Genomic DNA, 56,048 nt, shown 5'->3' on the forward strand with positions numbered 1-56,048 from the left:
GTGATGATGGTATGTGGTAGTCCAAACCTGAAGATGATAGACTTCTGGATGAAGTCTTCCATTTTTCGCTCAGTGATCTGCGCCAGAGGTTCGGCTTCCACCCATTTAGTGAAGTAGTCAATTGCGACGACTATGAACTTTCTTTGGTCGGATGCCGGAGGGAAAGGACCGAGTATGTCGATCCCCCACTGGGCGAAGGGCCATGGGGCAACAATAGGAGTGATTTGGTTGGCCGGTCGGTGTTGCAGGTTAGCGTATCTTTGACATGGCTCGCACCTCCGAACCAACTCGGCCACATCCCTTCTCATGGTGGGTCAGTAGTAACCCTACCATAGGACTTTGTAGGCCAAGGATTTGCCCCCCAAGTGATTTTCGCAGATCCCTTCATGCACTTCTCTGAGCACGTAGTCCGCATCGGTCGGTCCCAAGCATCTGAGCAAGGAGAGAGAGAACGACCTTTTGTAGAGTCGGCCATCCATTATCACGTATTGGGAGGCCACCCATCGGAGCCGTTTGGCTTCCATGGGGTCTTCAGGGCTGATTCCGTCGGTCAGATACCAGACGATCGGATCCATCCAGCTTGGTTCTGCTGCTAATTGCAGCACCTTCTCAGCCCTGTTGATGCTCGGCTACTCAAGACTCTCCACCAATGTCCGACCCAAGGCGTCGTAGGCTGATGTCGCAAGCCTGGAGAGTGCATCGGCCCGAGCATTCTCCGTCCTGAGAATGTGAGAGATCTCGAAATACTTGAGGTGTGTCACGAGATCTCTCACCCTCTGGAGATATTTTGCCATGGTCGGGTCTCGCGCCTCAAAGTCACCTTTAACTTGCCCTACGATCAGCTGGGAGTCGGAGAAGATTCTGAGGCTGTCGATCCCAAGCTCCTTCGCTATCCTCAAGCCAGTGAGGAGTGCCTTATACTCGGCTTGATTGTTGGAGGTTTTAAAGTCGAATCAGAGGGCGTACTCGATGACCACTCCCTCCGAGTTGGTTAGCAGGAACCCAGCCCCGCTCCCTCGAGCGTTGGAAGCTCCGTCGATGTGCAGCACCCAAGTAGACCTGGGGTCAGGTTCGGGGATTGCAACTTCTCTGGGGCTCTCGCCTCCCGATCCCTGATCGATCGTCGGGCACTCTGCGATAAAGTCGGCCAGGACCTAGGCTTTCAAGGCTGACCGTGGCCGATACTGAATGTCGAACTCACTGAGCTTCATTGCCCATTTCGCCAGTCGTCCTCATGTGTCGGGGCGGTGCAATATCGCCCTCAGGGGTTGGTCGGTGAGGACCACGATAGCGTGTGCTTGAAAATACAGACGGAGTCGTTGTGCAGACATGATCAGGGCGAATATCATCTTCTCCATCTTTGAGTACCGAACTTCAGCTTCGTGGAGCACTTTACTGATGTAGTATATGGGTTGATGGATTCAGCTCTTATTCTCCCAGATGAGCACCGAGCTAACCACCTCAGGGGAAGTGGCCAAATAGAGGTACAGCATCTCTCTGACTTCTGGCTTCACAAGCAGTGGCAGGGAGGCCAGGTACCTTTTCAGATCCTCAAAGGCCCACCGACACTCATCCGACCAAGAGAAGTCCTTCACCTGCCTCAGGATTTTGAAGAATGGAAGGCATCTCTCAGCTGACCGAGAGATGAATCGGCTGAGTGCGATGATCCTTCCGTTCAGCTGCTGGACCTCCTTCTTGGTGTCCGGGTGCCGCATGTCATTGTTGTGATCCAAGTGCTGTGCCCAAAGCCTAGGGGACCAAGGCTAAGGCCAAGGTCCATCATTCATGAGGGCTTCATGGAGGCTTTAGGGCTAGTTGGGCCCTAGGTTGAAAGGCTGTGGGCCTTTCGGGTTCTTGAGGTCTAGGTTATGTGGGCCTCAAGAGACCAACTCTTTATGGACCCGGTCTGGACCCAGGATAGGTGAGATTAGGTCGAGTCATGGGTGTACATGGGCTTGGGTTAACCTAATCTCCCATAGAGTTGGTCAAGTGAGTTTTGGGTTTGGATCACTTGACCCTGTGTTTATATATACATGTACTTGTATAGGTTTGATCAAGCCAAGGATATACAGAACTCTTTCTCCCAAATCTCTCTCTCTCTTCTCCCTCTCTCTCCAGCCATTCTCCATGCCCCAAGAGCAAGAAACCCTAGGGTTTCTTGCCGCCAGGTCCATAAAAGGAAAGAAAAGCAAGGAGGCGCTAGCCCCTTCCCCCTTGTAGCCACCGACTCTCTCTCTTCTCCCTCTCTTGCAACCACCCAAGCATCAGGTCCAAGACCTGAAATCTCTTGAGAAGAGGTTGATACAAGTCCCTCTCAGATTTGGAGTTGATCTGAGGTTGTTTGAGGCGCGGGTGAGATCTCCATCAACAGATCTACAGGAAAGGCTACAGCAGGACAGATCCGCAAGGTCTGTATCCATCTACCTTCTTCCCTATCTAGAATGCCCCGATTCAAGATCTACAAATTGGAAGACCTCGGTCCAGGCCTGATCTGGTTGGGTACCAGATCTTGGATTTTTTAGAGATGTTTTCAGAGGCGTTCTTCATCCAGAACAAAAGGCTGATGAAGAAGACAGCAACCAGGCTGATTTCGTCAAGGGCCTTGGATCGAGTCCAGAAATCTTCAGATCTGTTTGTTGCTGGTTCCGCTGCACCCAAGGTCTGTGGGAGGAGCCGAGATCATGCTCCAATAGTTGGTATCAAAGCCACGGTGGTGAGGAAGCGGTTCCAAGTGCGAGAAGTTGAAGATCCCAAGTGCTGAAAATTTTCAACAAGGTACCATCAAGGTATATTCTACACTTCTTGATTTTATATTACTTGTTTGGCTTGGATCCAGTCATGGGCAGCAATATGAAGGTCGATTTCGAGAAGTTTGATGGCAAAAAAAATTTTTTCATGTGAAAAATCTGGGTGGAGGATCTTCTGGTGCAAGCAGATCTGGATCAGGCTTTGGATGAGAAGCCTGAGGGAATGACAGATAGACAGTGGGCATCGTTGGAGAAGAAAGCATGCTCGGTGATCAGAGGATGTTTGGCGGATGCGGTGTTGTATTAGGTGCTGGAAGAAAAGACCCCGAAGGGCCTTTGGTCGAAGTTGCACACCATGTATATGGGGAAGAATATGTGCAACAAGCTGATGCTGAAGAAGAGATTGTACAGTCTTCGGATGCAGGAGGGATCTGATGTGATTGGCCACATTCAGATGTTCGACCAGTTGTGCATGGAGTTAATGAATATCGGGGTGAAGCTGGATGAGGAGGACAAGTCCCTGTTGCTTTTGTGTTCGCTGCCAGGATCATATGACTCTTTGGTGACTACACTGCTCTACGGCAAGGAGACTCTGGAATATGAGGACATGGTCTCAGTGCTGAGGTCTAATGAGCAAAGAAAAAAGTTGACCAGAGATCGGGCTCCCCAGGAGGGTTTGATAGTAGGGGAGAGGACAGGTAGAGGCAGAGGCAGAAGCAAGTCCAGGAGGCGGTCCAAGTCCAGGAAGGGAAAGAAAGAGATGAAATGCTTCAAGTGCAACGAGTTCGGGCACTTCAAGTGAGAATGTCCACTATGGAAGAGCAAGAAGGGAGAAAGAAGTGTCTTAGAATCAGTGAGTGCAGTTGCTGGGCAGTAGGTGGAGGATGATCTACTTGTGGTATCAGATGGTCACAGGCATTACACAGAGGAGTGGACACTAGACTCTGCGTGCTCACATCACTACACATCACACAGGTCTTGGTTTGCGACATGCACCAAGACAGATGAGGGATCAGTGACTCTAGACGACAATTATCCTTGCAAGGTGGCTGGAATAGGGATAGTCAGGGTGAGGATGTTTGATGGGATTGTGAGGACATTGACAAATGTAAAGCACATCCCGGAGCTGGAAAAGAATCTGGTGTCACTAGGCTACTTAGAGCGCAGTAGATACAGCTTCAGCAGTAGGGCTAGAAGCGGAGTACTGAACATCTCCAATGAAGCTATGGTAGTGATGAGAGGCAGGAGGTTGGACAATAACCTCTATCGCATGGAGGAATCTGTGGTGACCGAAGAGTCTGATGCAACAACTGCAGCACAGGACCAGTAGGGGGCTTACAGGATGTGGCACTACCGCCTAGGCCACATGGGTGACAAGGGGCTGAGGGAGTTGAGCAGGAGAGGACTCATCTCTGATTTGGAGGATGGTGCTACAGGAGAGATCTGTGAGCCTTACCAGATGAAAAAGTAGAGGAGAGTTTAGTTCAACATCAGTACAGCCCACAGTGCAGCCCCTCTGGAGTTAGTACACACGGATGTGTGGGGACCAGCCCCAGTTTTAGCTAGGAATGGGGCCAGATACTTCATGACCCTGATTGATGATTTCTCAAGGAAACTCTGGATTTACTTCATGAGAGAGAAGTCAGAGATCTTCACCAAGTTCAAGATCTGGAGAGCTGAGGTGGAGAAGGAGCAGGGGAGGAGTGTAAAGTGTCTGAGGTCAGACAATGGTAGGGAGTACACCAGCAGAGAGTTCCAGGATTACTGTGAGGAGTGTGGGATCAGGAGATACTTCTCAGTTAAGGAGACTCCACAGCAGAATGGGGTGGCCGAGAGGATGAACAGAACACTTCTGGAAAAGGCACGATGCATGAGGCTGCAGACAGGGCTTCCAAAGAAGTTCTGGGTTGACACAGTAGACGCAGCGGGTTACTTGATCAATCGGTCACCTCACACCAGGTTGGATGGCAGGCTTCCAGAGGAGGTGTGGTCTGGGAGGACAGTTGGGCTGGGCCATATACGGGTATTTGGGTGCACGGCCTATGTGCACATTAGAGCTGGTGAGCGGAGCAAGCTAGACGCCAGATCATGCAAGACGGTGTTTCTAGGCTATCAGTGAGGAGTTAAGGGATACAGGCTGTGGGATCCCTTGGAAAAGAAGGTCATCATTAGTCGGGATGTGACTTTTGATGAGGAGTCAGTCTTACGGAGGCGAGCAGGCATGGAGGAGCAGCAGGAGCAGGAGGAGGTCCAGCAGGGCGTTGCTGGACAGCTAACCTCTTTGATTTTGCCTCTTGCAGGTACTACTGGAGGACATGACATTCAGGTGGAGCACCTACCTAAGGTGTCTCCACAGGTGGAGAGGACTCGGACGGATGATCGAGGCGGAGAGGTCCAGCAGGAGCGAGCTAGATCGAGGACTGATATCGGTGTTGCCCTACACAAGCCCAAGAGGACCATCAGTCAACCGAACCGATATGGCTTCGAGGAGATGCTGTCATATGTCTTGGTGACAGTGAATGGAGACCCATATACGTATCAGGAGGCTATTGAGAGCCAGGACAGAGAGCGGTGGGTCCAAGCGATGTCCGAGGAGATGCGGTCTCTCTACCAGAACCAGACGTGGTGATTGGTGCAGTTGCCACAGGAGAAGAGGCCCATTGGCTGCAAATGGGTCTACAGTCGCAAGGACGGGCCTTCAGAGCAGGGAGGTATTAGATTCAAGGTGAGGTTAGTGGCCAAGGGATACTCCCAGAAGGAAGGCATCGACTTCAGTGAGGTCTTCTCTCCCGTCGTCAGACATACTTCTATCAGAGTGTTGCTGAGCATTGTAGCAGCTCAGAATTTAGAGCTGGAGTAGATGGATGTCAAGACGGCGTTCCTCCATGGACATTTGGAGAAGAGGATTTACATGGAGCAGCCACCTGATTTCAGGGATCCAGGATCAAAGGAAAAGGTTTGTTTGTTGCAGAAGTCGCTGTACGGGCTGAAGTAGTCACCGAGGCAATGGTACAAACGGTTCGACTCCTATGTGCGCAGTATTGGACTTTTCAGGTGCGAGTTTGATCCCTGTGTTTATGTTCAGTCTCTTGAGGATGGTTCTAGGTTGTTCCTACTCTTGTATGTGGATGACATGCTTATAGCATGCAAGAGTAGGAAGATTGTGCAGGATCTGAAGGCATCCTTATCTTGGGAGTTTGAGATGAAGGATTTGGGCCCTGCAAGGAAGATCCTAGGCATGGAGATTTTCAGAGACCGAGCCCGGAGGGTGCTGCATCTATCTCAGGGGGGCTACATACAGAAGGTCTTAGAGAGGTTCGGGATGAAGGGAGCAAAGTCGGCGGAGCTGCCACTTGTCGGTCACTTCAGACTCTCGAAGACCATGGTGCCACAGACTGAGGTGGAGGCTCAGGAGATGGAGAAGGTTCCTTATGCTTCAGGAGTTGGGAGCTTGATGTATGCGATGGTCTGTTGTAGGCCAGACATCGCTCATGCAGTGAGTCAGGTTAGCAGGTTCATGGCGCAGCCTGGCAGGGAGCACTGGAGAGCTCTGAAGTGGATATTCAGATACCTGACGGGTTCAGTTGGAGTTGGCATCTGCTACGGACAGCGAGGAGGTGCAGTGGGATACTCTGACATGTCCAGGGAGGCTCAGGGGCTGATTGGCGGTTATGTAGATGCAGACTTTGGTGGAGATGTGGATACCCAGAGGTCTACGACAGGCTTCATCTTTAGCCTGTATAGAGGTCATATTTCTTAGAGATCGTGTTTGCAGCCTATCACGGCCCTATCCACTACAGAGACGGAATATATCGGGCTGACAGAAGTAGCTAAGGAGGCAATTTGGCCGAAGGGTTTGTTGACAGAGATAGGCCTTACTCAGGAGGCCATTAGAGTACACTGTGACAGTCAGAGTGCACTTCTATTAGCACAGAACTCAGTCTATCATGCAAGGACAAAGCACATCGACATTCGGTATCATCGGATCAGGGAGCTTGTGGAGGATGGCGAGGTGGAGCTGGTAAAGGTACACACCAAGGAGAACCCAGCTGATGCACTTACGAAGATACTTCCACGGGACAGCTTTCAGAGATGTGTTGAGCTGATTCGGCTGATGGACAGAGTGGAGCTGGTTGAGGCCTTGGGACACCAAGGTGGAGATTGTTGTGATCCAGGTAGTGTGCCCAAAGCCCAGGGGACCAAGGCTAAGATCAAGGTCCATCATTCATGAGGGCTTCATGGAGGCTCTAGAGCTAGTTGGGCCCTAGGTTAAAAGGCTGTGGGCCTTTCGGGTTCTTGAGGTCTAGGTTATGTGGACCTCAAGAGACCAACTCTTTATGGGTCAGGTCTGAGCCCAGGATAGGTGAGATTAGGTCGAGTCATGGGTGTACATGGGCTTGGGTTAACCTAATCTCCCATAGAGTTGGTCAAGGAAGTTTTGGGTTTGGGTCACTTGACACTGTGTTTATATATACATGTACTTGTATAGGTTTGATCAAGCCAAAGAAATACAGAACTCTTTCTCCCAAGTCTCTCTCTCTCTTCTCCCTCTCTCTCCAACCATTCTCCATGCCCCAGGAGCAAGAAACCCTAGGGTTTCTTGCCGCCAGGTCCATAAAAGGAAAGAAAAGCAAGGAGGCGCTAGCCCCTTCCCCCTTACAGCCGCCGACTCTCTCTCTTCTCCCTCTCTTGCAGCCACCCAAACATTAGGTTCAGGACCTGGAATCTCTTGAGAAGAGGTTGATACAAGTCTCTCTAAGATCTGGAGTTGATCTGAGGTCGTTTGAGGCACGGGTGAGATCTCCATCAACAGATCTATAGGAAAGGCTGCAGCAGGACAGATCTGCAAGGTCTGTATCCATCTACCTTCTTCCCTATCTAGAATATCCCGATTTAAGATCTACAAATTGGAAGACCTCGGTCCAGGCCTGATCTGGTTGGGTACCAGATCTTGAATTTTTTAGAGGTATTTTCAGAGACGTTCTTCATCCGGAATGAAAGGCTGACGAAGAAGACAGCAACCAGGCTGATTTCGTCAAGGGCCTTGGATCGAGTCCAGAAGTCTCCAGATCTGTTCGTTGCTGGTTCCGCTGCACCTAAGGTCCGTGGGAGGAGCCGAGATCATGCTTCAACATGTCGATGATTGCCTTTATTTTCTCAGAGTTAGCCTCAATTCCTCGTTGAGAAACGAGGAACCTGAGGAACTTCCCCGAAGTCACCCCGAAGGTGCACTTAGTCGGATTCAGCCTCATCTGGTGTTGTCGTAGAGTACGAAAAGTTTCTTCAAGATCTCAAACATGATCTGTAGTCTACGCACTCTTTACCAGCATATTGTCCACGTACACCTCCATGTTGCGCCCGATTTGGTCTTTGAAGTCCTTATTGATGAGTCGCTGGTAAGTGGCTCCGGCGTTCTTCAGTCCGAAGGGCATAACTCAGAAATAGTAAAGGCCCTTGACGGTCACGAAGGCTGTGTGCTCCTCATCTTCGGACGCCATCTGGATCTGATTGTATCCGGCAAAAGCGTCCATGAAGCTGAGCAGTCGATGGCCGGACGTCGCGTCTACCAGCTGATCGATCTTTGAAAGTGGGAAGCTGTCTTTCGGGCAGGCGCGATTTAGGTCGGTATAGTCGATGCAGATCCTCCATCTCCCGTTGGCTTTTTTCACCATGACAATATTGGCGAGCCAATCGGGGTACGTCATTTCTCTGATGAAGCCTGCCTCGAGTAGCTTGTCCATTTCCTCGTCGATGGCCTTCTGTCTCTCGGGAGCAAAAGATCGCTTCTTCTGCCTCACCGGCCTCATTGCTGGGTCGATGTTGAGTCGGTGAGTCATCATCTCCGGGGGGATGCCGGATATATCCGCTGCTGACCAGGCGAATACGTCGGCATTGGCCTTCAGCAGCTCCACTAGCTGTCGTTGCTCGGGGTCGGGTAATTGAGATCCGACCCAGACCACTCGTTCGGGATTCTCCTTTATCAGGACGGGAATAAGCTGTTCGGCCGGTTCGCCCCATTCTTCCTCTCCCCGCTGGTTCAACTTGTCGGCTGTTAGGGAGTCCTTTGCTTCGTTACTTCGAGCAGAGATCTGGAAGCATCGGTGAGCGAGCTGTTGGTCCCCGCATATCTCCCCGACTCCATTTTTGATCGAGAATCGGACCAACAAGTGGTACGTTGAGACTATTGCTCTAAGGGCGTTTAGTCCGGACCTTCCAAGTATGGCGTTGTAGGCCGAAGATACTCGGATGACTGCAAAAGTTAGGTGGATGGTGCATTATCGTGGTTCGGTTCCAGTCATCACGGGAAGAGTAACTTCTCCTTCCACCGTGACGGCTTCCCCGGCGAAACCCACCAGGGGCGCGGAGACTCTTTCAAGCCGATCAGCCGACAGTCGCATTCGGGAGAAAGTCGAGTAGAACAAAATATTAGTGAAACTTCCATTATCAACAAAGATTCTTCTTACATCATAATTTGCTATCGTTGCCGAAACAACAACAGCGTCGTCGTGGGGAGTTTGGATTCTCCGAGCATCTTCATCCGTGAAGGTAATTGCATTGTCTTGGCGTAGCTTCTTCGTCGGCTCCCCTCCAGCAGTCATCCCCAGGTCCAATCGTTTGGAGATCATGTTGATGACCCCGGCCATGGGCTGATTGTTCGTCGCCTCCTTAGTTGGTTGGGGTCGTCGGTCGGGGATGGGTCGAGTCGGCGGGTTCCTACAGAATTTTTCGAGGTACCCTTATTGTATGAGGGCCTCGATCTCATCCTTGAGCTGGATGCACTGTTCGGTATTGTGGCCGTGGCCCCGATGAAATCGACAGTACTTCCACCGGTCGAGGCCCTTTGCCTTTAAAGGCGGAGGCCGTCGCAAATATTCTTTCCCTTCGATTTCCATTAAGATCTGCGCACGAGGAGCAGAGAGGGGAGTATAAGAGTCATACCTGGGACGCATCAGCTTCGGACTTCGCCGTCGAGGCGACCTCGAGCTCCATCGCTGGGGTGAGACATGTCTGTTGGTCGGGGGCCCGCTAGGCTCGACGGGGGCCCGACCTTTCCTTCGCTTCTCCTTCGGGCCCTTGGCTTCGGTCAGGCATCGGTCGGAAGCTCCTTCGTCTGCGCGCATATATTTATACGCGCGCTCCAGTAGTTCGGCGTATGTCCGGGGGAGGATCTTATCCAAGGAGTATGTAAATCGAGACCCCCTTAGCCCCCTCTTCAAGGCTGAAATAGCAATGTCTTCGTTGAGGTCCCGAACCTCAAGCGTGGCCGCGTTGAATCGCATCACGAAGTGCCGGAGCATCTCATTTTCTCCCTGTTTAGGAGAAAAAAGACTGTCCGAGGTTCGTGGCGGCTTCCGGCTGATGCTGAAATGGGCCACGAAAGAGTGCTCAAGCTGTCCAAAGGAGTGAATACTTCCTGAGCGGAGGCCGAAGTACCAGGCTCTGGCAGCTTTGCAAAGTATGGCGGGGAAGCCGATGCAGAGAAGGGCATCGGTTGCCCCTTGAATCGTCATGAGAGCCTTGTAGCTCTCCAGATGGTCAACTGGGTCGGTGGAGCCGTCATAGGGTTCCACATGGGGCATCTTGAACCGACTAGGGATCGGCTCGTCGAGGATGTGTCGGGAGAGAAGTTGGGCGGTTTGGAAGTCGACGTCATTCGAGGACTTCTGTCCATCCACCTGCAGCTGGGCGAGTCGACGGTCGATTTCTTCGAACTTGCGTTCGTAGTCGTCGGCCCGTCAGTGCTGAGAGATCTCGGGAGTGGAGTCTCCCGACGAATCTGAGAGGGAGGCGGACGGTGTCCGCGGTCGCTTCTCCTTCCTTGCTCGTTTCAGCTGGGAAGGAGATGGTTGTCGAGATCGATGGGTATCATGCCGCGGCCGCCTCTCCTCCCCTCGGTGGGAGTGCTGTGACAGCTGCTCCCGAGGAGGGGACGGAGACCGACGCGGGTGTCGGCGGCTATTTCTGGAGGGCATCGGGTGTGTCGCCGGCTGCTCCGCTAGCGAGTGTGGCAACCGGGTTGGATGTTATTGAAGGCTCTTGACCGCGTCCGTCAGCACGGTCATCTGCCGTACTATTGCCGCGATCTGCGCCTCCGTGGTCACCACAGGATGTGGAGAGCTAGGTTCCGCCATAAAGGGTGGAGGAGAGGCCTCTTCCCGACGGAAAGAGTGCCTTGCCGATCCGGTGGCCCTCGATCGTTGAGCCCTGATTCTTGTCATCTCGAAAGGATGTTTCGAATTCTGTGGGGGTCGTGATCCCTGTCGTCCCCTTCCTGGAGCGCCAAAACCTGTTGCGGCCAATCCCCTCGTCGCCTGGTCGTCGGAAAACTAGCGCCTGCAAAAGAAGTCCACACTGACCGGAGATGCCTCCGATGGGGACCCTCCGACGGTCAAGTCAGAGAGGAGACTAGGCAACAATAGAAAAGAATCAGGAGAGATCAGCGATAGAGAGAGAGAGAGAGCTAGAGAGGGAGAGTTCAGAGGCTTCGAAAGAACCTCCTCCGGCAATGTTGCCTTCCCCGTTTTATAGTAGAGCGCAGCATGGCGCCGTCATTAATAGCGCAGACAATGGAGAGTTGTCAAATCGCCGGAGGCTGTCAGAGCCGTCGTGGGGCTGTCAAATCACTAGGGTTGACCCATGTCCAGGGTAGGACGATGTCCCAAGGCGGCTATGCCGCACGCCTCTGTCAGGACGGGCGTCCTTCAGCAGTCATACGGCGTCTAGAGAAGCCGACCGACCATACATCGGCATTTGGTCATAGGATGTCGGGTAGGTACACCGTCGGCTGGCGCGGCGCATTGCGGGGATCGGACATCGGCCACCACCCCCGATGGTCAGTCTGATACGTTGCCAAGATCGGAGGTCGGGCCGTGTCGTTCGGCCAGTCGGGAACGGGAAGGGTCTTCCCGACCGACATACCTTCGGTCGGACGGTGTCGGTCGGTGCGGTCGGTAGAGTCGGGCGCCGGTTAGGTGGGCCTAACGGTGAGTCGGCGCGAGAGCGACCGGTCGGTATATCCCAATAGTTGTGTCTCCCCAAGGTTCTCGTCTTGTTCTAGATTCATGAAATCACCGTTTAATTGGAAGACTGTTCAATTGCATGCTCTCATGGGCCTGAGTTCTCCACTTCGGGTCCGACAACAATATTGTGCCATCTACAACAGCAACGGCTACTTGGCAAAGAGATTCAAAGTTCAAAACAGTATCGAGTCCTCTATATCAAACCGACCAGATGTTCTCAGTCAAAACAAACATCGGAATTGCACCCCCTTCCTTGTTGCTTTTCCACGTGTCTTGGTCGGAAGGCACCACAATACTGCGAACCTCGGCAACCTAAAGTGGTACCACCACGAGCCTGCAATTCTGCAATGCGTAGGCAATCCACTTTCGTAGCTTTGTGGAAAGGTGGATGAGTTCAGAGGAAGAAAGTACCATCAATATCTAGGCTCTGATTGGTGCACTGCTGCTAGTTCTCCAAGAACAGCATTTCCATCAGGCTCTAGTGCCATCTTTAGACTTGTAGCTTATTCCACCAAGGTCTGATTTCATACACCAAAACCATTATAAGTATCTTATTTAGATGTTTCAGTGAAGTCTGTAATTTAGAATAATTAAGTCTAATCCTCCATGACTCATCTATCTTGTAGCCAATCATGCTGTTTGGTCGGCCATCATCATATTTCTTGCTTCAATTCAGATATCCGAATGGCCTCCTATAAACCTGTGGAGTTCACGCGTATTTATCCAACTTTTTTAAAGAAAGAGGAGTAGCCCACTTTCTTTGAGCATGATGACAATTGAGGGGGAGATGGCATTTGAAAATGGAAACCAGCTGCAGCACCCCCACTTCCATTGACTTGCGCCACACACAATCAATCCAATTCTTTTTTAGTAAAGTTCTTCACCTAAAATCCTTTTTAGCTTTTATATAATCTAGAGTTGCCCATTAGGCGTTTGGTGACGTTGTTGGTGGTCATTACCGTCCTTTAGTGCATTAAAAACGCCTTGTTTCTGGACCAGATCACGATCAAACACGTGGTGGAGACAATGAAGTGCGCATGCACATAGGCTTCTAGTATCACCTTACATGCAAGTGTGTGCAAAAGTTTGATCATTTTCTAGTTGGATGACAATTCATGCAGCTCTAGGGACCCTTTTGACTTCCGTTGGAAGATCATTATCTTAATTCCTGGTGGCATTAAGCTCTAGTGGTTATATAAATTGCCTCTTTTCATCAGAAGAATATTCTAGTCCTAGTGCAATCGTAATGCAATTATCTATCTATCTATATATATATATACCCACCTCCCTCTCCGGTCATTGCAATCGCAATCGTTCTTCAAGTTCCTCTGGAGTACTCTTGAACTCTTTCATTTTTTTTTGTCTCCATCTCATTGTCTCGGACTCCTAAACAAGCTAAGATAGTATTGCATCATTTTTGCCACCTTCCACTTTTCTACATCATTTGTAGAATTCAAAATATTGAGGATGATTGCTTCTTATGTGGTGAAGCTGTTAATGTTAATTGAGGTCCTAATGAGTGGAGCTAGGCTTCATGTCGATGCTCTATCCATGGGTTATTATGATATGAGCTGTCCTATCGCAGAGCCGATTGTTAGGGATGTTGTGGATCAAGCTCTGCGTCAGGATCCTACTCTGGCTGCAGGACTACTGAGAATGCACTTCCATGACTGTTTCATCCAGGTTTGTTTTATTCTATCTAGTTTCTCCTGTGCTGCTACTTATTTTCTTTGAACATGTATGCTTCTTGGACATCCATTACGTTAATTCTGAGGTCATAATTCACCCAACTCAGGAGACCTGCCAAAAAAAAAAAAAAAAAACTATATATTGCATAATAAATTGAATTCATAATTCACTAATGGATAACAATCCACCTTGTCAACCTGCTTCCAGAAACAAACACTACATAGAAAGATTTAATGAGTAGGAAAAATTGGAACAGTCTGAATTCACAATTTGAAAATAGGCCAGTGATCATGAGATTTCCAGTGGATATTGTTTACTTGAACTGTTTGTTCTAAATATTTCTCTTCATCTGGATGCAGGGATGTGATGGATCAGTTCTTATTGATTCTACAAGGGATAGCACAGCAGAGAAGGACTCTCCTGCAAACCTAAGTTTACGTGGCTACGAGATCATCGATCAAGCCAAGCAAATGATTGAGGATCAATGCCCTGGAGTTGTTTCATGTGCTGATATCCTCGCACTTGCAGCTAGAGATGCAGTTTTTTTTGTATGACAAATATTTCTTCTGCCTTCTGAATTTTTTTTTTTTTTTTTTTTTTTTTTGTGGGTACTAATCTGTTTGTTTTTTAACCTTTTATCTTTGATATCATTGTTGATTTCTAGTCTGGAGGTCCCTTTTATGATATACCCCAAGGAAGAATGGATGGGAGCAGGTCCAAAATAGAGGACACCATCAACTTGCCGGCACCAACCTTAAACACCACAGCTCTTATCAAGATGTTTGGTCAGCATGGATTTAACATTGAGGAGCTTGTGGTCTTATCTGGTATATATTATATATTTTTTGACTGTTCAATTACATCATTAGTAGGGAAACCAAATTGCATATGGACTGAATAAAAGGTCAAAATCTTTTAGGAGGAAATGAAACAAAGAAAATTCTTTAATTGCCTAGTATGTACCTTAAATAAGAAATTCAGTCTCTTAAGATAACTGCTGACATAATTTGCCATTTGAAACCCCTCAAATCTTTAAATGCACTGCAAATTCATGATATTTTTATTAATTTAAATAGTTTTTCCAAATAGCAAAAAATTAATTAAAATTTGTGTTTGGATTGGTGGCCTTGAGAGTTGGATATTAGCCATCATAAGTTCATGGAAATGGTATTTTATACTTTGGTGAAACTTTGTGATCTTTTCCTCTCCTTATATTTTTCATTTTAGATTCCCTTAAAACATCAATCTGTTCCTAGAGAGTTCTATTTTTGCATACAAAAGAACTATATACAATAAAAACTAAATGAATACTAAAAGATGCCTCATTTTTTTGAAGTACTTAAAACATAAAATCAGATCTAGACTCCTGCTAGGGGTTAAATCATCACCATCATAAGATGATACAGTACACCATAGCCACTTTCAGAATTCTCTTATAGTTTGGCTTTTGTATTAGGCTATGGTAGTCACTACTGGACCATTCAGGAGAAGGCATGCATACCTGTTGTCTTTATATTGATAATAACTTCAGTCATTGCCTGCCTCTGTTGTTGTAGGGGCTCACACTCTGGGTGCAGCAAGGTGCTCATCATTCAAGCACCGGCTGAGCAACTTCGACTCAACTCATGATGTTGATCCAAACTTAGATTCAAATTTCGCAAAGTCGATGTCAAGAACATGCAGCCAAGGAGACAATACACCGATGCCTCTCGATCCAACAAGGAACTCATTCGACAATGCCTATTTCAATGCACTGCAAAGGAGAATGGGACTGCTGTTCTCTGATCAGTCCTTGTTTGCAGACCCGCAAACACGACGCTTTGTCAATGCTTTTGCTATGAATCAAGCCATGTTCTTCTTCAATTTTCAGCAGGCAATGGTCAAGATGGGTTTGCTTGATGTTAAGGAAGGGGATGAAGGAGAGATCAGGCTAGATTGCCGCAAAGTAAACTAATGGTTGTTTGTTTCACTTGTTCTAGTTTGAAGCAAATCTATGTAATCTTATCTTTATGTCTATACGAATAAAATGGAGATATAATGTTATATTGTATTATAGTATCAAGTGATGACCAATGCAAAAACATGGCCAGAACAAGATAAAAATGATGGTTAGAGAGATTGCATCTTAATCAAAAGTCTTCGGGTGTACTTCTAATTTTATCTGCTTGAAGTATCAATTTGTTGCATCCATCCAAGTGAGCTAAATATTTATATGTGCAATTTCTTTAACATAAAAGATATGTTTAAAATTATTTTTATATCTTAATTTATTCTGTGAGCAATATTATTATATATTATCTATTTTATATGGTTAACAGTAGTTATCCATGTAGTAAAATATAGTCGGCTACATTTGATCCAGATCCAATTCGAACCTAATCAAGATCCGATAAGCAAACTCGAGTTTTTCAATTGAGGTCAGATAGTATATGGACATAAGTTGACTCGAATAATCTGTTGGGTTGAGAATTTTGGCTACTAAGTTGAGTTTGGATCTAATATTAAGACTCGATCAAAACATCGGATTAAATCATGATCAACCTAATTTGATAAGATCCATATGCATTCGTAGCTCCGTTTGGATAGTAGATCCAATTGGACCACCAAGCGGCACGATCGGGGCTCGTCCAAAATCAAACACCTCACGTGCAAAACAGTTTGCTTCCCAAGCTCGCAATACACGGCAGTACACCCTCAAATAAATCCTCCACCCTACAATCCTTGATCGGGCTATCGGCCCTGATCAACAAAGCTGGGCAAGGAAACACCGCAAAATCGGAATCCAGCTCAAGATTTTAAATTTTGAATTCGTTAGGATGCCATTACCTGCCTACCGGCGAAGAAGGTATCGTAATCTTATCCCAATCCCTCGATTAATACCCTAAATCCTACTCTCCATAAAAGTATAATTAAATAAGGAATTATCTATCAAATTTAACGGCGAATTCACGCAAATGGGGGCCCATCCAATTGTCAAAATCCCACCAAATGCTCACTAGGAATTTGCGTACCACAGGCGCGGTGTAGAGCACAGGACCTTATCTAATTGATCCAGCTATCTTTTTCATTTAAAAATTTGTATGATAAAAATATTTTTATTTTTTAATTAAATTATAATATTTTATATTCATATTACAATATTTTATATCTAAAAAGTTATAATTTTTGTCCATATATAATTCAGGACGTAATATGAACAGGATGTCATAATTTTTTCTAAAAGATGATGATATTTTCGTCATTCAAAATTTTCAAACGAAAAAATTGATTTATAGGCATTAAATACGTGTTAAAATATTTTTGGACAAAAATATCTTTTCTATATTATAATATTTTGGATCATATTATAATATTCTGGACTATAATACTACAAGATATTGTAATTTTTTTAAAATAATTTATGTGTATTAAAAAATGATGATTACGTAGATCAATAAGATAAAATGATAGATCAGCTAAGGTAAAATGGTGTACCCCATATCGATTTTTTTATACCACCCAGGGTGCACAAAAAATTTCTTATCCTCACTGATTCATCCACGTCGAAATCAAAAAAATAATCCCAAAAAAAAGAAAGAAAAGAAAAGTAATAAAAATGGGAGGAAAAGAAGGTATAAAAGTATCAAGAATCAAGATAATAAATAATAGGATCAAATCTCTGGGACCGATATGTCAAAATTAATTACATTTTAATCAGTAACAACTGACATAATTAAATTCTCCCAACCCCTCTCTCCCTTCCTCCTCTGTATATAAACGCACCTCCCCCCACCTCGTCTCCTCTCCTTCCTCTGTTTCTCTTTGGTCTCTATTTCTTTCTTCTTGTGGTCTTGTTTGGGGATTGAGATCGAGTAGGAAGGAGATGGCGAAGGATCGGGCGAGCGGATCGGAGGGAGCACCGTTGGTGGTGTCGTTCGGGGAGATGCTGATCGACTTCGTGCCGGACGTCGCCGGGCTGTCGCTGGCGGAGTCCGGTGGGTTCGTGAAGGCGCCCGGCGGCGCTCCGGCCAATGTTGCTGTAGCCATCACCAAGCTCGGCGGCTGCTCCGCCTTCGTCGGCAAGGTAAACGTCCCCCCCGTTCAAAAGATCTGATTCTGGCTCCACTTCACCAACCTCCGCACTCTTCTCTCTCTTGCTCTCGTTGTATGTGGTCACCGGCGGTGCGGATACGAGATCTGTGATCCGAGCTCGAGATTCGTTCGTCGGTCCCTCTCCCCGGGTTCCGGCAACCCGTGCCGACATCGAGATCGGAGGTGTTCTGGACCGTCCGATCTAGATCGGAGTGACGGAAGCCATCGCCAGTTTCTTTTACTTTTTTCGTCGTTTATTATACGTCTTTCTGGGGGCAAACGTGCGCCGTCCAGCGTGGGGTTTGACCCGAGAGCTCACGTGATTCGGTCATGTGGGCCCTACCATTGCATGGTCGTTGGATCTATCAGATGGACGGATAGGAACGGCACCTTCCGGTGTTAGATATACACTAACATATAAAACTTTGACCATATTTTTTATATTAAATAATTAAAGGTGTGTTTGGTTACACGTTTTGATTTTTGATTTTTAATTTTTAAAAAATAATTTTTATTTTTTTAATTTTTATTATTAAATAAAAATAAAAAAATAAAAAATATGTTTAAGAACTAACTTATTATAAAGTAAAAAGTAACATTTGAGAACGATAGATGAAAAGATCGATTGGAGAAAAAAATTTAAAAAAGGAGAAAGAAAAAAGTAGAGAGATAAAGAGCTAGACAAAAGAAGAAGATTCGAGCAGGCTCTTTATTTTTAGTTTGGCGTTTAGATGTGCAAAAGTAAAAAATAAAAATAAAAATTTGAAAAAATAAATTTTTTTATTTTATATATAAAATAATTATTTTAATTATTTTAATTTTAATTTTTTACTTTGCATGATGTTACCAAATATTATTTTTTAATTTTTATTTTTTAAATATTTATAAATAAAAAATATATTTTTTAATAGCTAATCAGATATATTTTAAATAAATTACAATAATTACCTTTTAAATTGAAGATAATTATAGATTCTCCATTCAATTTTTTAGACATATATATTCTGCTATCTAACTTTTATTAGATACATAATATGTAAGCCTTGTCAATATTTTTTTATTAAATAAAATAATAATTTTATTATTATCATCACTATCTAATCTATTTAAATTTTAAAATATATTACATTTTTTATTTTTATATTTTTATATTTTTTAAATTTTATATTTGAATAAAAAATTTTGTATATATTTTTGAAATATTAGGTGGTATATATAATTACCTCCATAAAAAAATAATTTATTCTAAATGACTAAAGTGTCAGCACGGTGACAACTCCGCTACCGCTGGAACAATTGCAGCCTTTCATCTATGATGTTAGAGGTCCCTATCACGAGGCCCTACCGGGCTGGCACTTGCGCTGGTGGTGATCTCAGGTCCCATGCGCCTGCCAGAACCACGATGCCACTTATAATATATACTATATGCATGGAGGACTTTATGTATATACCAAGTCAATCCAGATTGTCTAAATGAAAGTAAGAGCAAGCCGACAAGTTCAAATATGAATAGTTAGGTAGCGAGCTAGCTGCATTTCTGATGAGCCGGTCTGCATACAGACAGACAATAAAAATAAGATCGATGTAAGAACCACATAGGTACATCAGCCACATATGTGTATGTTACTGTTAGCCGGTGGAGATTGATTTTATTTCAAAAAATTAAATTAAAATTATTATAATTAAAAAGATACATATCAAAAAATCGACGCACGATACATTCTTTTTAGCATGGTGAGAATAAAAGAACTCCTCCACCGCCCCCCCTCCCCCGATGGATCTTACCTTCATACGACTGAAAAATAACGAAGCTATCCTTAGTTCAAAAAACCCATCGAGCATATATGTATGTATGTATGTATATATGTATATGTATATGCATGGGTGTGCGTACGTATGTGTACACTCGGAAAAGTAAGAGTGGGGACCGACGCTGAAGAGCAGACATCCATTTTCTGCGCTTGGGCAACAACGTGGGTGGTGGTCCGTGCGCAAGTGGGAATTAGTAATTGTTGGTGTGGGGTCCATTGTTTGTTGCACCCTTTTTTTTTTTTTTTTATAGTGAATTTATAATATATTATATACATAATGTGAATGGCTTTTATATAGTCAGTGCTTAGATCAAGATGACCTTAAGTCTAGGAAAAGTTTCACCAAATATATTATTTTATACCGGTATAGATGGATATAAATTTTATTTTGCATTGGGGGAAAAATGATGTTATGCCAGGTAATAATTGCAGTTATTCTCTTTTTGTGTTTGGATGAGATTTATCTATAGCTATACAATTAACTAATGAAAACTCTAGTACCATTATATTTTATTATATATATATATATTACAACAACTGTTGATTATTTGAAATTTAATATGGTAAAATAAGTGTCATATAATAAAGTATTAAATAATATATTATTTTGATTAATACAGTATAATACCATTTCATCTTTCCTTGATTATTAATATATCATGTAATATAATAATATCTTATTAGATATTATAATAAAGAGAAAAATATAATATAACATAACATAATATGGGTATTATACATTGTGATATTACAGATTACAGTAATTATGAGACAATTATACTATATCATAGTATTATGTAAATATTGCAGTAGTATTTTTTATTCATTAATTATTGATTGGATCACATACTTTGGAATTTGTTTATTTGCTTTTATAATGTTGTAAATTGGCAGTATAAGATCATGTAAGTATATGACTTTATATTTCTTTACCGGCAAGAAATTTATATCTATTTCATTAAATAAAAAACTGGATTTGACACAAATATTTCAGAGCACATAGATCAGAAATAAGGAAGAAAATGAATATTACTTCACAGACATAATTTAGAAAATCGGAGGACATAAATGACCCTCAATATACATAATTGATGGCTGCCCATACCAAAATGATGGGAAAATCACAATAACCAAGTCCATAGTAGGTCTCCTCCTATTGGCAACTTGATAACTGAGAAGGGCATTCTTCAAAGAAAAAAAAATACATGAATTGTGAGTTAGGCTGTTGATCTCCTGAACATTTTCACATAAATAGTTATCTATTAAAATGAAATTCAATCACATAAATTATTAAGCTTTAGGCAATATAATTAAGTACAATACCATTCAAACAATGTTCATCTCATGCCTCATGAGTCATGAGCATACCTGCAGTGGAGCATGAGTAGACTAACCCTCACTTCTGACAAAATATTATAAGCTGAACTTCACGTCCAATACAAGATTGGCATCTTCATTTGGTTATGCTGGCTGCATGCCCTGAATAGATAGCCATACCTGGTTTCAACCATCAGAAGCCAGTGTGTCATCCTTTACCCGCATCAGATAGCAGCAACTGTTATTTGGCCATCCAAGTTTGTAATCCATTCTTACTAAAATAATTCAAAGCCAACACAATACCATCATTTTCAAAATGGAATAAAAATTGAAAGCCATGGTAAACTATGTCATGCATATCATAGGCAAGACCATACAGAAGTAGATGGAGATCCCCAGTCTTTAACTTAAATACATGTTTGTTTTCATGGGATGACTTTGATTTGAGGGAATGTAGGGGTCCTAGACCAGAATGAGTCAGAACAATAATTAGGAGTCATGATAATCATAGACATCTGTTGAGGACCATATGGTGGCAGTTTTTCTTTCTTCCCCTTCTTTTCTTTGTTCTTCGTCTGAGTTACAAGGCTTGCGAATAGCCTAACTGGGCTAAGAAATCTAGACATTTTCTAGATATTGGAAAGAAATCACCTGTTCAGACCAAGACAATAAGATCCTGTCATATATGTTCCACTTTGAAACCGTTATTTGCTGTTATGATGGCAATAAATTTGCCCAGACAAGCCAATAGATGGTCTTTTTGGTAAAATTCAATGGAAATTACTCAAATCTTGGTTTGAACAGTAAAAATGTAAATATAATGGACCAGAACATCACAAAAAATAGCTCTTATTTTTCTTACCTGACCACCAGCACAAGCAAGGTAGCAGCTAGATAATAACATATCTGTTATAGAAGCAATGTATGATAGCACATGCAGGTGTACTGGCTCATTTTCTAAACCACGTTTTAGCTGGATAACTCAAAAAATATGGATAGGGAGATAAGCCATCTTCGCCAATTCCCCGAGCTCCTCTCTTCACCTTCTTTACTAATTCCCAGCTATTTGGTAGATATCACAAAGGATAGGATAATTGAGCAAACATTGCCTTAGGTCATGTTTTGAAGTTCCAATCACCTTATCCATTACATATACTCCATGCAGCTCAGTTTTGCAGGGTAGTGAAAGGGAGAGGGTAGTGGAAGAATCTGTGGCCTCTGCTCTCACACCTAAATATATACATGTTTTGATCCTCTTTTCTCTGAAACATATCATTAGTCAGTAAATACCTATTGCAGTTGGATACTAAGGTACATATCTAATTTACCAAACAAAAGATGCTTCCAACATTTATTTTTACTGTGCTTGTCCATATTTCTCATCATTTTATTATATTACTAAATTGTGTGGCCATTGTGTCCCTAATCTCCTGGCAACTGCTGCAAGTTTGTAAATGAAGTCATTCATCACTTTTATCGTTTTAAAGATCTGGGTGAATAAAGTGAATAATTGGTGCAGCAATAGAATAGGATAGTGACTAGAAAACATATTCCAATGCTAAGACACAAAACTCAGCACATTCTTCTCTTTATTACATCACAGAGAGAATTTTGAACAGAATCTGCTGAATGTTCTCAATTTGCAATCTAATAATTATTTTTTTCAAGAAAAATTAGACTTCTATGGAACAAAACATGCTACTATTGCTGCAAAATGACATTGTTATGTATCATGATTCAAAGCGTTGGTACAAAAAGCAGATGCTTATCTGTTACTCATTTCACTTTCCACTGTTGCCAAGTGATTCATATATTTGGTTTTCAAACACTTTCTTCTTCCATCACTGCAGTTTGGTGACGATGAGTTTGGACACATGCTGGTTGACATACTGAAGAAGAATGGGGTGGACACTGATGGTTGTCTCTTCGACCCCCATGCCCGCACCGCCCTGGCCTTTGTGACTTTGAAGAGTAATGGCGAGCGGGAATTCATGTTCTACCGCAACCCCAGCGCAGACATGCTCCTGACCGAGAAGGAACTCGACCTTTCCCTCATTCGCAGTGCTAAGATCTTCCACTATGGCTCCATTAGTCTCATAGCTGAGCCTTGTCGATCTGCTCATCTTGCTGCTATGCGTGCTGCCAAGGAGGCTGGCGTCCTCTTGTCCTACGACCCCAACGTGAGGCTCCCCCTATGGCCATCACAGGAAGCAGCTCGAGATGGAATTATGAGCATCTGGAAGGAGGCTGACTTCATCAAGGTAGAAAATATACTCCTCATTGCATGTAAGAAGATTAACAAATTTATTTGGTGATATTTTGTTAGGAAACCTCACTTGTATGTTCTGGCCTTGGATTTACCAAAGTTGGAGAGCATGTTATAGCCACCTCTTGTCTTGCTAGCCAAGACAAAGCTGAATTTCTAGCAGAGACAAAAGGTGGGTCCCATGATATATGGATTCCAAGTTGGTTTGTAGTGGCGTCTTATGTTACTAAATGCAGTCATCCAAGATTTCATCTAGCTTGAAAAGTGTCTAGATGATCAGATATGAAGTTGGTTTTCAATTTTAAACTTTGGGTAATGTGTTGCGGCAGGTTAGTGATGATGAGGTGGCTTTCCTGACACAAGGAGATCCACAGAGCGAGGATGTTGTTATGAAACTGTGGTATGATGGGTTGAAGTTGCTTATTGTCACAGATGGCGAGAAGGGATGCAGATACTTTACTAAGGTATATTGTCCTTAATATCCTATTGGTATTTGTTAAAGTAGTTTTTTTTTATAAAAAAACTCAAAGAAAAAGCAGTTTTTTTTTAAAGAAGGAAAAAGTTATACATGCTCGGAATTGTAGGTATATATATGTTTCAAAAAGGTGTATAATTTAGATTTTATATCTTCAACTTTGTAGGTCCTAACTTTCTACATTTTTTGTCTTTTTATATGTAGAATTTCAAAGGAAAGGTACCTGGGTTTTCAGTGAAAACTGTGGACACAACGGGTGCGGGTGATGCCTTTGTTGGTTCCCTTTTGGTTTCCATTGCCAAGGATGACTCCCTCTTCCATGTACTTCCTTCTGCCCTCTGGAATCAGCTTCTTGTCTGTCATAATATTACAATCTTTTAACATCAGTGTCATTATTCACAGTTATTATTATTGCTTTGTACCTGTAGAATGAAGAAAAGCTGAAGGAGGTGCTTAGATTTTCCAATGCTTGTGGAGCGATCTGCACCACCCAGAAAGGAGCTATTCCAGCCCTCCCAAACACATCCATGGCTCAGGAGCTCATTGCAAAGGGAAAGTAGGGTATCAGTGTGCATGATGAACTAAGGGGAAATTTAGGTTTCCTTGTTAGTTGGTTTTGATGTATCCTCTCTGGTTAGTCTTTGTGATAAGCATCAGAAAATTTTCACTTGTTATTTGGTGCCACTAAATTTAACCTAGTTTGTCTTTGGTGCAATAAAACTTCCATCTTTTTGGTTTAATAGCAGTGTGTGAAGCTACCATATATCCTTTCCTATAATATTAAATGCTGATTAAGAATTGTCCATTAGCACAATTGGATACGCATTCTCTTAGTTACTATATTTGTGAGGAAAACGAAGTCAGATGATGGTATATCTATAACCATGTACTCTGAGAACAATGCATGATATAGTTGTGACTGATGAATTGTTTTGTTTCTGCTTCTTCCTAAATCAAATCATGTTGTTCTCTAAGTTTTAAGAAGGCTGAAATGCAAGGGGGACTTTGGTTCTTTTGTTCGAATGAACAACCTAACTGTGAGTTAGAAATTATTTTTCTGACATAGAAGAGGGTTAAACTCAGCCACCGAGAAATGCTTTGTGCACCATGCACACCGCCCATGGTGATTGGCCTATGCATGGGGTCAAAAGAAAAAAAAAAAATTTTTTTTGGATGCCACACCTCGGCTCCGTGAGCCAATCACCGTGGACGGTGCACACCACCTGCGATGCACAAAGCATTTCTCCTCAGCCACCCCACCCCCTCCCCCAGCCCAACAACCACACTGGTTTAGGCATGATTTGAACCTAGATCATTTACCAACCAGATTAGTTGGAACCACTAAATACTGTTCTATTTATATTCATGGCTAATTAGCTTTACCAATGAAGAATTTAATAGTCTACCTCAGCTTAACAAGAAAAGCTCCGGAGTTCCTTTTTTTTCTTTTGTTGTGGGGGGGGGGGGGGCGGTTGTAAAGTGGTGCTTCGTTCACGACCGAATTCGGAAATGCACTGGAATATAAATTGGAATGCATATCTTCCGACATGTTTGATTCGTGATTTGAATCAAAAATAAAATAAAATAAAATTTGGATACCAAGGAGAAGTAGATATTAAGTGTTAGATGATTAAGGTATTCTCATTTTCTCTTAGAATCAGAATCGTCATAGGACTCTACCAACTAATCTCAAATCCGGAATATAACACGGTCATGCTATCGCAAGATGTTGCTCTCAATAATATGAAGCCTAACAATCATAATCAGCTAAAATCCAATATAAATAAAATATAATGTTATCGCAAGGTGTTGCCCTCAATAATACGAAGCTTAATAATCATAATCAATTAAAATCCAACATAAATAAAATATAGTAAAAGATTCAATTCCATCATTTATCATATAATCAAATCAAAATTGGTTCAGAACATTTAAATCGAAAATTAAATACCAAACTCATATCTCAAAATTTATAAATAGTTAACTATAAGTCTATGATCATTAAATAAATTAAAATTTAGCTACAAAAACTTCAAACTCGCTAGCGTAGATCCTCAAGTCTGGATCATCTTTTATTTTTAATCTCTATGGAAGAAAAAAAAATATGAGCTACACTAGCTCAGTAAGTAGAACCTACACTTCCTTATCAAATCAAACATATATTTTTCTATGATAATACAATATTTAGAAAGTAACAAATAATTCAAAATAAAATATTTCATAAAGTATAAAATAAGTCATAAACCAGTCGTGCATGCATGAACATTTTGTAAATATGATTTGTAAATTATTCTTATCAGATATTCGTGTAATGTTTCAAAAAATTACTCATAGATATTCATACTATGGTCATTTTATATCCATGACAGGGCCGTCAACGTAGTCGATAAGTTTCATAATTCGTATTCGTTATCAATGTTATACACATTAGCAGAGGGTCATTTATGAAATTTCATGATTTATGCATGCATGACTGGTTTATGACTTATTTTATTATGTATCTTATGAAATACTTTATTTTATATTATCTGTTATTTTTTAAATATTATATTATCATGAAAAAATTTATACTTGATTTGGTAAAGAAACATAATTTCTACTTACTGAGCTAGTGTAGTTCATATCTTTTTATTTTTTTTTCTTTTACAAAGGAATAAGATTAGAACTGATGAAGGATCTAAACTTAAGGATCTGCATAGCCAGCTTGAAAATTTTGCAGCTGAAATTTAGTTTGTTGATTATCATGCACTTATAGTTATCTATTTATGAATTTTGAAATATGTTTGATATTTACTTTTGGATTTAGATATTCTGAATTAATTTTGATTTAATTACATGACAAATGATGAAATTGAGTATTTTATTATATTTTATTTATGATAGATTTTAGCTAATTATAATTGAATGGCTTCATATTATCGAGAGATGTATCTCTCGATAGTATAACCGTATTATATCTCGAATTTGAGATGTGATATTTAATAATATCAAAATTTTCTCCTAAAATCAGAATGGCCATGGGACTCCACCAACCAAACAACTGGAATGATCTAAGTCCAAGAATGACCTGCTAGTTTTTTTTTATAAAGAATGATCTGCAAGTTATACCAAGTATTCAATCAACTTCAGCTACGAGACAAGCAAGCCAATAGAATTCATTATCTAAATAATATTAAAAAGAATTATTTATAAAATTAATATATATTTAAATTTATTTATCAAACTAATCTAAATTCATAAAATATCATTTGAAATGATATTTTTTTTGATGAAAAAAGTCATTCCAAATGATATTTTATGGGTCTACGTCACCTCCTCCCCCATCCTCCGTGGACTCAAAAAAAAATAATCAAAATCACCAATAGAAATGGTATTTTTGAAAGTGCCATTTGAAATGGTGTTTTAGAAATGGCATTTTCAAAGACGCCATTTCAAATGACGTTTTCAAAATAAAAAATAAAAAAATAAAAATAGCTATTTGTAATGGCATTTTTTGAAAATACTATTTGCAATAATATTTTCAAATAAATTTTAATTTTAAATAATATTTTCAAAGCCCTTCGATGGCCCAAAAAAATAAAATAAAATAAAAAATAGAAAACCAATCCATATCATCTCCGTACCAACCAATACCGATGCCATACCGACCTATACCGATCCAAACCGCATCGTATCGAGCGGTTGGTGCCTGCACCATACCGTACCGATACTTTACCGACCTGTATCGGCCCCTACCGCACCGTATGTAGCGGTTCATGCTCGTACCATACTGAGATATACCAGTGCGGTCCGATTCATCTCATTTATCCGAAAAATCGGTCTGAACCTTGTTGGTTCCCCACCGATATGGTACGATACGGCCGTACCGATCGGTTTGAGTCGGTACGGAATACCATGCATCCAACTGTAGTCCTAGTAGATTTGAGTCCGACACAATTGTCCCATCATTCCTTATCAACTTGGAATCCTCATCCTCATCATGATTCAGAATGCTCTTTTCGTCGAAATACTGCAGTCTATTATCCGATTGTCAGGCTTCAATCTTTCATCGAAATAAGCTCTCACCATCTGCTTCGCAATACGTGCATAAAAATGTATCACACCCTTAATGAAAAAAGATGAGAAGAGAGAGTAAATGAAAGCAAGCATAAAGGCGGAGAGAGAGCTGTGAATATCAGATGACATTCTATCGCAGTCTCCCTTCATAAATAACTGACTTGTTTGATTTAGCTAATTTTTAGCTATTTCAAGATATATAATTAAATTATGTGATATATTATTATTATTATTTATATTATAATTTCTATAGCCCTTTTAGCATAACTTTTTCTTTCCTAATCTTTTGAGACACATGAAACTACGTGTATCCATCTACAAAGCATAACATCTGATCACTTGAAATTAAATTAATCTTTGATAAAAATAATAATTAATAATATAAAATAGAATCAAAATATCAAGTGTATAAAAAATAGTACAATAAAAATTTTAAAAATACTAAGTACAAATCTAAAAAATACTAAGTCCCACAAAGACGTCATGGTACCCGTGATTGCTTGGGTCTTCTTAGGAAGGTCCTCAACGGTCGCTCCTACTCCTGTATCTGCTGTGATGGCTCCTCTCCCATATCAATGGAGGTCTGCTGTCATGCTACTCAAGAATAACTGATGCTGTCGGAGCATCTGCAGGTTGAGTGACCCCCTCAACCCCCTCATCTGGATATACGGATGGGCCTGAAAAGAAAGTGTCATACTCACGTGGCTAACTGATATCCGATGATGTTATCTAGGGCATGTAGGAAGAAGAAGGTCCTGTCATCTGTGGATCAAAAGGTGGTGGCATCCGTGCAGCGTGTAGTGATGATATCTGTGGAATATGCAGTGATGGCATATGTGGAACATATGGTGACGGCGTATATCTCATATCTGGCGTATCGATTGCTCCATGCCAAAGCGCACAGCTATCTGGGTCAACGTCAATCGCCACCAATGTTTTCGAACTTATTTTCTCTATCTCATGTAGTATTCAGATCCGCTCGTCCTCATCAGTCGTAGATAAAGCACGACAAGCATCCAACATATGGTCTGATATAGAATCAGTCTACATAATAAAAATAAAATTAGCAATATATTGTAAAATATAAAATAAAGATATAATAAAACTACATAAAATATTTTACAATCTTAATTATTAGAAGTAAAGATATTGATATAAAGTATAATTTTTGTGATCTTACCAAAAGATGCACAGCAGAACTCTCATCCTCGTATCCTGAAACTGCATATCAAGGCTATCCAATGACTCGCACTGTAATACTAAAAAATCAAACCATGTAGTCCTCGATATATGGACGGTCTCTCAAAATGGGATCACCATGAACTATGTGATCTCGACGTGCATTTCAAATGGCGATGTACTCTGCATATTTGATACGCCAGTCAATATGAGCTCTCCTTCATCGATCAATACGATGAAGTCTCTGGCTGGTATCAAACTACTTTGAGATGCCCTGAATCTAACCAAACTGTCGTTTGACATGATCGAAAAGATGCCACTCCACCATATCAAAACAAATAAGTGACACCCTAGCAGTCCATATATCATGTCCAACTATACACATCTGCGGCAATATAGCCAATATCTCATCTGTATTGGACAATTAGGACCAGCAGTAATAGAATGTTGTTTTGCAAATATGGCCTCAACACTATCGGTTTGCACCATAGGAGTTACGAAAGGTGAAGAAGGCCTAGGAGTATTGTCCTTTTGGGTTAAAAGCCGACTATAGTATCCAAAGCCCGGTACATCTTTCTTTTCAATATATAATTCTAAAAATTGACATTCTGAATATTTCAAAGAAAATATCAGTATTTCTTGGACATCTTTATCGTCATCAATTGGAACTAAGATATACTTGCTCTGCATTAACTGTCCCGACAAATTAGAAGATCTCTATTTCAATTTTATTTCATATTTTTTTTTATCTACAGAAATACTACTGTATAAATGGTCCAATAATTCTTGACCTGATAATGATAAAGATATCTTAATCATCTGATTTGTAAGGTGACTGTACTGCACGCTATCTTCGCCATTCTGTATTATGCCATCATAACACAATAGTAGATGAACTCGAATACTGACCATTTTCTCAGAAAAATCTATGATAATATCAAAATCAAAAAAATTTAGTATTAATAATTATTTTATCATTTCAAAAGACTTACATGATAAATGCATCCTATCATCAACTAATAGACAAAGATAAATCATATCCCATTCAGGAATTGCATCAATTCTATAAGTTAATTACAGTAATCAAACGATATACAATAGGGACCGAAAAAAATTTCAACAGTATTTTTTCTTAGTTCTCCCAATACGACTGAAAATGTATGAGGAGAACTAAAGAAAAATGCTATCCAAAATTTCTCTCGAACCCTCAGCATATTGTTTGATTACTGTAATTACCTATAGAATTAAATATAATTCTCAAACTATCCAAACTGGATAATCAATTAACCACTGTATATATTTTACGGCACTCGTACAAAAATATATAATTAAATTACAAAAATTTTTCTGAATTTAGGTTGAGATTATACTTAAATCCATTATTTTGAAATATGTACACCTACAGCTCGGCATTTACAAAAAACCTATAATTTAGTCCCCACCTTAAGAGGGTACGTGTAGATTTTTCGTAGACGTTAGGAATGTAAGTGTAGGTTTTTCAAAACGTTAAACTCATGTGGTAATTTCGACCTAACCTCAAATAATTTTTTATAATTTATTCATATATTTTTGTATGGATGTCATAGAATATCCTACATTGGTCAACTGACGGATCTACAGTTCTATAAAATATAATATATTTAAAATTCTTAAATTAGCCTAAGATTCATTTTTAAATCAAGTCTAAATCTATTTAAAAAATATATATAGCAAACAACAATATTAACCAAATTGATTAGCGATCTCTCATACATTGCAAATAAATAATAATAATGATAATAATGAGATAAAAAAGATAAAAAAATAAAAAAGTGGTGGTGGTGGGGCAGGAAGGTCGATGGGAAGGCACCGACCGGGAGTGCCACGATGGGAGAGCGTCGGGCGGGGAGGGAGACCCGCCAGGGGTGGTGAGGGGGGCGGCCGCTGCCGACAGAGGACAAAAGGGGGGTGGTTGGGGGAAGGGGGTCCGCCGCCACCCGAGGGGGGAGGGGGGTGGTTGGGGGAAGGAGGGCCATCGCCGCCCGAAGGCCTTAGGCTAGGGGGGTGGCCGCCACCGGTAGAGTGCCAAAGGGGGGGCATCGCCGTCGGGGGGGGGCGGTCGTTGGGTCGGTGGGGGGGGGGCAAGGCGTCGCCAGGGGGGTGGGGGAGGGCCCCTGCCGGGGGGGGGGCCACCATCGGGCCAGAGGGGGGGTGGGTGGGGAGGGGGGGCGCTCGCCGTCGAGGGGACGCCGTCGGGCCTGGGGGGGCACTCGCCGAGGGGGCCGCCGCCAGGCCAAAGAGGGGGGGGCGGGCTGTCGCCGGGCCAAAAGGGAGGGGCGGGTGGGGAGAGAGGGGGCCGCCGTCGGGCTAAAGAGGAGATGGGGGGGCGATCGCCGCTGGAAGAGGGAGAGAAGAGGAGGAAGAGAGGAGGAAAGAGAGAAGAGGGGGAAGAGAGACTTACTATGCCATGGAGAGGGAGATCACCATCGGAGAGGGAGAGCGCCACCGAAGAGGGGGAAGGAAGATATATTTTTTTTTGGTATATAAGATGAATTAACGCCATTTGAAATGGTGTTTTTAAAAACGTCATTTTAAATGATGATTTTGAATTTTTTTTTTTTTGATCCACGGAGGATAAGGGAGGAGATGATGTAGACCCATAAAATATCATTTGAAATGATATTTTTCACCAAAAAATATCATTTCAAATGATATTTTTTAAATTTATATTAATTCTATAAATAAATTTAAATATATATTAATTTTATAAATAATTTTTTTTAATATTATTTGAATAATGAACTTCAAGTCAATATAAGTGGTGTCAGACAACCAAAGACATTCAAACAGTTGAATTGATGGCACCTAGGGCTGAAACACACAGCGCCAAGCATAAAGAAAAGGGCTGTTTTGAGGTTGAAACTAATGTGCTTGTTGCGTATGATGTATTTCTTTCTTTTTTTTTTTTTTTTTTGAAATGAAAATATGGGGGTGGGAGAGAGAGAGAGAGAGAGAGATGATTTGAGCAATAAACATAGTGCAAAGCCTTTGAGAAATGGTACATGTACATTAAATTAGCATAACATTGCTTCTTGAAAAGCAATGCTCGTATACAAGGATTCGTTAAAAAGGAATGTTTGTTTACAACAATGATAATTACATCTAAACAAATGAAATTGAGACGTTTCAGGTTAATGAAGTTGATAAAAAAAATCACAGGTTGATGGCTCTGGATGCAAGATCACGGTCTCCCACCAAGTCACCCTCCAATTGGTTAGCGTCTGCCTGCGATCACCACTTTATGTTACAAACTGAAGAGAGAGAACATTTTCTCTTAAAAAATAAGCTTGAAGGAATATGTTTTAGCAAGGATAGAAATAGTATAAGCTTGGAGTCAGGCGATATGGAAAACTTCTTATTTCCAAAATTAAGGTCATGTCAGGAAGTTGATTTGTGCCTATTGGTGAGAGGTTCATTCATTTCCCTTAGTAAATCTTCACTTAAATTGATGAGACATTCGCATGCACGACGCATAAAATGGCTTCAAACGATGACAGCCTTCCTGAAACACTAGTTTTCTCAAATTAAGAAAGAGAAAGATGGCTTTTGGTTACTCCCCTTGTTTAAACTTCAAAACATGACCATTACTAAATGGCATATAAAGATTCATGCATCAAAGCACTTGCTTGGATGGTATCATCCCTTGGTACTTGCGTAAGGGGGTGAGGGTTCGATTCCTATTCAAGGGTGGGGTTGGGTAAATGGTATAAAATGTGGGGATTAGCTTTTTACCATAAAAAAAAAAAAAAGTGGGGATTAGCTCCTCAGAAATCTCAAAAAGAAAGAGGGGGAGGGCGGGGGGTGCATTGATCCTTCACCTTATTTTGTGAAAGGTAGTGTTCTAATGCACCATCTCCTTGAAGAATTTTAGCTCCACAGCCTGGTCTGTCGAGGGAACCAATGGCCTCCTCATCCACCACAACTGCATCCACTCGCTCGGTTCCTGTCTTTACATCTGGAATCTGGGAAAAAATGTGCATCATGAAAATGGGAAAAAATGTGCATCATGAAAATGGAGCACCGCCAAGGTCACCAATAAATTTTTGATCTCATGTCAATTATGGAAAATGAAGACCATAAATTAAAATACTTGCATAGAATTTAACAGGCTCAAACAGTTACGTATTTTTAAACTTTCTTTTTACTAAATTGGAGATTGTAAGAATGGTTAAAATGCACAAAATCAGTATTGGCATTCAAAAAGGCTTCAAATGTATTGGGTAAGGTATAGGCTGCCATAGCACTGCTGGTGCAGAAATCTGACATATATGGTGGCTTGTTTTGTTCCTCTCTAGTAGCGCAAGTTGAAGAATGCAAATATACACCCTATAGATAAGGGCTGAGCCCAAGCAAAATCCAACACAATTTAAATTTTTGAAATGGATAAGGGGCCAGAACAGGCCTAGTTGTCAGCTGAGACAGAAACATTTTTATAGGCCAAGAGAAAGCACCTGCTTGGGAACTGAAATTTGAATATGGAATAGGGCTAAAGCCAATGGTTCTGGCATCAAGTTCCGCTTGGGTCTACCTGACCTCATTACATCCAAGACATGATTTGATCCAACCTGTGTTAGCTCTGTCAGATCTACAATCTTGGAAGTGCATGCAGTTCAACCTCTGCACAATTAGGATCAGGCCAAAGCTAGTAAAATCAGGTCGACTTATTGATTCAGACAGACTTGCAGGGCATCAGATCTACTTGCTCAATAATGTTTGATGCCTATGGGAAGGGAAAATATACATGTCCACTCGGTGTCGCATGCATAGACTAAATTGCAGATAAGGGTAATTAATTTACACCAAATTTTCAGCTCTCTGCTATTATTTTACATTCAAAAGTGTTCTAAAGGCATCAAACCCAAGCTCAATTTGACGTTAAGATGTTATGCTCAAAGGTTCAAAAATAATTTCAGGATTCTACTGCACATTCAAACTCTTCACCATAAGCTTCTTAGAGGTTTAGGTCAATTGGAAGTTACATTGTGGAGCACTTGCAAGCAATGGTTTTAATTGCTGCTTAACAAGGTAAAATTTTAGAAACAAAAGAGAAAAGTGAAAGAACCATTAATATTAGTCAACAAACATACCTCATACATGGCTTCAGTAAGAGTACTTTCTAAAATAGCTCTTAAGCCTCGTGCACCTGTATTTTTCACCATTGCTTTTTTTGCAATTTCCCTAAGAGCAGCCTCTGTGACATGCAGTTTAACCTGGAGGATGATACAATAATGAGAGCCAAGGTAAGAAGCAGCTTATTTCAGAGGAACATAGAATGAATACTAGACCATCTACATAGATGAGACACGCTTACATTGTTCATGCTAAACAGTTTCTTGTATTGTTTGCCAAGAGCATTCTTTGGCTCTGTTAGCACCTGAAGTCATATCAGGTTAAATTAAATGAATAGCTTCACACCAACAGCTTTAAATGTCAGCATCAGCTTGTCAGTGAATTAAAAAAATATTACTTTAAGTTTGATTAGATATTCATTTAACTCGATCAATTAGTACAAAAATACCATTTTAAGTCTAAACGAAAGTGAGAACCCAGCTTAGGCAAGTACTGCATTTAGAGGAGATGCTATCCAGATTGGAAGTTACCTGAACAAGTTGGTCTTCATTTAGAGCCGACAAACTAACTAAAATTGGAAAACGTCCAATGAATTCGGGGATGAGACCATATGCTATAAGATCACTACTTTCAACCTACAAACATAACATACTTCTTCCATGTTAAATGTATAGAGAAATGTAAGAGAATTCTCGTGCTTTGTTAAAGCATGGGAAAAAAGATTTGGACACTTCTAGACGTGAAATAAAGAATATAGGCAAAAGTTTAAAACGAATACTTACTGATTCCAGTAAGGATGATGCCACTACAGCATTGGTTAACCAACCAGTTCTCATATTTGCACGTACAGGTGCCCCAAATCCTATCGAAGAATCATGCCGTCTGTGGAATATTGAAAAATAAGACCTTCCTCAAGCTCCATAGTACAAGCACCAGAGTTTCCAGAGAAGACTGGTGCACATATCTAACATCATGAAATAGTGTTACCTTTCTGAAATGGTCTTTTCCAAATCAACAAAAGCACCACCACATATAAAAAGAATATCTTTCGTATCTATCTGCAGAAAGCACATGCATTAGTTAAAGACATATAAAACCAGCATAAGTTTAAAGTATCTGTGAAGTGATTCAAATATGAAGTCATATTACTGCAAAGTTATGACAAACCCAAAAAATAATTGAAAACTGACACTACACTTGATTGCTCAGATCATCTTTTTTATTTTTCATTTTTTTTTTAACTCTTGAATGCTGATTGTTGAGACACTTAAAAAGATGGGAAGCAAAACTTGATCAGAGTTTAATTAATTATTGGTTTGATGTGAAACATTAAAAAAAAAAAAAAGCCAATTTCATATCTACTCGAGAACTTGGGCAAAACTTTAAACAAGGAACAAGTGGACAAGGCACTTCATGCGATTTTGTAAAAATAAATATAAATCAATCAACAATATTATAGTAGAGCTGTATATGAAGACAATTTTATATCAGTTTTCCCTTTTTTCTTGGTAGTGACAGCTCAATTTACTTGTTTTAAGAATTCCACGTAAAATCTCATGAACTGCAATATTTACAGCATTTTGCTAATACTAATCATCACCAAATCTTTGATCACTGCTTTGTAAGCCAACTAAATTGGTGTTGAAGGTTGTACGGAAGGAGGGGAAGTCTTAAGGTAACATAGATAGGGTTGTGAGCAAAGACATGGAGAAGCTTGAAATAACATTGGAGGTATCCCAAAAAGGACTACATGGGAAATGAGGATCCATAAAGCATACCCTAAATAGTTAGGATAGGCCGGATGTTTATGGTTTCGTAAGCCAAAGAATTATAATTGGCAGTATCATGTTGACATTGATTCTCCCAAGACTTCTCAGCTGAAATGTTCCCTTTTTTAACTTTATTTTGAAAGACATTTTTGTGAATATTTCTAATCAGATATATTCTGAGAAAAAAATAGAAAGAGCATCATCATTGTTGCTTGATGTATGAAAACAATGTTCATTAAACTATATGCTCCCATGCATCTGTTATTACGAAATCCTTCTATGCATCTGTTGTGTGCTAAAGACTATTCCTAGGCCCAATCTTGCCTACTACGAATAACCACCAATAATAAGAAGAAATATGGGAAGAAAGATTTGAAACTAATGGAAAATAGATGGCACTGTTTGATTGAGTGAATAAAGCCATTAGCCCCAATTATTTCAATTTTTGGTTTTAGGATTAGGTAGGGTTTTGAGCCTATGATTTGGATTAATGCCACCAATGCTGGCCTCAGCACCGGTGTTTCAATAAATGTTTGGGAAAACCTACCTTGAGCTCTTCTTCTCCCTGTCTTCCTCTCCTTTCTCTCTTCTCTTTTCTTCTCTCTCATGTAAAATTAGAGACAGAGCCCTGGGCATTTTCACCAAGTCCCAGCTTTGACCTGGTTGGTACTGGCTGACACAGTCACTGACCCAGTTGATGCAGCTGATATCAACGAGGACATTGGGATGCCAGGTTCAAACGGACTTTGGTTCCGTAGCCATCCCAGGAGCCAGTCTCTCACCAGTCCCACCTAGGATGGCTGGGTACCAGATCCTCGATCCATAATGCAAGTAATTTCAATAATCTATTATTTAAATGGGTGATGCTCTGAAAAAGAAAGAATACAGTTTTCGAAAACGTTTATCGTTAAAAGAGCATATTTGGATGAATTTCAACTTCATCATTTTTTCTGTTTATTTATTTCCTTCATAGATTTTGCACATCTATGCAACTAGTCTAGCCTTCTCTTCCGAATTGGGTAGGTATCTTTTAATGGTCCTTTGTATGTTTGATTGATGATAGATCTTTATCATACAAGGATAACTTGCAAGATGAAGTTCAAATAATCTTTAAGCACAAGAATTAAAGATTCAACCACATAACATGTCAATCTACATCTGCGAGACTATAAAGCATGAACCAGGATTTACAGTATACTCTGACTTATAAAAGGGAAAGAATAAAAGATGCTATGGTTTTTGATGGAAAAATGAATGGTCATGATACAAGAAAAACCCATGCACGCAAGCTAGACTATGATGGAGATTTTAAAAAAACTCCTGGTCATGCTACAAGGAGCAGCTTGAACTTGGACAACAAACATGCGGATCTAGGTTCCAAAAATGGAGTGCCCATACCATACTTAAAACAAATACATCATTCAAAGGTATAATTTTTAAAATACCTGTATATGGTCGTTACGAGGATGCTTGCGAGCTCCTTTCTCAGGAACATTGACTATCTGGACAATAAAATGTTCAACTGAATTCAAAAGATAAGATAAGTTTCTCACTTACTATAAACTTAGTAACTAACATAATTGTAACTGACAGTATTCATTCATTTCAAAATAGGGCATTCTTTTCCTTTTCTTTCAAAACTAGAAGAATACACCCATCACATAGGTCAAGATTACTTTCGTATTTAAAAAGGAAATAAGATTAGTCATATTTAAACCATAATCTGGCAATTTTAAGTTCAAAAGTATAGGTTCCAGAAATGATTTTTAGTCAAGTCTTTGGAGATAAAACATTTTGCATATCACAACCGTAACAAAAGAAAGATTGCATAGAACAAATGAAAAACAGGTTTCTGAGACACTTATTTGAAAAAATGGGGACCGTCATGTGAAATGCTTTTTATGTTCTCAGGGAACTTCAAACATGCAGAGGTTGATATTTAAACTTCAATATGCTTTTAAAACATTGATTGAAAGTTTTACTCAACAAACTTCATGTTTTATTACTGATCAATGCAATTACCATTTACTCTGCAAGTATTTTCTCAAGTCATAAAGCATGAGAATTTGGTATGTGCTTATGAAAATAAACTTAATCTACAAACATTGATTAAGTTGCCTATGAAAAGCAGTTTTGATTTAAGGTTACAAGTCATATATTGAAGAAAGGAAAGGGATATAATTTATGCAGATGCAAGTTGTGAAATTATGCCAATTTATAATTCCATTGTTATTGTTGGGAATAACATAATACAGTAAGAGGGCATGCACCAAGGGTCAAGTAATCTACATGAAGCACATTTCAGAGTTAAACTTCACAGACAGAGAGAGGAGGGGGGAATGGGGAAAAGGCTATTTGTGTGCGTGTGTGTGTGTTGTGTGGCGGGGGGGGGGGGGTGGGAGGGGGTGTGAGGGTGGAGTGAGTGGTGTGGTGGTGAGGGCAAATGAAACCAAATCAACAATGCAATGCATGATATCAGACTTACAGTTCCTTCTAGCATCTTTAATAATGCCTGTTGAACACCTTCACCAGATACATCTCTACTGATATTTAGGCTTTCAGCCTGCAAAATATATTATTGTTGAATAAAGATGCTATCTAGATGCACCTATAACAAATGGTTTTATCAATCATAGAACCTTTTTAGTGATCTTATCAACTTCATCAATATACACTATCCCTTGTTGAGCTGCTTGCACATTGAAATCAGCAACCTAAACACAGTGACAAAAATTGAAGTGGAAGAATTAGCATGTAAACCTACCCATAAAAAGTGCTCGCAAGATGATAAAATAACGGTAAATAGACCTGGAAAGTTACTAAAGTTGATTTGAAAGCAAATAGTATGTGCAGAAGTTGTGGACAAAAGAGCATGATGCATCTGCTAGTAGTTGCATGTTAATGTCAATAGTATGCAATTTACCATTGAGTCCCCACATGTATCTACTAGAAGGTGTCAAAGAAAAGGCCAAGTATAAGAACTCCCAGCTATTTCTTTCATAAAAATGCAGCAACGAAGCCTGTGTGAGATTTATGCAATGCACAGACACTTATTATGTCATATCATAATGCACTCTATTGAAGCCCAGTTTTGCCTAAACTTCAACAGTACTGACTGAAAAAAGAGAGGAAATTGCAGTTTGTGCAATGCATATATACTTACCATTTTACTTAATAAGAGGGAGATGTAATAAGGTTCTTTGGATACGAAAGAGAATGTCAGCAAGTGTCTGTGCTCTCGGAAACCTAATGAATCTAAAAGCCAACTACAACACAACAAAACATGTATATGGCATGCAGTCTAGCTGAAATTAGCAATCCTAGAAGAACATACACAAGACAGAAGTTCGAGCAAAACCATTCTACCTGGGTTGCTGTATTGGTATACCTCTTAGGACACTTGCTGCAGCACCCACTTCTTAGGCGCAGCCATACTCAATATTTTATTTTATTTTATTTTATTTTATTTTATTCTGGAGAGCCCTGCTTCCCCACCCCAACACCCAAAAACCATTCCATGGGCTTCAGTTCAGATAAATAAGGCCAACATTACCTCATTGGAATCAACTCAACCATCCAAGAGTCCCATAGCCCCTTTTATTATGGTGGAATCTTCATGTCTCTTTCAGATTTAAAAAATTCATTAAACATTACACTGATTGCTTTCCCTGCACAGATAGCTAAAAGAACTGAGAACCAACACAACCACACACACACACACACACACACACATACAAAGAAGAGAGAGAGAGAGAGAGAGAGAGAGAGAACTAAGGAAACCTGTAGGGCCAAATTAGAATTTTTTTTTTCTCTTCACACCAAAAACAAGGGGAAACCAATTGAGGCGGACCCTATCTCCATGTTTATGATGCATCACACTCCTTCAAATTGTTCTTTTCCTCCCAACCAAATTTATATATCAGCGAACCACGCTTCTGCACCAAAAGGACAATTTACAAAATTTTACTCCTTTCCAATCGTTCAAGTATGGGAGGTCACGTTCCATAATGTACCATAAGACAGAACACCCTAGAATTCCATCTCCACTTAACATGCTCAGAAAAATGGAAATCTTGATTCTCCAGTTTACACAATAATTGTTGCTTCACTATAAACTTTAGGTGCATATATTCTTATCAAAAAAAAGTGCATGTGTATCACATCATAATCACAAGCAGTATTTCGCTAAAAGGTTGTCCTTAGGGCACAGAATCGCATACATCTTTGCCACGTATGCCACCATGTATTAATAGGTATCATTCTGTGTCAACATGTATTGCTTTAATACGCATGGATATATCCCAAGCACATAAATGCTTGCTTGTATGACACTTTCCCAACCATCTGGAATCTTCCCTAGTGGTTTTTCTTTTGCCTTATTTTATAAGGATTGGAGTTTTGAACATGATAATGACAAAAATACATGGGATGAAATGTTAGACTTGAAAGTAACCCATAGCATTCAAGCCTCTCACAGTACCACCTATCACCTTGCAACTCCTAAAATACATTGTTGATGTGTAAACATAGTTATGTGTCGCTTTTGCAGTTTTTGCCATGAAATTCATGACAATTTATATTGCCAAATAGCAAACATTACAGATATTTAGGGTGATATACAATTCTTGCTTCCTATTATCAGTTAAAGAAATCTTTATTTGTTTAAAACATGTTTATCCACACATGTAGAGCATTTAAAATTGGTTAATATTAAAAAAAATGAATTATGAATCCCTTTTACAACTTGTGTATCATTTTTCAATCCATTAAACTAGCTTCAAGCTTTAAGGTTTTACTAGAGAAGACTTAAAATCTTCACAGATTTGTCAGTTAAATTGCTATTTACATGAAGCTCTACCACCAATTTTTGACTATTAAAACTGGTTTTGACCCTGAAAATATTTTTTAAATCAATTGAATGGGAGCTAATTCTCCCAGGTTGGTATCAAAATGTCACAGGTTCAAATCCCCATTTAGACCATTTTTTCTTCATACCACCTGTTTCTTTTCTTCTCTTGACTTGCTCCTGGTTGAGACAATTTTGACTTGTTCTTGAGTCATGCATGGTCCAGGCTACATGTGGTTTTAGCAGCATAAGCATTTGTGGTCTAGTGGTTACTTAACAGTCACAACTCTCAAGTATTATGAAGTAATACCAATTGAGAAAATATTATAAAGTAATAGTCAAAGTACATGTCACAAACATGGTTCAATATGATTAAAGTAATAGGCAAGTGTCATCTAAGAAATTTATGATGTTTACCTCCCAAATTTTTAAAAATACCAACCTTCTAATGGCAATGAATATTCAAATGCCATCATGTCCATCATTAGTTGAGGTTCATGCTGTATTACCAGAACTCGCAACAGAATAATAGTAGGCCCCTAAGAAAGACCAGTTTCTAGTGACCATAATGCAAAGGAATTTTTAGAACATGACATTACTCTCACATGTATGATAACTTTATTCAAAAAAATAAAGAATAGAATAATCCAGAATCATACCGTAAGCAACTTGTATAATATTGATTCGACATCTTCTCCAACATAACCTGCCTGCAGAGAGATTTTACTCTTTCAATTTACAGTAAAGAATAGCCAGGCCAGGAAGGCTAGGAGGTTGCCATCAGCTTGACAACTATTAAAGCAGAATGGTCAAAAAATGGTGTCGTTTGCTTTCTTTAGTCAATGTTACAAAAAAAAAAAAAAAAAAAAAAAAGAGATACACACATCAGTACCGATTGATTTATGAAAAGATTGACCATGTTTTTTAATGTATAAAAATAAACCCCTAAGAAGAAGAACCCAAATGAAATGAACAACATTTTTGCTATAACTAGGATTACCATAAGAAAACCACAGTATAACCCCAAAAGATAAACCCACTAAGTATTTCAGAAGATGACTTCTATGACTCCCAGATATTGATACAATTTCATTTCATTCAATTAGCATATTGCATCATTTTTCATAAAAAATGCCCAATTGTTTAACCTTGTATTTCCATGTTAGATTCCTATCATAAGGAAGCTCGCAAAAAAAATATGATTTGATGAATTTTTTTTCTCAATTATTCATAACAACACACAGAGAATGTTCCCCTAACATTGACTGTAATTTGACTCATTTAATTAAAAAACAAGGAAAAGAATTAAAATTCAGTGATATTATGGAATAGTATCGTATATTGATAATGCAGTTCAATTGGAATCAACTGAGTTGTTAAACAAATCCCTCGTTGAAAATGATGTCCATCAGATGATCAGCAAAACGAAATAATATGAGGTAAGGTTCAGCAAATTTAAACATATATACAAACATATAATAAGTTAGAAGATAGTATTTTGCAAATGAGTGGAAAAGAAATTATGCAATATCAATAAATTAAGGACAAGAAGGTTATGAAAAACTTGCCTGTGTTAGCGTAGTTGCATCTGCAATAACAAATGGTACATTCACAAAGCGGGCTAATGTTTTTGCAAGTAAAGTCTTCCCTGTCCGTGCAGATAATATTACAGTGCATAAGTAGGGCCGACCATCAAACCCAGAAAATTTAATAAAAACAATCCTCAGGCACCTCAATAATATATTAAAATTTAAAACACTTAATTATAGCAATGAGGCTGTACCCGAGCCAGTGGGGCCCATCAAGAGCACATTGCTTTTCTCTAGCTCTACATGATCATCGATTTTAGCCTCAAGATTCCCTGGATCAGCTGCCGACCTGGATAATAGATCAGCATATTCAGTTTCCAACAAAAGAGTAGCAAGCATCCAAGCTTTACCACCTGAAAAATGTCAGTATTAAATCTCGTTCAGTCAGAGATAGAGTATTTCTTAAGAACAGGGGTGGCAATTTCTGACCCAGACCCCACAGACCCACTGTAATTCACCTTAAATAAACAAGTTTCAATGATGTGTTTTTATAATAAGGTTTTGTTTCAGGTTAACCAAGACCAATCTGATTACAACTTGGTCAGGCTTGGTTTGTCAGCCAGACCCAATGGATCCCATGGCCTGGACAAGTCCTTAAACAAACCTTAGGCCCACTAGAACAGTAGTACCGGTAATCTAGTTGAGGCTTAATTGCATGATTAGGGAGGCTATATGTTTCATAGTTAAAGAGAAAGAAGAAAAAGACTGAATAAAAGTGGAGCAGACCATGTCTGGGATTTATCTTGTTCTCTTTTCCACTTAATTTCCTCTCTCTCTGCATGTGTGTGCATTTGGATTCACACTCCTATATTCCCTCCTTTGGCCCTATTTCAGTTTTGTTTATAAAGGTATATAATTGAAAAGTGAAGCACTAAATTGTGTTGGTGGATTGCATATAGCCATATAGATCTGCACGAAAAATGAGCTAGAATGGGTTTAATTTTTTGGAACCAATTACAAAATGGGTTTTGACCCAACCTAAATATAACCCACCCAATGCCACTGCTACTCAAGAATGAAAATAAGGATATAACAAACCCTTTCTGCAAGGATGCATGGTAGATTCGTTTATAATGATTGTAGACAGCCACAGATAGGACCTGCAACATGATGGTGAATTATGGAAAAACGATTAGGACAAAATGCCTTAGAAACTTTCATCGCTTCAAAAGCATGGAACATATTTTCCAAAACAACTTAGTGTTTGATCCAAATATCCAAAAAATTTAATAAAAGGATAAAAAAGACAAAGGTTCATACACCTAAAAAATTATCCATATAATCACTGCTGTAACAAGAAAGGAAATAATCCATTAGAGAAACAAAGACGTAGATAATCACCTTCTTCATGCGAGAGCCAAGAAACAGAAGTAAAAAAGTCTTGAAAATTAATAATGTTAAAAAAAACTGATTGCTTTTCAAAGTGTTGGAGAACTTCTGAAAAAATACTGGCCCATCTTAAAATATCATAATGCTTAGTCGCAAGGTGTAAAGATTAAGTTTTGTGACTTTTAGCATCAGTAGTTCAAAGTAACTATATACTGACAAAAAAAAAAAAGGCAGGAAAACTCCAAATTAAGCAAACTTCTGAAAATGTGGACTCCATATTAAAGGTGAATGAAATAAGCTATCCAGATTTATTATGAGTCGAATTGGAGCTCAAATTCTGGGCTCATAATATTGAGTTCTCAATCAGCTTGATAACATAACAAGCATAACCCAAGCTAGGATGGACTAATCTTACATGAGCTTTGCTCTTTATATTATAAGATCATAGCTGATGAGCTAAGAGATCCAAGTCATGGAAAGCTTATTACATTCTGACCTATGCATAAACAAAAGGAAGTAATGTTTTTGGGTCGTACTAAGCACGACGCTTTGGTATTGCACATGATGTGGCACCAGCTCAAGTAAAACCTGTGTCAGGGAGCTAAGTTAAACTGAATTTGAGCTTAAAAGAAACTGAACAACTACTGAAGCTGAGACAGGAAGAGACTGGATAAGATTAGCTTAGACCAAGTGTGCTTTGAGGTTTCAAGCCTGATTTGAACCAGGCTGAGCATGAGATAAGAAAAGACTGAAGGAGTTAAAGCAGAGCCAAGCCCAAGTCTTGAGGTTTTGACCTTTAGAAACCTAAGTTCAAACTAGCTCAATTGACTCTCATACGTACCTAGTGGTGTTTGGCCAACCATAAGGAGAGGGAAAGAGGGAGGGAGGGAGGGAGAGAGCAATGGAGGCTTTCAACCATCGAGGGGTGTACACAGAGATGTTGGAGTCCATCCCCACTTTTCAGATAGAGAGCGGGTCCGGCCTGCTTAATGGGTCCAGGTCCGGTTCCGGACCTAGCTGTCACATCCCGTCTCTGCTAAATGTGGCACAAGTTGAGGGAAGCTAAACTTCTCTTTAATGTAGTTGTATAGATTTCCATTATTGCATGATTAAAAAAGAAAAAAGACAAACTTGAACTTGTGTTACCCTCTCTCTCTTTCCAGATGTGAATATGGGACAGTTATCATGATTCATTTAGGAGGGAAAAAGAAAGGATGGAGTGTGTGGGAGTGGGACTTGCAGTGTTTGAACTTTGAAAGTCCATCCTAATAATTTAAGGAACCACATTTTTAGTTGAACTTCCCTTTAATGTAGTTATATATAGATGAGATATGGAACCAAGAATGTGAAATTGCTTTCTCAACCTAAAAAGGATTTGTGCTTTCATATAAGTTAATACCTTGCAGATGGTAGGTTGTGCTTGTACACTTACTCTTCACATAAATAGAGTAAACTTTCTAACACCAATGTATTTAGGCATCTATTATCATCTAGTGAAACAAAGGAAATGGGAAATTGTGTCCATAGATGCCATCCCAATAGTAGTCCTATGCATATTTAGTCAAGCCCTACGTTAACAAGTACGAACCACTTAGTACATCTGCCTATACCCTCTGCTTTCATTTTAAGAATACATACTCATCTATGGTTGATTGGTTTCTTCCACGCCCACTAAATACCTAGGTTCCCGGTGTCTCACTCCTTGAATTAATTTATCATTTAAGGTTTTTTCAGCATTTTCTTAAAGAATATATGAAAAAGGAAGCAAGAGATGCAGATTTGCGGGGGACTCAGATGTGCAGGACTGCACAGTCCTTTTAAGAATACAAGAATATCACATTGGAGATCTGGTAGTGCAATTTTCTTAGGTACAGAAAAGCAAAACTGATGGGCCTAAGAATAACAAAGAAGAGGAGAGAACGAGCTAGAATCCACTACAAGAAAAGTAAGGAAATGATTGAAACTCGTTTGAACTCATAACTTAATCAAGATTCACAACCAATTTCACAGACCTGGATCATCCTGGATATATCATGAAGGCCTTTAAACGGTTACATTAGCATTTCATTATATTTGAAAAAGAATATCCATCATCACATTAGCTAAGCTAAGAATCCTGAACTAGCTCAAACACTATATCATTAGCCAACTCATGAATCTTACAATTCCCGTTGGATCCCAAACTACAAACATGGAAACCGTTAATACACAGAAAAAAAATGGACCCTTAAACAACCACACCGAATGCTTATTGAATCCCATTTTTTCTAAATTCTTTCCTTTTTCCTTCCTCAGGTGTTTCCCATTGAAAGAATAATATTAGATTTTTTTTTTTTTTTTTTGCACTTTACTTCTTAGATTGTAGATACCATGTCATCAGTCTTTCAAAAATGCAACAAAAAGAAAAATGTAGATCGTTCAATTTGAATTAGTACTCAAGCTATACAGGAATGTTCATGTGAAGCCCTCATAAGTCGGGTTGCATCGAAAGAAAGAAAGAAACTATACCAAAAATGAGAAATACTTTCTTCTGTATATTTATTTAGAAGTATCATTATCAAGGAAAAACTATTCACGGATTTGTCTCCAGATCCTCCTAAATCATGGATATCCATAAATGAATTGCGATCTAAAATGAAGGGGAAAACAGCTACCTTTTTAGCACGCTGCTGGCCAATTACAAACGTATCGAGCCCCTTGCAGATCTCCTTCGGCGTCGGCAGATCCTTCCCTAAATTCGACCCACCACACCACTCCTTCCCACCAAACTCACCCCCATCGCCTGAATTCCCGCCTCCCCCGCCCTTTCTGTATCCCCCCACTTTCACCACATTCACATTCGGCGGCCCGGGCGGCACATGCACCGCCAGCCCATTGCCCCCCGGCGCCGGCGCCGGGAGCGGCATAGGCGGCCAATTCTCCGGCGGCTCCCCTCCATACGTCGCCTTCAGCGTCTCCCAGAACGTGGACCTTATCCGATTCCCGATCTCCTCATCTCCCTCACCTCCACCGCCCTTTTCCTTCTCGGGAGTGTCCCTTCTGACCCGCCCGATCTCGACGAAGCTCCCCTGGAGGGGGACGAGCCGATGGGGGCGGAAGTAGAAGGCGGTCCTGCAGTTGGGGCATATATTGACGGCCTGGAACCCGCCGCCGCGGTCGGACGTGGCGGGGGCCGGCGGTGGCGGTGGTGGGCGGTGGGAGAAGAGGACCTCCATGTGCTTGGAGCAGCGGGGACAGTGGGCCTCCGCCCGGATCCGCAGGGTCTGGGGGGCTCTTCGGGACCTCCACCCCCTTCCCACTTATGCCGCTCCTGCCGGTGCAGCTCCCGCCGCCGGCCACCCACGGCGACGACGGCGATGGCCCCCCCGCGTCGCGTGCAGATCGGCGACCGCTGCGAGAGCCCGTGCCGGGGTGCTGCGCCGCCTCCGGCGGCGGCGATGCCTCGCGCGGCGGCGTCACTCAGCCTCCTCCATCGGAGAATCGCTGACATCTTCTTGAATTCAGAGAGAGAGAGAGAGAGAGAGGCTAGTCGCGGTCGGGCGGAGTTTTTATGCGGGAAAGCGAGGATCCAAGAGTACGGTGATAGATGTGGTCCAGCGAGATTGTAGCGGTGGATGATACGGTGAGGGTAAATCGTGGCCGTTGAATGAGGGCGACTTCGACGGGGAAGTGGACCGGGGTGGAAAGAAGGCTCAACGGTCAACGAAGCGTGGGCCAAGCATTGTTAACGGCAGCGAGTTTGGTGGGGGTGGGGGAGTTTGGTGGGCCGAGGATGAGGCGACGTTGTTCAAGGACTAAACGTGACCGTGGCCAAGCTGAAGCCCATGAGGTGAATTCTTTGGGCAAGCTTGCCAATGAAAGACTAGTTTTGTCTAGCTTCGTATATATAGCAGTTTCAGGTTAGTCTTTCTACTTTGGTGGATGGAAGGTGACATTTTTTTGGAAGCCATGTTCTGGTTTATGCCAAGGCACAGTTTCCATGTGAGATGGCATCATGTCCAATTCCATCTCCATCAGTTCGAAGAAATTGATGTGCTCAGCTGTTTTTGGTTGGTAGTCGCTTTCAAGTTTTCAGACAAGATAATAACCAATTTTATGCCCTCGATATTCTAGATCCAACACACAATTGAAAAAATGAAGCACGTAATTAGCATGTGGTGCATGGAAAGATTGCCTACCATGAGACCGACATTGTCACGAAAATTTCATGTTGGTTGTAGTGTGTCCAGAGCAATGAATATTCGAGTGGAGTTTTATTTTTTGAGAAAATGAGAGGAGATTATTAGCACTAACTCATGCATGCACAGGATCCAAACCTAGGTCACCAATACCAACTTCCAGTGAGCTAGTTGGCATCCATTATTGATGTGGTCATTAGATACATCTTCGGATGATCACTCTATGCATGATACAAAATAACTATTAGATTACTCGAGAAGATAGGAAAGAATTGTAAGAAGAGAAAATACAGGAAGTTGTAGTTTGTTAGGCATCTTTAGAAAAATAACTTTTGTAAGTTAATTTTGTTTTAGTATAAATTTTGAAACTACTGGCATATTACTCACACAATGCCTGGGAATTTTTTTATTTAACAAATATATCATTTTAAAATAATATTTTTATTTATTATATAATTTTTTAGACATTAATATCTATTCTATTATTATATAAAATTTTTATTTTATTGATGAATGTATTTATTGATTTTTATTAAAATATCATATTATTAATGCACTAATATATTATTTTATCAATATAAAATTTAATTTATTAATATATTATTAATAGATCATTTTTATTCGCCGACGGAGAAGGTGGTGAGGGCGTAAGCAAGGCCAGGGACAGTGCAGACCTTCTAGGCGAGGGTGCTCTCCTTACCATCAAAGAGCTCAACGGTGCGGCTGCGACGAGGGACGAAGAAGTGAGCTAAGTCCAGGTACTTGATGGCCTTGGGCAGACGCCTATGGACTCGTAGTTTCTCCGACCACTGAAGCCCTACCAGAATCGCGTCGTCGTCCGCGGCGGGCTATTCTCCAACCACAAAACCCTCCACCCCTCCTCCGCCACCGACCCCATCCCGGCCCCTGCTCTTGTCGACTTCCATGACTGAGACCCCGATTACCCCCTCCTCTGCTGTGGTCGTGCCTCCCCCCTCGCTTGCTGCCACCGATCGCCGCCTACCCCCCCCCAATCAAAACCTAAGAAAACCCTCTGATCTCCGAGACACTCTCCTTCCCCATGGACCTCCCAAAAAGAAAAAAAAATGATCAATCTTTGTGGGAAAAGATCTTGCCTCATTTTTCGAAAAAATGAGTGAGGAGATCATTAACCCTAACTTATGCATATGTAGGATCCAAACCAGATCACCAAAACCAACTTTCGGTGAGCTAGTTGGCATCCATTATTGAAGTGGTCATTAGATACATATTCAAATGATCATCCTGTGCATGATACAAATTAAATAACCATTGGATTATTCCAGAAGATAGGAAAGAATTGTAAAAAGAGAAAATACAGAAGTTGTTGTTTGTTAGGCATTTTTAGAAAAATAACTTTTGTAAGTTAATTTTGTTGTAGTCTAAATTATGAAACTATAAGTACAGATGTGATGTACCTAGTAGTCGAGTCTACAAGCAAGAATGTTCATATGCATAGAGAGTCCAAATGAGCAAGTGATCCATGGGCAGTCCACGTTCGACTTTGATGGCTTCTTCAATTAGGGTTCCAGGATGATCTTGAATTCTCAGAGAAAAATATAAACGTAGTTGAGCTTGAGACATATAGAGTTGCTACTAAGAATGGTTAAGCTCAGGTTAGATCAAGTCCAGGTTTCACTAAACCAGACCATGTCCATTGAGATTTTGGTGTTTCATGTCCAACTTTTATTTCATACACAAGCTCGAGTCCAAGTCAGGATCGGTCAAAATAAAGTTGGGTGTCAAGTTTGCGGGTTAAAGTGGTGGCACTTAAGGTCGACAAATAAAAAAATATTTTATATATATATATATATATATATATATAGCGTATCAAATGAGAGGAGTGACTTAATATGAAAAGTGAGAGAATATAATAATAATCTTTATATCCACATCAATGGTCCAGATGAGCACTACGTGCGTATTAAAAAAATTAAAAAATGAAGGAATGGATAAATCTTAGGGGTATTTGGACAGTTTGGACGATCGCATTCTCATTTGAACCATTAATATAGATCCAAAAATTATTATTATATATTTTCACCTCTCACATTAAGCCACTCCTCTCATTTGATACGCTTTCTCTCTCTCTCTCTATATATATATATATATTGATCATTATCAAATATTATGTCTAGAATAAGGCTGCAAATGGGTCGAGTTGACTCATGATTCGATCCAGTCTGACCCGTTTAGATCCGATCCTATCCATTTTAGAACTCGTGGGATCGGATCGAATTTTAAAATTGGACCCGTTCAATATTCCGAGTCGGGTTTGGGTTTACTGAATTAGGATCCAATCTGATCCGATCCGATCTGAATTGAGTATTAAATCCAACATGTAAACTATAGAACAAATAGAGTAGGATTAGAATTTCAAATGCTCTTGTAGAATTGTTATTTTTTATATAGTTCTACTTAATTTGACTATGAAATTTTGAGAAATTGCTTATAAATTAATAGCTAAGGCAAAGTAATATTTTTTTTCCTTTGTCATAAACTTCGCATACGTTGGTTTATCATACGAACCAAGTCCGATCAAAATTTGGATCCGAGCTGGATCCAAAATTTTTAAATTGGGACCGGATTATATGTGGATCCGATCCGATCTAAATGATCCAAAGGAACAAACTTTTTGATCATGGATCCGATCTGATCTCACCCGATTTTCAATTGGGTTGGATCTGGATTCAACATTAGGATCCGATCAAGGAGTCGGATCCGATCAGGATCACTCATTACTCGGTCCGATCTGATCCATTTACATCTCTAGTCAAGAATAAAACATCCTGGCCATTAAAAAGCAATCAAGTGGTTGTTGCTCATCCACCAGCAAGAAATGTATGTATTAAGAGCATTGGGGCATTCAAGTTCTTGCTATCCCATTGAGCTGGTTGTGAGCCCATCCTAGGGTTTTATATAATTCAGCCAAGCATGAGTTAAACAAAGATCAAATTTAGCTTGATTATGATACAAGTTGAGTTTAGACATGGCCTAGCTAGCTTGAACGCAACCCACCTATGTCAAATTCAATCAAATATAATTAAATTTGTCCTAGTTCAATTGCCTCATCCATATATAAAAACATGGGACTGATTTTTAGTGCTCATTAAACAAAACTAACTTAAGTCATGACAATGACAATAGGACTTCAAAATTAATGGTCTATCCTATTCATTGTTTCCTGCATATATACAACAAACAACATCACGACATGCAAAAGGGTGAAGTAATACATAATCATGTTTGTATTAGTGCTTAGCTCTACGTAATCAAAAAATATATAAATAGAAAAAATACGTTTTTATAGGTGGATCATTTGAATATTTGCATATCTCATACTCTCCAAGCATCATCTTCTTTTCCTGGAAGTTTAGACAATCAAAAGATGTTTTTGGTTGGTGCCTTGTTTAACATTACCCATGCAACTCACACGCTAGAACCATCCCCATGTATGAATAAAGAATTTTCTGGGGATAGATCATATAATTCCATTGGTTTAGACCACCAACAAAAGTCATGCAAGGAAGAGCAAGTAAACAGAGTCTCACCGGGAGAAGAGAAGAATAATAATAATGGAATATGAAAGCGCGGAAGCCTTGGGGCACAAGTTCTGTGTATTAGCCCCAGCAAATTTTGTACTTTTTTAGCTTGATCACAAACAACATAGTACCAGGATAGATGATAATGAAAAGCTACGATTAGATCTATTTTGAGAACTAGCACTACTGTAATTCTTGCTACCTATTAATCAAAATTAAAATCATTGAATATATTGATAATAAATTCGATGCATATGGTATTCGTTGCAAGAGCTAGAAAGGCTAATTTATTGGCATTATACAAGATTGAATGGCATCTTGAACAAAATAAGACAATTAACGTTCATTGAGATCCGAATCAAAATTGGTATCAGAATGGCCCTCTGAATCGGAATAGAGATTTGAATTCTTTAAGAAAGAGTCTGGATTGAATTTTATGAGATTGGACCATTTATATTCTACTCCGGAATTGAAATTAGAATGGATATTTTCCAACCAAATAGTTAGAATGGGAGTAACCCATTCCATTTCTATTTTAGGCCCCAATTCTCTCCAACTAAACATCGAAATCGAAATATAATTTAAATAATCGGGAAGAGTAGAGAATAGATTTTGAGAGATTGAAAAATTTTCTCAAAAATTGGAATGGAAATAGAACTTTCTCTAACCAACAGCTGAAAGGGAAGTTGCTCGTTCTCATTCCCATTTGAGACTCCAACTCCCTTCAACTAGATGTCTTTCGTTCAGAAAATTTTAACATGTTCAACCTGAAAGGAGGTATCCCTGACCAACTCAACCAACATCTGAGATGCTTGCTGCGTTGGACTTGCCATGGTCCGCTTAACATAACCCACACTCCTCTGCAGGAGCCAAAATCATCAGGTGCAGTTTGGAAAGGCATTCAAGCTGCCATAGCTATCTTGCAAGCTACCTCACTAGAGATTGAATTAATAAAGCTCTCACCATACCATCACTTGCCTTTATTCTCCTGGGGCAATTGCTTCCTCTTTGAATCCTTTGCTTCTGGATGCTTGTCCCCTTCTTTGAGGAATCCAAAACTTGCTTTTTTTTCCCATCTATGAAGGAAACCCAATGAATTAGCTAATGGGCTCTCCAATTTTCCAGCTACAGTGAAAAATTGGAATTTTAATTTCGTTCCAGAACTCATATTACTTGTAAGCACTAACGATAATGTTGTTTTCTTCTGAAGGATTGTGAATAATATTATTTAGGGTTCTGGCCTTGGGCCAAAACAGGAGAGACAAGAGCTCACATTTTAGGTAAAACATACAAAGTTATTGATTCAAAAAAATATGGCCTGAGTTGAAATCAAGCGGAGTGCGTATGGGAACCCAATCATGGACTAGTTCTTGTCGCATTGATTAGATCCCCTCTGTTAGATGACAAGAATTCCTCATTTCGAAGGTTGGATGATGCATTCTCAAAATCTAGTCTAGAATAATTGAAGTATTGGCAAAGATATTGGCATAGAGAGAGACTAACCCGACAGATCCCACAATTAAAATATAAATTATTTTCTAAGAAACGTTGATCTAAATATACATGAAATTATAGAGATGCAAATGCAAAACTTTAAGTTTCTTAATACAAAAAAGTTAAGTTCTATTACTTTTGATTGATTTTATATCTTGCACTGATAGCAGATCTAATCTATCCAATTTATTACTTCTAGCAGCATAAAATTGATTTATGATTTTTGAACCTATGCATATTGGACTTTATGATTTGCCGTATCCATTGTCACCCCAAGCTTCTCATTGTCTTTTATTTTTTTTATTTAGTTTATTTAGTAGTATTGCTTTCCCTCCCATAAAAAATAAATAAATAAATAACTAAGTAAATGAAGCTTCGAGGGCCATTTTTTGTGAGAAAGTTGAACTCTCCTAATATAAAGTTGCAAGATGCCACGGTTTATCTACATTTTCACACATTAATGATGAAAGGAACTTCGTGGGATCCTCATGTTTTAAAGAGAAGTGAAAGAGAGTCCCAGGACATATGGTCTCTGATTTCTGAATAGGTAGAAACATGGATTTCTCACACAAAATACAATTCTCTCACATACATTTTGTTGGAATTACATGGTATTTCAAAAGGTATGAAGTTCACGTCAGCCCTATACCTATTTCTAGTTTGTTCTTGATTTTTAGCTGATTTTTTTGATCGTGTTAACTATTCTGTTAAAGATTTGCTTTTACATGATTCTAGCCAGATTTTCAACCACTTTACCAACGTCCTCTCACCTAAATGGCCTAAAAATATTACTCCACTTAACCCTCTTGAAAACCAACCAACAAATTTTTCTTCCCAACTTTTTCTCCATGACAAACAGCTTTTATTCATATATCTTTTCACCTGGTTGCTGTCTCGTTGTTAAAAAAAAAAAAAAAAAAAAATCTTCACTTTAAGTTTTTCTTGCTAGGTTTATTCTTATCTTTATTTCTGTTACTTCTGCTTCCTCACTTATGAGTGCACACTATTGAGAAGGCCTGTTGTATCCTGAGGGATAGCCGTCAAAATACCTTCTGCACCTAAGAAGGATGGAATCTATCCTTTAGGATAGTGTTTCACACCTCAAGCAAAAATCGTAGTTACAATCCTACCTTTTGCCTTTTCCTACAATCTAAAGGATAGAAATGGATCCCACTACTACTAGTACCATTGCCGCTAGTTCCTCCAATGCTACATCCACTGTTGTTGCAATGTCTGCCATACCGTTGCTTCCTACCATACCTCTCACTGCACATGAGGGGTTTCCAGACACCTCCAAAATTGATGTGTTTTGTGGCAACAACTTTAGAAGATGGCAAGAGCGCATCCTCTCAGCTCTTGACATGTACAATATTGATTTTGCTCTAACTCAAACAAAGTCTGAAGAAGAAACACCTGACTATACCAGCAATATAGAGAACTGGAGGCATGCAAATAAGACGTTGGCCAACAAAGATTTGCGATAGAGAATTATGCTTACTGGCATATGATTGAAGATAAGGATATCAAGATGCAGATCAACGAGTACCACAAGCTGATAGACGACTTGAAGTCCGAAAACATAGAGCTGTCAGAAAGTTTTATAGCTGGCATGCTGATCGAAAAGCTGCCCAACTCGTGGAGCGACTACAAGCAACAACTCAAGCACAAGTACAAGGAGATGTCGTTGGAAGATTTGATTGTGCACATCATCATCGAAGATAGGAATATAAAGCAAGTGGAGGCTGTAAGGACCAAGGAGGTGATCTCGAAAGCCAACTTGATGCAAGACAAGTCGAATAAGCATAAAAGGTATGGACACTCTAAAACTAATTATAAACCCAAATCTAATAATTGTACCTTCAAAAAGAAGGGATATTGTTTTGTTTGTGGCAAGCCAAAGCACCATGCACCTCAATGCAGGAAGAGAGTGAGACATGACAATCCGGTTAAGCCAAATGCAAATTTGGTTCAAATAGATGATAATGACATTATTGCTGCGGCCATTTTTCAAGTGAACATGATAGCAACTTTGAAAGATTGGGTGGTAGACTCTGGTGCCACCAGGCATATCTGTGCAAACAGAAATGCCTTTATCTCCTACACACCAGTAGGGGAAGGAGAAGAAACTATTTACTTAGGTAACTCAAAATCTACACAAGTTCTTGGAAAAAGAAAAGTTCTTCTCAAGCTCACCTCAGGCAAGATATTGGCATTGAATGAAGTGCTCCATGTTCCTACTATAAGAGCAAACCTATTTTTTGTGGCCCTACTGGAAAAGATTGGGGAAAAAGTGTCACTTGAATTTGACAAGATAGTAATGACAAAGAATAATTTTTTTTTGGGTAAGGGATATTCTAACCAGAGACTCTTTGTACTTTATATTGTTGAAGTAATTAATGAAAATGCATGTACTTCTTCTGTTGATATGCTTAATGATGTTAATTTGTGGCATGGTAGACTTGGGCATGTTAGTATATCATATATTAAGAAAATGCAATCTTTAGGATTAATTTCTGACATTGATAATGCTTGCATGAACAAGTGTGGAATTTATGCTGAAACCAAAACAACTAGAAAAACTTATGCATTTGTGGAAAGAGAATCTAAACTTTTAGGATTAATTCATACTGATTTAGGTGATTTAAAACAAACTATGACTAGAGGTGGAAAGAGATATTATATCACTTTTATTGATGATTATTCTAGGTATACTGAGATTTATTTATTGAGGAATAAAGATGAGGCCTTTAGTATGTTTCTATTATATAAAGTTGAAGTAGAAAATCAATTAAGTAAAAAGATTAAAAGAGTTAGATCAGATAGAGGTGGGGAATATATTTTGTTTAATGATTTTTGTGAGAAGGAAGGTATAATTCATGAGGTTACACCTCCTTATTCCCCTGAATCAAACGGAGTAGCAAAAAGAAAAAATAGAACACTAAAAAAAATGATGAACTCTATGCTTGTTAGTTCACATGCACCTGATAATCTTTGGGGTGAAGCCATCTTATCTATATGTCATATTCAAAATAGGATTCCATATAAAAACACCGATAAGATACCTTTTGAATTGTGGAAGGGTTATACCCCTAACTTGAAATATTTGAAATTGTGGGGGTATCTTGCTAAAGTGTTGTTACCTGAACCTAAGAAAAGAAAAATAGGATCTAAAACTTCAGATTGCATGTTTATTGGATATACTGATCATAGTGCAGCATATAAGTTTCTTGTTTTGAAAAATGGCATGCTTGAGTGTAACTCTATAGTTGAAACAAAGAATGCGGAATTCTTTGAAAATATATTTTCTTTAAAATCTGAGAAAATAACTCCTGGGCTTTTTGAAAATGTTGGTTTTGGAAACTCAGATTTAGGTTTGAGAAGGAGCAAAAAACCTAAAAAAAAAAATTATTTAGAAATGATTTTTGTATCTATTTTATTGATAAAGATCCTGTGTCTTTTTCTGAAGCTATCTCCTTCCCTGATAGTCATTTTTGGAAAGAAGCTATCAAAAATGAACTTGATTCAATTTCACATAATCAAACT

At 40.0% G+C, this 56,048-nt stretch overlaps 3 protein-coding genes across 3 annotated transcripts; 2 read left to right on the forward strand and 1 right to left on the reverse strand.

The window, feature by feature from the left end:
* The first annotated feature begins 13,018 nt into the window (after positions 1 to 13,018).
* Positions 13,019 to 15,506, forward strand: LOC105034583 (peroxidase 47). Its single transcript, XM_010909798.4, has 4 exons — positions 13,019 to 13,450; positions 13,816 to 14,004; positions 14,121 to 14,283; positions 15,013 to 15,506. The coding sequence occupies exons 1-4, from the start codon at positions 13,235 to 13,237 to the stop codon at positions 15,408 to 15,410; spliced, it is 966 nt and encodes a 321-aa protein (XP_010908100.1). The 5' UTR covers positions 13,019 to 13,234; the 3' UTR covers positions 15,411 to 15,506.
* Positions 15,507 to 17,205: 1,699 nt separating this feature from the next.
* On the forward strand, positions 17,206 to 24,210 carry LOC105034592 (fructokinase-2). Its single transcript, XM_010909807.3, has 5 exons — positions 17,206 to 17,519; positions 22,506 to 22,916; positions 23,251 to 23,385; positions 23,601 to 23,717; positions 23,825 to 24,210. The coding sequence occupies exons 1-5, from the start codon at positions 17,319 to 17,321 to the stop codon at positions 23,954 to 23,956; spliced, it is 996 nt and encodes a 331-aa protein (XP_010908109.1). The 5' UTR covers positions 17,206 to 17,318; the 3' UTR covers positions 23,957 to 24,210.
* Positions 24,211 to 31,657: 7,447 nt separating this feature from the next.
* On the reverse strand, positions 31,658 to 46,975 carry LOC105034602 (CLP protease regulatory subunit CLPX1, mitochondrial). The gene is given in 16 exon segments (XM_073258036.1): positions 31,658 to 31,895; positions 32,489 to 32,632; positions 33,758 to 33,880; positions 33,982 to 34,044; positions 34,271 to 34,375; positions 34,523 to 34,622; positions 34,728 to 34,798; positions 36,955 to 37,011; positions 37,995 to 38,072; positions 38,149 to 38,223; positions 41,015 to 41,061; positions 41,920 to 42,003; positions 42,139 to 42,233; positions 42,983 to 43,044; positions 45,928 to 46,539; positions 46,542 to 46,975. Coding segments are annotated over 16 exon segments (2,010 nt in total). The 5' UTR covers positions 46,764 to 46,975; the 3' UTR covers positions 31,658 to 31,823.
* Positions 46,976 to 56,048: the final 9,073 nt, after the last annotated feature.

The sequence above is a fragment of the Elaeis guineensis genome, chromosome 1 (genome assembly GCF_000442705.2).
Source record: "Elaeis guineensis isolate ETL-2024a chromosome 1, EG11, whole genome shotgun sequence".
NCBI lineage: Eukaryota > Viridiplantae > Streptophyta > Magnoliopsida > Arecales > Arecaceae > Elaeis > Elaeis guineensis.

What these genes read in the sequence shown, in the direction of transcription:
- LOC105034592 (XM_010909807.3), top strand. Translation starts at nt 17,319, where the DNA reads ATGGCGAAGGATCGGGCGAGCGGATCGGAGGGAGCACCGTTGGTGGTG. An exon ending in GATGCAGATACTTTACTAAG is followed by an intron (nt 23,386 to 23,600) that starts GTATATTGTCCT and finishes TTTTATATGTAG; the next exon opens with AATTTCAAAGGAAAGGTACC. An exon ending in AGGATGACTCCCTCTTCCAT is followed by an intron (nt 23,718 to 23,824) that starts GTACTTCCTTCT and finishes TTGTACCTGTAG; the next exon opens with AATGAAGAAAAGCTGAAGGA.
- LOC105034583 (XM_010909798.4), top strand. Translation starts at nt 13,235, where the DNA reads ATGATTGCTTCTTATGTGGTGAAGCTGTTAATGTTAATTGAGGTCCTA. An exon ending in CTAGAGATGCAGTTTTTTTT is followed by an intron (nt 14,005 to 14,120) that starts GTATGACAAATA and finishes GTTGATTTCTAG; the next exon opens with TCTGGAGGTCCCTTTTATGA. An exon ending in GGAGCTTGTGGTCTTATCTG is followed by an intron (nt 14,284 to 15,012) that starts GTATATATTATA and finishes CTGTTGTTGTAG; the next exon opens with GGGCTCACACTCTGGGTGCA.